This window comes from Phyllostomus discolor, chromosome 8 (genome assembly GCF_004126475.2).
Source record: "Phyllostomus discolor isolate MPI-MPIP mPhyDis1 chromosome 8, mPhyDis1.pri.v3, whole genome shotgun sequence".
Lineage (NCBI taxonomy): Eukaryota > Metazoa > Chordata > Mammalia > Chiroptera > Phyllostomidae > Phyllostomus > Phyllostomus discolor.
Window position 1 is genome coordinate 101,679,646 of NC_040910.2, and position 69,982 is coordinate 101,749,627.

Consider the following 69,982-nt stretch of genomic DNA (forward strand, 5'->3'; position numbering starts at 1 on the left):
AGGCGATCACAAGCCCAGAGGACCTGAGGGTTTGGGAACTTTCTAAATCAGAGTAAGGCTTTATTCTGAGCCCTTATTGCAAAACAACGGCGGATTGGGAGGGGGGTGAAGTAGGAAGAGTACCTAGGTAATATGACATGTAGAAGTATTCAACATACATGTCATTCCCTGAAGCACTTTTCACATGTATGACTTAATGGGGCCTCACAGTAACTTGTGCAGTAGGTGCGTTACTAGCCCCATTTCATAGATGAAGACACCGAGACCCATGTCATGAAGTGCTGTGTGTACAGAGCTGGCTGCCCACCGAGGCCTTGCGCCTCAGTGCCCTTCGTACTAGTCTATGGTTGGTGCTTGGCTGAGGGAAGGGAAAACCAGTTCTGGAAACTGGGGATCCATTTGGGGAAGTGCTGACCCTCAGGTGTCCAGATGGTCATGGGAAAGGGGACTCTAATCCTCTCCTCAATAAGTTGATCACATAAGTGGGTTCTTGTCTCTAAACCTGAGGCCACACGCTCCCAGCTGGCTGGCCCATGCACCCCACTTCCAGCTCCTTCAAGACACCGCATTCAGTATTCTCCTTTTCAGCACCTGCCGGGTGCAGGGCACTGTCTGCGCAGGGCACTGTGGGAGATCCGCCTAGGTCCCACCCAGTAGTGAACTTGGCAATTTCTAGGTACTAAACCTGTGGGGAAAATGGCCCTGGCTAGTGTAGCTCAGTGGATTGAGTGTGGGCCTGCGAACCAAAGGGTCACTGGTTCAATTCCCAGTCAGGGCACATGCCTGGGTTCCAGGCCAGGTCCCCAGTAGGGGGGTCTGAGAGAGGCAACCATACATTGATGTTTCTCTCCCTCTCTCCCTCCCTTCCCTTCTGTCTAAAAGTAAATAAATAACATCTTTAAAAAATAAAACTGTTGGGAAAATGTATAAAGAAGAGTAAGTTAAAATGCATACATGCAGAGTTAAGAAATACTTATAAACTGGATCCCCAGGTCAAAGAAAAAGACCCTGCCAGTCCCCCAGGACCCCCACCCCAAGGCGGGATCATACCTTACTCCTACACCCCAGTCCCCCAGCTTGTGCTTAATCACTTCCCTGCTTTTCCTTACCGTTGATCACCTACACCTGCTTACTGTCACTGTTGAAGAACTTCAGGTGAATGGAACCAGGCTGTACATAGGATTCTTGCTTCCCTAACTGGATGGTTCGTTGATTCTAAGACATCCTCCCCTGACACCCCTGCCCGGGACTGTAACCACCCCTCCGGCTTCTCTGGAGCCTGTACTCCGCTGCATTCGCCCTCTCAGATGCTCTCGGTGGGTTTGCTCTGCAAGGGCAGGGATGGGGCCTTCCGCCTTGGTGAGCACACGGTACCCAGCGCAGGGCCAGGCCCTGAACAAGTGACTGCGGATGCGTGAAATGGTGTACCACTCTTTACGTGTATGAGACGTCCCGGGGCAGGGGGGATAGAGAAAGCCATAAGGTGACAGTCAGGAGGTGTGCTTCTATCAGAGGGTCCCTTCTGCTGCTCCTCACGGCTGAGAGGCTATAGATGGGAGTGTCTCCCTAGATCCTAGCCCTCTGCCCAGCATAGCCAGGTGCCAGGAGAAGCACACCAACTTGGGGGCCGGGTAGATCTGAGTTCTAATCCTGCCTCCACACCTTACTGACTTGGACAAATAAAAACTCCCCTGTGCCTCAGTTTCCTCATCTGTGCAATGGGCATAATAATGAGCCCAACCTCAGAAGGTTGTAGAGATTCGGTACTCTAAATGACTGGTGCAAAGTAGCTGTTTCACTTCTGTTAGCTTCCCTTTCTCTGTTTGTTGGCTCTCTCGGCTCACCCACAAGGAATACGCCTGTCCCCGTCACTCCATCTCCCTGGAGGGTACCAGAGCTTTTATTGGAAGAGGACTGGATGATAGCTGGAGGTGTCCCTCCCAGGACAGAAACCTCCAGCTGGGCACAGACCCTGCCTTCCTCAGCTCCTCGTCCTCCCCGTGCCCCACATACCGACGTACTCAGAGCAGCCTTCATTCTCCAGCTACTCCTGAAGCCACTGTCAGCTCCTCCTAAGTACAGGGATGCTTGCGAGGGTCTGGCCCCTCAGCGGCATGCGGAATACTCTCACACGGAGGATCTCAGCTAACCCTCACCACCCGGTCAGGTGGGGCGAGTATTGCTGTCCCCATTTGACAGATGAAGAAACCGATGGCCGGATGGCTCCGGGCCTTACCCAACCAATATTGCACAACCAATGAAGGGCAGAGCTGGGACCGGAGCCCCCGCCTGGTGCCTCTGCGGTGCTCTGGGGTTTTTCCAGAGCAACCCAACTGTCTCTGAGCAGGACATAGAGGAGAGAGGGGTGGAGCTGTCAGTAACTGGCTGTGGCATGGACCTGGCGGGGTCCCTGGCCATGTATGGGAGGGTGGTCTGAGTAAAGTCCCTGTATGATGACAGGAGTCAAGAAACCTATTTTCCAGGGGGCCAGTTGCCTTAATTCATTGTGGGAACGTGAGACTTGACTGCAAATGTGTGAAGTTGCTTTAGACTAATCCTGTGAGACTTTTGAAGCCCGAATGCCAAGAACCAAATGGAAATCAGGGAGATGTAGACTTGGGGTTGACAGAAGGAAGACATGTTCAGTGGAGCCTTCCGAAAGCGGCGCATCCTCCCCCTGTTTGGGGCACCAGCTCCTCCCTTGTGTGGAGCGGTTATTTTATATCCTGCCTCCTCTGTTGGACTAAGGCATTCTGGAGGGCAGGTTTCCCTCTCTCTGAGCTTCGCTTTGAAGGGTCTGCGAGTCCCCACTGCTGGAGGCATCCGAGCTCTAAGGGGGTGGGGGGGGGGTGTTGAGAGCCTGCGCCCCAGAGCAGATGGCAACAGGTTTGAATCCCAGTTCTGCTGCTTGGAGAGGTGGCTTAGAACTTCTGAGCCTCACTGTTCTCATCTGTAAAATGGAGTTAATAGCACCTACTACACAAAATTGTTGTGCGGATCAAATGACCCACTGTGTGTGCCTAGCAAAATTTAGAGCACATGGAAGGGTGATAATGCAGCTTTTTTGATTATGTATGTGGTTGGAATGAGGCCCACGAATATCCCTCCAATTCAGACAGCGAATGACTCAATTCCTAAGCACCAGGAAAGGAGTAAGTGGAAACCAGGAAGCAGATTGACTAAACGGGGGAAAACTGGGTTCAAAGAAAGCAGAATCCCCAAGTCCCTAGGTACCCAAAACTGTCCATGACTTTTCCCATTTTGCCCTGCCCACCCTCCTCCTAGGCAAGCCTCCCCCCAGGCCTGGGGCTGGGACCCAGTTCCTGCAGAACCTGGGCATCATTAGCCTGAGAAAAGGTGCCAGGAGTCCCCAAACAGCCCAGCCCATCCTGGAAGCCCAGCCTCAGCCAAGAACCCGGCCTGAAAGTTCCAATTTGGCCATCACCTGCCCTAAGCAGAAGCCCAAGCCTCTAAACCAGCCAGATGATGCGGCGCCTCGTGGAGGGAGGCTGAGGTTCCTGCATTCCAGGCTCCCCGGGCTGGGCTGAGCCCTCGGAGCAGCCCTCAGCCTCCGACACTGCTTCTCCTCAACGTTTCGTGGTCCTCCTTCTTAGAGCTGGAAAGCACCTTTGAGGTCCCCAGAGCCAGCAGGTCGCAAATTCTGGAATCAAGTAGGTCTGGAGTGGGCCTGGGAATCTGCATATTAATTAGCACCCCCGCGAGAAACTGATTTGGCCCGGTTCCCTTGACCTTGTGGAGAAGCTGAGCCCAAGAGGGAACGTGTCTCGAGAGGATGCGCTAGAACCGGACAGAAGCTTGGTGCTCTGGCCCCGAGTGCAGGGTGGTTTCAACCCCAGCTGCCTGTCCAGGCTCGGTCCCGCAGAGGAGGGGAAAGGAAGTTCACGTGGAAGTCTTTCCTGCGCTGTCCCTGAGCCTCCTTCAGGAGTGCTATCATTCCTGAATGAGAACCCTTCGCCCTCCTAAAATTTCCACTGGGGAAAAAATGAGACTGAAGAATCTTGCACCTGCCGGGGAGCCTCCCCAAGGCCAAGGTGTGGGAACAAGTTGGTGGCTGGGGCTCAATCCACGGAGGATTGCACAGGCACACATTTGGAAATAGCCATTGCGCTGGTGGAAAAGTTTGGTCTGATTTAGAATAACCTCTCTCTTCATCCGCCTCTAGCACAGCACCCGGTACACAGGGGCAAAAATGATGGCATATGGAATAAATGGATGATGCTGAATGTTGATTGGACTCCATCGTCTCCAAGGCAACATGCTCCTCCCTTCAGCGGTGGGGGTGTGGGGATTCAGCAAAGCCTGGCAAATGCCAAACAGTGGGCGTTCGGAGCAGAGAATGGCCCTGGAGGTGCAGCCAAGAGGAGGAGGGAGTTAAGCTGGCGGCAGCCGTGGTGACTGAGACACCTCCCCATTTCCACCCCAGGGGCCAACTCCCATCAGGTCTCAGCCCCAGTGTCCCATGAACAGAATGGGTCTCCGTGAAGGTGTTCATAATATGGGGGTGCCGCCTTTGTGACTGAGTGTGTGACTGGTGTGTAACTGAGGCCCCGTGTGTGTAACATGTAATGGCTTGAGTGTGGCTCTGTGCATTGTGTGGGAGCTGGGCGGCTGCGGGCTACGTGTGACGGTGAGTGTGGGCGTGTGTTTGTGCAAATACATGTGTAGAAATGGGCACTGCCTGTGTGTGGCTCTCAGAGACTGATTCTGAGGGTGGCTGGCTGTTGGCTGTGTGCATGTGGCATCTGCGCGGCTGCACGTGGCTCTGTGTGATCTCCATGCATCTGTGCATGGAGACCGCCATCTCGGACGTGTGGGACAGTGGGGATCCGTGATGTTATCTCCGCGTGCACCCGGGAGTCTGGCTGCGTGAGTGTGCGCATCTGTGCGACTGCCTGGTGGCTCCCTGGCCTCGCATGGTGCGTATGTAGCTTGGTGTCGTGCCCTCAACTGTATGTGTCATTGTGTGTCCCTCAGGGACTCGGTTGTGTCACTGTGTGTGACTGTGACTGTGTGTGAGACAGCATGCCCCTCAAACCACCTGTCTCAGGTGCCTTTGATGTGGTTGAGGTTCCAGGGGCCATGAGGACGCCTGCCTCACTCCTGAAGACTTCAAAAGATGGCTGTCCTCTCTGCCCAGCGGGGGAAAACCCATTTCCCCCTCACCCTTACCCTCTCCTCCTGCCTGGAGGAGAGGCCTGTTTGTTTTCCTGTTTTTACTGCCTAGGATGAGTTCATGGCCGCAACTGACTCACCACTCTTTCCGAGAGGCTTGAGGAAGGACACGGGGGTTGCTTGGTCGGGGCCTCTGCCCACTAGCCTGGGGCCTTCAGGGCAGGGCCCGGGAAGACATCTGGGTTCACCGTGGGCTGAGCGAACACCTCAGATGGTTCTCCCTCCCCGAGCCCGGAAGGCCCAGGAGCCTTCTTCAGAGGCCGGTATCTAGTCCCACATCTGCCACCCCAGATGAGAAGCCTCTCTCTTTATCTGAAGAATCTTTCCTCTCTTCAGCCACAAGGTCAGCTGGAAGGTAAGCCAGAGCTTTGGCGGGGACTTAACCGTGTCACCCACATCCAGGTCCTTGCAGGCAGTTCACACCTGGGCCCGCTCAGCAGGAGGGAGGAAGCCTGGACCCAACGACACTGTTTGGGCGCCCCCTGTGGGCAGAGGCTGCCGGGCCGAGGGAGGTGGAACCAGAAAAAAGAAGTCTTCTGCGTGCACTCCTGGGAGACACAGGCCCTGTCCTCCCAGACGCCCCTGTTTCGTGGGAGAGTCAGGACCTCCAGCACCCAGGCTCCGACACCACGAACCAGGAGAGTTCAAACCATGGCTCCTGGACTGGGAGGAGAGTCATAACCCGAGACCGAGGAAGAATCAAAGAAAGCTTCCGGAAGGGCCTGTGCGGACTTGGTGTGGACAGGGAGGGGGAGTGCGCCCTGCAGAGTGGGCAGCAGGAAGGACTTGGGGGTGGGACCAACACAGGAGGTGCGGACAGGTGGGAAGGCCGAGACGCGGAGTGGCAAGGGAGGGCTCGGGCTGGACTCTGTCCACGTGGCAGAGGAAGTGGTTAGGAAGTCCACTAAACAGAGTCCGGTGTTTACCTTGTGTCCCTCCAGCTGCAGCCAGCATGCAGCCACCCGAGGCTGGTGGCCCAGGGGGGAGCTCTGAGGCTGGGGTCTCATGTCTCCCCTGTCATAGTCTGGGGAGTCAACACCCCAGTCACACTCCCCACCAGCCTGCCCTGCCTGCCCCCGTGTCCACCCTAAAAACACTCCTGCCAGACTCTTACCAGCCAGTGGCTGAGGCTATGAAATGTGCCCCCCCCCCCCCCACTCCCGCCCTCCTGGCCTGCTGCCGTGGAGGCTCCTCCTAGTGCCCGGGACTCTCTCGATCATTAGAGTCTGCCCTCCACCTGCCCAGCCCTGGCCCGGATCTCCCTCATTTCACATTTAGGGGCATTTTGGACCACCCCCCAGAAAGAATTGAGAAGAGCCTCAGACTAAGGAGTCAGGAGGCCAGGCTTTGGGGAATTCACCAGGCGAGGCATTTAGCCTCAGTGTCTCCATCTGCAAAATGGGGGTAATGGCGCCTGCCCCGCTGGGTTCCCAAGGCGGGTGGGGATGGTTCCGTGAGCTCATGGGTGTGAAGGCCCTGGTGAGCTGTAAATAGTCCAGTGCTCGTGGGAGGGAGGGAAGCTGTGTTATTCCAGCTGGGCCTGGCTGCCCGCATGGAGGGCTTGGCCAGTGTGGGGCTGGGGAATGGCGAGGGTCTCTGTGCCAACTTCTGGCAACCTGAGAAGCTGAGACTGGCACCCCAGTGAGAGCCGGGGGCGGGAGGAGGTAAGGCTTTGCAGAGGCCACGCCAGGGACAAGTGCTGAGGCGGCCTCAGTAGGGACTGTAGTGTGAGGGCTCTGGGTGCTCCGCCGACAAGTGACTAAAGAAAGTGCTGTGAGGAAGACGGATGAGAAACCTGAGGTTAGCAGTGATGTCACTCTCAGCCTCTCTGGCATCCCCGCCTCTGTCTTCTCTGCCCCTCTGTCCCTAATCGCTGGGAACAGGAGGCTGGCACATTAGCTGGTACAGACTCAGAGCATGTGCTGAGACTTTTTCTGGCAAGGGAAATTCTGGAGCTGCAGCCAGGTCCCCAGCAGGGTCTTGCCGTGTGTTTCTCTGGCCAGTCAGGCAGTTGGCCTCTGCCAGTGGGCAAACTGAGGCCTTCCCAGGTGCCCCCACCTCCTCCGGTCCACCTGCCCATTCTCTCCCTCTGCGTGCTCATGGTGGCCTCCCCTCTCTCACACACCCCCTCAGCCTCAGATCAAGTCCTGCCCCTGCCAGTTTCTAGCCAAGTGACCCTGGCCGAGTCCCTAAGTGAGTCACACAGTCCCTTTGTGAGCCTCAGTCTTCCCATCAGTGAAATGGGGCTAACCCTCTCTCCGAGGACGGTGAGAATGAAGAGATAACACGTACAGTAAGGAGCCTACTTCCTGCCCCTGCAGGGAGGCTCAACGCCTCCGCCCATCCCCAGGATCCTTCCCAAAGCCTCAGTTTGCCTTCCACCGATTTGCCCCATTTATGTCTTTGTAACGAACCAAAAGTCAGATATTACTGAGCACTCGGGATATTTTTAGCACTGTAGCAAGCTCTGAGGAGGTCCAGGAAGAGTTCTTTCTCTGCCAACCTGGGAACAGCTGCCAGCCTGTGTGGGCAGGTGACATCCACAGACACGGACTCTCCGCCCACGCCAGTGGCACAACTATGATGCCAGGTCAGGTGAGCAGCTGGGTTTGGAGGAGACAGAATGATCAGGGCAGGAGTGGTTCAGGGGGGGCTTCCTGGAGGAGGGGGCCTTACAGGACAAGTAGGATAGGCAGAGGGGACAAGAACAGCAGTGGGGACAGAGGGGACAGCTGAGGAATGGCCATGGTATGCTCCCTGGGGACACGGGAGTAGAGGAAGAGTGTGGGAAATCTTGGGAGTGAGGACTGTATTGAGAAGGTCAGGCCAGACACTGGAGACTGCTGAGAGCCAAGGAGAGGGACTTAGGGCAGACACAGCAGGAAAGAGGAAACCGCAGCAGGTTCTCAAGCAGGGATGGGCCTCCCACTTGTTCAGCATCCACACTGTGCTTCGGATTTCGCTAGGTGTTTACTATGTGCTTTCCCGCTTAGTCCCCAAACAACCTGGTGATGTGCATAGTTTTATCTCCATCTGACAGATGGGAAAACTGAGGCTTGGAGAAGTGAGGCGACTCCGCTAAGTTCATACAATTAAGCAGAAAGCAAGACGATCCAAGTGTGCCTTCCTCCAGAGTCCACGCACCTACCGACACAAGCCGGTTTCTCCCAAAGAAAATGGGGTCAGACTTGGGCAGGACCCTTCCTCCCCTCCCCTCCCTTCCCCCACCGGCCCCTTGGTGGGGTTGGTCATAGGAGCTGCGGGTATTGGGGCCAGCAGAGGCTGGGCTGCCTCAGCAGCTGCTTATGGGAGAGTGAGGACAGCAGACCAGATGGGGGACCACTTGTCTCCCATCGCTGCCCAGGGAGGGAGCAGTCTGGAGGGTCAGAGTGAGTGAGGAGGCACTCGAGCCGCCTGCCCTCAGGGAGCAGGAGGCTGTTGGCGGAACTGGGGGAGGTGAAGCACCAGCAGAAAGGATGGGGTGTTGGGTTTGGAGCTGCCGAGCCTGATGCAGCGGGCCAAGCAGAAGCAGCCCCAGCTTTGGAAACCCAGGCTCCGAGCTCAGTGGAGAGGCCAGACCTGGAAGACTTTCCAGGAGCACTCTTCCCTGTCCCCTCCAGACTGGGGACGCCCAGAGAATGGGGACACCCAGAGAATGAGGACTGGGGTACCTCCCTCCCTGACCTCCCTACTGGCCTTCAGAGTGGGGCCTGAGGCCATATCCTGGGAGGGCGTGACTGGCAGCCCCTTGCTGGCTTCCCTCCGTCCTCCTCCGCCCCCGGCCTTTGGCACGCACTTCGAGGTCTAGGAACCGAAGGACCAGCTCGCTCCACTATGTCCCTACAAGGGCTGCCCCGCTGCTTCTCGCCAGCCCGCCAGTTCTTGGTTTCTCTGCGTGTGCCTCTCCCCCTCCCCAGGTCACTCGTTTATTCAATATCTCTCGAGCACCCCCAAGCCAGGCCTTGTGCTGGGCCTTCAGGATATAGCCATGGCCTCATATTTCAGTGGGGGAAACAGACAATAACCAAGTAATTAAAGAGAAACTCACTCCGGGTACTGATAGTGCTGAGAGGAAGCATGGGGTGGTGGGGACAAGGGACAGAGCTGCTGAAAGAGACGGGGGCACTATTTTAGATCAGGCCATCTAGGAAGGGCTCTAGGTAGAGCGCTAGGAAGAGTGTAGGGAAGAGCATTCTAGTCGGAAGGAACGGCCAGCGCAAAGGCCCTGGGGTGGCACAGGCCTGATGTGTGTGAGAAACAGCAAAGAGGCTGGTCAGCCTGGAGTGGAATGAAGGAGGGAGAAAGTCAGGGAAGAGGAGGCCCGAGCAGTGCACAGGGTCCCGATGGTGCAGAGCCGGTGGAGTTTTCACATTCTGTTGCGTGAAATCAGAGCCTCCTGGAGGGTTTGAAGCAGGGGAGGACACCTTCTGATCCCCATTTATAAAGAAAGAGCCCTTTGGCTGAGGGGCTGAGTGCTGATTTTGGGGGTGACTTCGGGAGACTCCCAAGAGGGCGACTGTCATGGGAGAACCACCCTGTTTACCCTTTGGCTTTCCCTTTGTCCCCAGCCCCGTGTGGGGGTCTGTCCGTGGGAGGGGCTCCTGAGCAGGGCGCACACCAGCACCTGGACAGAAACCTCAGGCCCGGAGAAACTGCGTGAGCAGGGAAGGGAAGCTAGGGGAGCAAGCCACCCAGCAGGCGGCCTTTGCCATCTGCTTGCCCCTCAGATCCTGCAAGAGCCCCTGGCTGTTCCAGCAGGGTGACAGAGGGGATGGCCTCTGTCTGGGTGGGGCCTGCGGAATCTGGTGGACCTCCTGGGGGCTGAGCCAGGGGAAGGACGCCCAGGAGCGTTGGGAAGGGACTGAGTCAGATCCGGAGAGCAGCACAGGGCAGCCCAGCTGAGATCACGGTCTGGTGGCTGGAGGTGGCCTCCTGACCCGAGTCCTCCGCCCCCAGCTGGTGTTTGTCCAGAGGGCCCTCTGACATGCACCAGGCGCCTTCCTGGCCTCGCTGCGGCACTCCTGGGACACCAGGCGTTCGGAGCCAAGAGCGGGCCTTGGCTAGGCTCCACACCCACCCTGCTCGTGCGCCCACGTCCACCGAGAAGCACCACCTTGCCCTCAAGGAGCCCCCAGACCGAGACACACTTAAAGAACGAAAAGATAGGCCCTGGCTGGTGTGGCTCAGTGGAGTGAGCGCCAGTCTTCGAACCAAAATGTTTCCGGTTCAGGTTCAATTCCCTGTCAGGGCACATGCCTGGGCGGCAGGCCAGGTCCCCAGTTGGGGGCACGCAAGAGGCAACCGATCAACGTTCCTCTCACACATGGATGTTTCTCTCCCTCTCTTTCTACCTCCCTTCTCCTCCCTAAAAATAAATAAATAAAATCTTTTTTTTTTAAAAGGATACAAATATGGAAATCAAAAGGACACTCTCCAACTGGATCCAGACTGGGAGTGGGTAATGGGTGAGGAGGGGGAGGGGCAGGAGACGGTGGGGGCGTTGAGTGCAGCGGCCCCCAAGGAGCGCAGCGGGAATGTGGCCAGGCCCAGGCTCTGAGACCCTCTGTGGACAGAGTTCCTCCGCCCCAGGTGCCTCCTTCCCCCGTGCTGCTGCGGCTGAGGAGGTCGGGCAAACGCAGCAATAAGCTCTGGCAACCACTGCCATCCATCCCCTTGGAGAGAAGCACTGCCCCTGAGGAGCAGTAGGGCAGCCACTGTCCTGACATGGGGGTGTCCCAGGGGCTCCCATGGGTCAGCTCACTGCCCCCTTCACCCAGAAGCTCAGCCTCAGACCTCTGGGACCCACAGAGCAGGGAAGCAGGGAGCCATGCAAGGGCCGGGAGGCAGAGCAGCCTGTGGGCAGGCAGGGAGGGGAGGGGAGGCCTTCCCTCACAGCCTGGAGCAGCCTCTGCCCGCCGGTGTGGGTACAGCCGGAGCCCTCGCAGCAGTTACTGTCTGCCGTCAGAGCTTGTCTGGCCTGAGGGTTCTCACCCCAGTGCCTCCTCCACATCGCCTTCCAGCCTAAGAACCGCAGCCAGAGGCCTGAGACAGGAGGAAAGCCAGGGGCCAGAGTTGGCTGCGTCCCCAAGCCCGAGAGGAGCCCCAGGGGTGGGACAGAAGCTCATGCTGGGAGGTTTCCTGCCGGAGGTAGGACGCAGTGAGCCCGCAGCAGGAAAGACAGGACTGAGCCCCAGACTCACACAGGGCAAGGGGGACTCTAGATTTAGGGCTGGGAAAATCAGAGGGCGCTGGGGAGCGAGGAGGGCGAGTGGTTTTGTGGCAGTGCTAGCGACCCCCAGGTCTAGCACTGGTTGCCTGGGGAGCGGGGGGGGGGGGAGCTGGCTGCCCATCTGGGGGGCGTCCAGATAGAGGCTGCGATCTCCTGCTGACTGTTCACTGAGCACCTACTGCTACTGCAGGTGGCCCAATCCAGGCAGTAAGTGGGGAGCTGGGTGTCGAACCACATGACAGTTTGAAGTCCCTTCCAGCCCTGAGATCTAAGACAGCATCAGCCTGGGCAGAGTCCTAAGAGAAGGCGGCAGGGACGGGAAGGAAGGGCCTCTGGGAGGCACAGGCAGGGGCCAGGCCTGAGGCTCTGGAGCAGGGAGTAGCCTGGGGCAAGCCGCTGCTAGACACAGCCCCCACCCTCTGGGTGGGGGGGGATGTAGGGGCTCAGGTCCTGGGGGTGCAGGGCGGGGAAGGGGAGCCAGACAGCTTCTTAGAAAGTGGCAGGCAGGTGAGCGGGGCTCCCCAGTGATAATTAAGGAACAAAGGTGCCGAGGCGCAGGGAGCCTGCGCGGGCCTCTGGGGCAGGCTGGCTAATGGGAGCCTGGAGGAGAGGTAATAACAAGCAGAGAGCTGAGCAGACAGCCCGGCGTCGCTGCACCCACAAGCCGCCCCCTCGCCCTCCTGCGCCAGAACAATAACTGAGCACCCAGCTGGGGGTGAAAACATATGGATAATACACAGGCACGCTGTTCCGGGCGGACGCTGGAATGAGGTGGTTTCGGGGATGTGGATCTGCGGGGAGAAGGGGGAGCCGGAGAGCCTGGGGGTGGCGGGAGGGGGTCAGGGTGAGGGCAGGGATGGGGCAGAGAGCTTAGGGAGGTACACTGGCCTGGGATCCTGGAGGCATGCGGGTGCCTGGGAGGACAGGCTTCAAGGGAGCACGGAACCCACAATCGTGACTCCCCTTTCCAGACGCTGGAGGCGGCCGCTGAGGCGAGCGTGAGGGCCCCGAGTCGGGGAGCCCGGGCCCTGGTTCTGTTGTGGGCGGCAGTGTGACCCGGGCCAGGCGCTTGGACCCTGGGCTTCCTCGCCCGTTGGAATGGAGACATTACTGTGTACCAAGCCGGGGAGCAGGGTGGGTCACAGGCCCGTGGGCAGGGAAGCCTCTGGCTCGCGGCACCGTTCAACACAGGCGGCCCCAGTCCAGACGGAGTCAGACTCGCCGGGAGTCTGTACCAGGCTAGTCCTCTACCGGAGCGACATTTACTCACAGAGCCTCACACATCCGTACCTCTCAGTCCTGCCTCCTACACGTGCACACCCACACACACCTGTGTGTCACACCTGTGGCAGCAGGATCCCTGAACTCCCCACAGACGCCCACAGGGGTGTGCCTGTCTTCGACATTTGCTCCCCAGCTACGCCCCCAGGTAGAGGCCCTCCAAGCCGCCCCGACACCAACACCAGTGCAGGCTGCATCCCCGCTAGCTGTACAGAGCCCCGCCAATGAGTAAGGAGTGCCAAACTACGTATGTACTCACGTGTGCCCCAGTGTGCACACACAGGCGTGTACACCTATACATGTGCCTACAACTTGGGAAATGGGTCTGGGAGATCATCCGGGTTGGCCCCTGCTTCAAGACTTGGGACTGTTCAATGCTCTCACAACTGACGGTTATTGTCTAGTCATGGGTGGGTTCTGCTCACACACAGTGTGCATGTGCTCACACGTGCGCTTGGCTGGTGGCACTTGGTCCCCCCTCCACATCCCTCCTTCTTCCGTTCTAATCCAGCAGAGAGCTGCTGTCTGACTCATCTTCCCGAGACTCAGCTCTCCCCCTCCTCTCTGCGGCTCCCACACCCTGCGTTGCTCCCCACCGCCCTCGAAGATCAAGCTAGCGTGCTTCACCCTGCCGTTCCTTCCTCCAGTTCTTCGGTGGCTCTCCCCACTTCACAGGCCCCCAGTGACTTCAGAAGACGTCAGTGCTCCCCCCCAAGGAGAGACTGGGAGTGAATCCCCCGCTGTCATGCATTCCTGTGAGGTTCCAGGGATGAGAACTCACTGCCTTCTGAGCTAGCCCACTTCATTTCATCACAGAAAAGCTATAGTTATTCGAGCTTAATCTGGTGCAGGCAGCCCAGCCTGGCTCAGCGTCTGCTGCCTCCTGGAAGTTCTCTGTAATCCCTAGCCCCGTGGGTCCGCCCGCCTTCCTGCGGCTCTGGTTTCATGCCTTCTATCCTCCGCCATGAGGCTCTGAGCCTCTTGGGGGCGGGGTGCTTGACATCGTAGCACAGGTGCTCGGGCACCGGGTGTCCGTTCCATGGTGTGCACTCACGTGCATATCCACGTCCAGGTGAGCACGTGCCCCTGTGTGCAGGCCTGTCCCCATGCATTCTGGGTATGTGCAGAGAACACAGGTTCTCACACAGGCGGTCATCAGAGATCATTTCAGGACGCCCCACTGTGCCTGCTCTATGCCACACTGGGTTTTTAAAAGATTTTATTTACTTCTTTTTAGAGAGATGGGGAGGGAGGGAGAAAGAGAGGGAGAGAAATAGCCCTGTGCGATTGATTGCCTCTCGCACGCCCCCAAGTGGGGACCTGGCCCGCAACCCAGGCATGTGCCCTGACTGGGAATCGAACCAGGACCCTAGGGTTCGCAGGCTGGCACCCAATCCACTGAGCCACACCAGCCAGGTATGCCATGCTTTTTAGGTGCTCCAATACCCAGTTCTGCTCCCAGCTCCCTCCAGGGCAGCAGCACAGCTGAAGCAGGAACCAGAAGTCCCTTCTCTCCTCTCCAAGAACCTCCAAACTGCCATGGCACCAATCCGTTTTGTGACGTAACTGCAGCCGTGCTCCCACTCCCTGACCCCTCCCTGCACTACTTTTCCCCACGACACCCACCCCCTTCTACAGGCTGTATCACTTGTTTATTTCTTAAACTGCTTTCTGTTCATTTCTGCATCCCCAGTGCCCAGAATAGCATCTGGCGCCCAGGAGTCATCATCTGTTGAATGAATGGAGGTAATAGATTTCCTCTCCATCACCACCACTGGACAGTGAGCTCCAGGAGGGTGGAGTCCATGCCTGGACCTGTCTGCACTGTGCCCAGTGTGACGGGAGGCGCCATAGCAGAGCTCAAGTCCATGGCTGTCTAATGAACAGATGGCCATCAGAGTTTCTGGCCATCCACGGCACATGCAGAGCCACCTGCAGGGACAACCATGGGCAGGATGGCAAGAGGGCAGAGGGAGGGAGGAGGGAACCCAGCATCCCCTTGGTGGGTCTGCACACTCTCCCAGCGCATAACGGCCCATCTGGCTGGCCAGCCTGCAGCCTTAGGGCGAGGGTAGGATGAGAGGGGAGGGGTCCTGGCAGGTTTCTCAGGTGTCCCAGGAGGGGCAGGAGGAGCCGGTGGTTGTGGCTCAGAGGGACCGAAGAGAGGGTGGGACCGTGGGCTCTGTGCCTGTCTCACAGCCTGCGGAGTCAGCCCCTCCTGACACTTTCTAATAAGGCAGCTTCAGGCCTCACTCAGCTTCTCTGACCTCAGTTTTTCTAGCTGAGAAATGGAGCAAATGATAGTACTTGCTTAGAAGCAGAGCCAGAAGCACTCAAATGTTATCTGTCATTGCTGTGAGGATGTTGATGACAAAGATGATGGGAGAATAAATAGGGTGTACAAGGGACGGGACCCAGCCCCTCACTTTCTCTTCCTCGGGGTTATCTCCAGCTCCTCTCCCGGCCTTTGGGGTGAGCAAGCAGGATCCCAGGGGTGCTAGGGCTTAGGGAAGCTGAAGCTGGGTGGGGACCCCAGGGACCCAGAGAGGAGATGGCTAGGCCAACGGGCAGCAGGGCCCACGGAGACCAGGCTATCTAGTCCATGGGAGAAAGGGGAAACTGAGGCTGAACTGAGCCACCTCCCAGCCCCCTTACCACTCTGCATAAAGGCGTGCAGGGGTGAGTGGTGCAGAGGAAGTTCTCCCCTCGGGCTGCTACCATCCTGGGGACTTGAGTGAGTGCCCGTCGCCGTGGGCCCCTCCGGCTCTCAGCAGAGAGTGCCCTTGTCCTGGAGGCCCGGGGGACAGGGAGACAGTCCCCTGGGCGAGGAGTCAGGAGATGCAAGCTCCAGCCCAGGCTCTGCCTCTCACTCACCTTGGGGCAAGTCACTCCCTCTCTCCGAGCCTCAGTTTCTCCTTCTGTCAAATGGGGGAACTGGACTAGATGGTCTCTGATGCCAGCCTGATGGGCAGGCTGCGCTTCTGCAGGGAAAGTGAGGTGAAGCACATCAGCACAGTGCCTGGCACACAGTAGGTGCTCAATAAACCATGGGGTTCCAACATCTTTGAAGTCGTCCTGTGAGGAGTGAGAAGGCTGGGCTCCCCTCAGACCGCACCTGCCCCTCCCTCTGCCCACAGGAGAACCCTCCTGCAGGGAACCAGAGGCTGTAACAGAGGGGTCAGTGGGCCTCCTCCGCTGGCCCCTGCTGCCTTCCTGCCATCTCCACCCTGTGCGCCCCCACCCCGCTCTGGCTTCCTCCCAGCATCCTGCCTCCCCTTTCTACCCCCCACGTCAGAGCTACAGGGCAGCTGACAGGGAGGCCAATGGGGTTCCTGCCAACCTCCTCACAGACAGGCCTTAGCTCTCTGGGGGCCCACTCAGGTGGCGTAGACCCGGGCAGAGACCAAGGTCTCAGCTGGTTTTCCCTAAGATGTTCGGTTTCTTTAGGCCCAAGGCCTACAGACTTCAGGGGTGTCAGCACCTCCATGGTCCCAGCACCAAGGGTCAGCACTGAGCTCTGGTCACCACGCAGAGCCCCCTGGCCCCTCCACAGAGGCCCCTGCCTCCTCCCAGAGCCTCTGCCGACAAGAACATCCTGATCTGAGGGGGAGGCAGCCTCCAAGCCTCGCCTTCTGGTGGGAGATGTGCTTTCACAGGCATCTTCCCAACAGAGTGGGGCATCTGGACGGGCACCCACCTGCTGGGGGTAGGGGAGGGCACTCACAGGCTGAGACTGGAAGTATGAGTTGGGATTTGCCCATCAAACGATGGCAAGGGAAAAAGGGTTGTCTCAGGCACGGGGCAGACACAGAATATTCTGGGAACCCGCGCAACCCAGGGCCGCACGAAGACATCCAGCGGATGGGACTGGAGTAGCAGGCAGAGCAGCCGGGCCGTGGAGGCTCCGGTGGGCCGTGCCTCGGAATCCAGCAGGAAATTCGGAGCAACGGAGCTGGCCGCCCCTCAGATGCGTGGGGTCCAGGACAAGAGCACAGAGGCCCACAAAATGAGATGCCGCATTGTTAAATAAAATATGTCCTTTGTGACTTCTCAGACAATAAGTCTTCATAACAACAGAATAAAAAATTTTCATAAAGCTGTGGTTTTTATATGGCTGAATGACTAAAATATTCTAATGTAACTATTATAATTAAAAGGCAAAACACAAATTATAATTAATGAATATCAAAACAGTAAATTAATATGACTGAAGTCAATCTAAATTTTTAATTTAAAAGTTTATAAATATGATTAAATATGATGAGATATGTTTATAAAATATAATGAATGCTTTGTAATTGCCAATATAAAATTTCACTATCAAGTTTCATGTCTGTTACATCTGGACCTACATTTATACAAAACTGAGAGTTATATGAATTATTTAGTAGGATAAAGTGTTTGTTACCTTCAGTGTGCAGCTGTCTGAATACAACGTTAATTTGCGTGTACTTCTGGAACTCAAAGAGAAGCAAGAACTTGGAAGCTTGATGGTACTAGGTAGTTGTATTATGTAAGAATTCACTGCGGCCCTGACTGGTGTGGCTCAGTTGGTTGGGCATTGTCCTGCAAACTGAAAGTTCGCCGGTTCAATCCCCAGTCAGGGCACATGCCTGGGTTTCAGATGTGGTTCCTGGCTGAGGCGCACACAAGAGGCGACCAATAGATGTTTCTCTTTCACATCAATGTTTCTCTCCCTCCTTCTCCCTCCCTTCCTCTCTCTCTAAAAATAAATAAAATCTTTTTTAAAGAAGAATGCACTGTATTATTCTTGAATTTTTAAAAAAATAACCTATCATTGAATTTTTAAAAAAATAACCTATCACCCTGGCTGGCGTAGCTCAGTGGATTGAGCGCGGGCTGCAAACCAAAGCATCGCAGTTCGATTCCCAGTCAGAGCACATGCCTGGGTTGCAGGCCACGGCCCCCAGCAACCACACATTGATGTTTCTCTCTCTCTCTCTTTCTCCCTCCCTTCCCTCTCTAAAAAAATAAATAAATAAAATCTAAAAAATAATAATAACCTATCGCATATACCCTATCGGGAAGGAAGGATTTACAAGTCTATCCTATCCCTTTTTATTTCACCCAAGCGTCTGTTCCAGGTCCGTCACCGTCACTGGCAGAGTTGCTTTTTTGTTTCGAGAACTCAGAGTCAGAAGCGCTTCCCCAGCCCGGGTCTCTTCGGTGTTCATTACAAGAGCAGAGATTTGAAGTTGTGGGTTGTGCACGCAGTACCAGTCCCACGTGGCCCGGGCATCCAGAGGTTCTTCAGCAAGCGCAGCGTCTGTGTCTGCGTGCACTTGAGTGTTCGGGGCCTGGGGCCCTCGTGCTGGCTCCGAGGGCAGAAGTGCATTGAAGGATAGTGAGCAGAGACGTGATGGGGGTCAATTCTCACCTTAGCCAGACCACTGTGGAAGCTCTGGGGAGGGAGTGGGTTAGGGGGAGGGAGGAGTCTGGAGGACCTAAGGGGCGGGAACCGTTGAAGTGATTTCTGGGTAAGCAAAGACGGAAGCCTGGACGGAGAAGTAGGTGTGGCAGAGAACCGTGGAGAGAACTTAAGAGAGATACTTAGGAAGACAAAAAGTTCCTTCTCCTTTTCTCCACGGTCTCTAGAGCCTTCTCTTCGAGGTGGGGAGAGGGGACGTCACAAAATGTCATACAGCTAAAGTTTCAGAGAAACTCCAGATCAAGGACCAAAAGTGGCCGGGACAGATGCAGTCCCCAGCTCTTTGATGTACCCCAGGAGTGAGCAAGCGACTCACCAGTGACCAGCACTGGCCCACCCTCCCTACGGTGGGCAGTGCCTGTAGGACAGAGACGGCCCCGAGTTAGACTTCGAGGAGAAGCGCTTGGGACCGGTGCAAGGTGGAGGACCGGCGGGGGCCAGGGAGCAACTCCCAGCCCCCGGAGCCGTCCCCAGGCAGGGCCTGCCTGGTTTGGGACCGAGGGCTAGCAGGCATCAGCCCGGATTAGATGACCTCACAGGGAACCTTTCCAACTTCAGGCCCTGATCCCAAGGGCTAAAACTCCACCCGCGTCCAACACACTGCACCATGTCTACACCTGGCAGCCCTCGCAGATGGTTATCTCCCCTCCCCCACCCCACGCCTCCACCCACCCCGCCTGTCCGTCTGCCAACAGCCCCACTCTGGGCCTTTCATCTCCTGCCACAGCAGCCGGCCGCTGATGCTGCAATCCCCCACCCCCCGGGCTGTCCACGGTTTCTCCTGGGCTGGAGGCCTGAGTCGCCCGGGGTTCTGGTGCCCTGCTGCAAACACTGTCCCCTTAAACATGAGTGCACCCCCTGAGCCACACCCCCACTGTCCTTTCCTGCCCGGTCGATCTCCCCACCATCACCAATGCCCCTCATCCCTGGGTCCCCAGGACCCCTCTCATCTCCAGAGCCCTCTTCCTGCCCATCTTCTCTGACCTGAAGGCCCAGGCAGTTAGGGGCAGCGGGAGGGAGGCCATGGGACTGCGGGAAGGGGCTCCACCATCAAAGGATCGGATTCTAGGGGTGAAGCCGCTGTTTCCTTCACCAGCATTTTCTTTTCCCGGGATTGGCAGAAACAAGCACAGTGCTGAGGCAGGGCGGGTGAGTGAACTGGGCAGCAGCAGGTCAGATGGCCAGCTCCCCAGGTGGACGGTTGCCACCACAGGAATCGGCTCCCTCCCAGCCCCAGCCCCCTGCCCAGGGCCTTGGGGGAAAGTGTGGGATGAGGTCCACCGGCACAGGTTGGGGGGGACAAGATAAGTTCTCTGTGATACTGGTGGGTGGCGCAGCCTCCTGGGAGGAAAGCGGAGGATGCTTTGATGGGGGCAGGTAAACTGAGGCAGTAGTGCCAAGTTGCCCCCCAGGGCTCGCTGAGGCCCGAGGTATGGATGAGAAGAAAGGCTGAGACGTAACCTCCTCCGCCGGCAGGGGTGAGTGGAGGCCAAGGCACATCTCAGCCACCCCCCTGCCTCCAGCAGAAAAGAACAGAATCCACACCTGGCAGATGGGCTGGGGAAGAGGTTCTGTCCAGAGCCCCAGCCCCCAGCCTTGGGCACCAGCTGGGCACAGACAGGTGGGCCTGGCCAGAGCTCTGTGGGCCCCAGTCACCCAGGAGCCAAGCCAGGATGTGTGGGTGCTTCCTGAGCAGCTGCGAGGGGAGCCTTGAGGGCAGACATTGGGTCTTCTGTATCTTCTTAGCTGCTCCACCACAGGACTGGGGGCCACTGCCCACTGCTGATTGCATCTTGTGATCATAGGAAGCCCTGATTCACTTGTCACTCACAGCCTCATTATCAGGTAACTCCTGCATTCCATTCCGGGAGCTGCCCAGGGAGCATCAGCTAAGCACTGTCATCACCCCCTGCCGTTTGCCGCCAAGGGAGGGACATAAAGACTTGGCGTGCACAGTGAGAGGCAGGGGCGCTCTGAGGGGCTGGGAGCAGCCTCGGGGCTGCCCAGAGGGGGCGTGGCTGGAGCGGAGCCCGGAGGGATGGGAGGGCATCGGGAAGGGGAGCAGGGGAGAGTCAGCACACCGCTCAGAGGATGAGGGCGAGCGATGTGCTGACCCCCAGAGTCCAAGACCCACTGTCTGGTGAAAAGGGGCAGGAAAAGGTGTATGTGCCCAAGGGGGCAGGGGAGTTGCCCCTGGGGTAGAGGGAGGAGGTGACAGGATATCCTTATTTTGCTATTTATTTTCTAACATGGTTGAAAACTCATGCAAGAGTGGATCCATCTATTACTAATGGAATTAAAAAATACAAATGGTGCCCCGGCCAGGTAGCTCAGTTGATGAGAGGGTCGTCTCATTACGCCAAGGTTGTGGGTTCGATCCCCAGTGAGGGCACATACAAGAATAAATCAATAAATGCGTACATGAGTGGAGCAACAAATCAATGTCTCTCTCTCTCTCTCCCCCTCTCGTTCTCTCACTCAAATTAATACATAAAATTTTTTAAATAATAAATAATATAAATGGTGAAACCCAAATACAGTTTTGGGCTTAGTTAAGAGTAATGTACTGATGTTTGATTTCTAGCTGGGACACAGCTTCCTCAGTGATACGGGCTGTTATTAGCAAAGTGGGGAGCTGGGTGAGGGGTGGACGGGACGTCTCCGTTCTATCTTTGCCACTTCCCTGCGCGTCTAAATGATTCTAAAACAAACAACCTAGGTGTTAAAAATATGCTAAAGACCAAAAGGAAAACGCCTCGCGCAGACAAAGGGCTACCACTCGCGAAGTCCACTTGGTGGCCCTGCCACACTGGTGGCTGGCATTGGCTGGACTGGGGGACTGGGGAGGGGTGAGTGGGCAACTACAAGTCAGGGTCCATGGTCATTTCATGGAGAACAGCTGGGTGGGGAGGCCCTCGATGCTCGACCAGGGGGCGTCAGGAAGGTTTGTCTTCATGGATCAAGGAACTCCTCGATGAACGGCAAGCCAGGCAGATAACCCGGCAATCCAATATGGTGTGTTGGGGTTCTGGTGGCCAAATGTGGGAGCTATGTGAGCATGAAGACGGGGACCCTAACCCAGACTCAGAGGGAGCTAAAGTCTCATGCCTGAGGGGCAGTGGGAGCTAGACAAGGGGAGAAGGGAGGAGAGCTTTCAAAACAGAGGGCCTACACATGTCCCTTCTGACAGGGGTGAGACGTGGAGGGGAGTAGAGTTCAGGGTCATGGCCAGGACCTGCAGTCTAGTTTGGAGTCCAGACTCCTTACTCATCCTGTCCCTGAGCAAGTCACTTAAACTCTTGGGGCCTCAGTTTCCTCATCCATAAAATGGACATTATCATTCTATCTGCCCTGCCTGCCTCCCGGAGTTGTTGCAAACGTCACATGAGAGACTCATGGTGAACAGGCCTGGCATGGGGCACGATCGCCCTGGAGAAACGAGCACGGAGTCCATTCTGAGTGGAAGGGTGGGCACGCCCTCCCTGCCCAGCACCAAGGTCAAGGCTGCCCATGCACGGCCCTGGATGCAGACCTCGGAGGAGCTGCCCACGGCAGGGCTCTCCCCAAGAGCTGGTGTTGTTCTCCCTCTGATTGCTGGGGGCAGATGCCAGGCCCTCCCCGGATGCCCAGGAGATAGGCCAGAGGCCCCCACGGTGGGGGGGGGGGGGGCGGGGGCCTGGGAGCGCAGGCTGCAGGGCTGGGAAGATGCTGAGGTGGAGATGGAGGTATCTGTGAGGGCCCAAGCCCAGGGGGGAAAAATTCTTGCTGGAGCTGTATAATTAAAATCCTATTAAGCGGCGCCTGGCAGTCTCCCATTAACCCCCACCGAGGCTCCACGCCGAACCGAGCAGCAGCTGTGGCACCCTGCTCCCGGCGCTGGCTTGGGGCTGGCTCTGCTGGGAGAGAGCTGGGGGCCAGGATACACTGGCCTTGGGCAGAGCCGGGGTGGGCCAGGATGGGCACGGGGTCGGGGAGTGCGGGCAGGCTCTGGGCCAGGCCTGCCTCTGGGCCCCTGCATCCCTGCCATCCTTCACTCTGCCCTGTGAGGACTCAGCATCCTCCCTCCCCTCCCTCAGCCCCTCAGGCCTGGACCGAGGTACCGTCTTCCTGGCTTCCCATCCTCCCTCATCGGCTCTCTGTCGTCCCTTGGCTCCCATCCTCAGCTCAGGGTCGTCATCCCCCCCCTACTCTGCCCTCCCCCTAAGCCTCTGAGACGACATCCCTTTCCCCTCCCCTCCTTAGGTTCCAGGCTCTTCTTTTCCAAAGAAGATGCAGTCTGCTGGATCCTGTCTACCCTTTTCTCTGCACCTCAGCCCTTCTGTGTTCGCTTCGCCCGTCTATACCCTGAGTACAGGGGTGTCTTGCCTCCCCCATAGACTGATGACAGTCAGCCCCATCACTCCGGAGGGCTCCCTGCAAGCATAGTGCAAACCCTGGGTGTTCGATGAGCTTGGGGATGGATGGGTTTCCCCTCAGAGGCTCCATCCAGAGGGCCCTGGTGTCCAGTCAAAGCAACAGAGTCCTGGGCACGAGGAGGGGGGCCTGGACCTAGGGGCTCCCCACTCACACCTTCTGAGCTCCAGCAGCAATGCCGATGAAACGGGGGTGGGGGGTGTGGTGGTGGAGGATGGAGAAGCTGGTTGGGTCTGGCCTCACTCTCTGAGAATGCTTCGCAGCATCTTTCCCGACCTACACCCCCAGTTTCAGACCCTGCCCCTTAGCTCTCCCTCCCCCTTGGGCCCCTAATGGAGCGGATGCCCTAATCCCCTCGGAGGGGTGCCCGCCCTGGGTGCGTGGGTGGTGGGTGAGGCGGGGAGAATGGCCTGAGTAGAGGCAGGCTGCTGGCGTGACTGCTGCTGGAGGGGGGCTGGCCTGTGTGTCCCTCTCTGTCCTCCTGGGTCACAAGGCTGGGGACTTTCTGAGCAGTCCCAGGGCCCTGTCCCCTGTCACCGCACCAGGCTGATTTCACCAGGCTCCCTCTGATGTTCCGAGAGCTCCAGGGCAGAGGGTTTCACTCCCTTCAGAAGCCCCCTGGGAGCCCAAAGGAAGGCCAGGACCAGGGCCTGCCACTCTGCCACCTTCCCATCCACACTCTGGGTCTCTCACGGCCGTTCAGAGTCCCGGACCGCTCACCATCCAGAGGGGCCGCCCCTCCCTGCAGGTCTCTCACTCTGTAACCGGGAGAACCAAGGTCAACTCCTCTTTCAGCCCGAGGGGAGGTAACATAGGAAGGGGAGAGCCCCCCACCCACCCTCCAGCCAGCCTCCTCCCTCCCGGTCCTGCCTCCCCCTCTCAACACCAGCCTAGACATCAAGGGATCAAGCTGGAGCTCTGCCACCAACTGGCCAAATGACCTGGGGCATCTGTCACACCCCTGTGGGACCCCGTCGCTGCATCTTGGTGAATCTATGAATGTAGACATTGACTCGCCCACCTCCCTGATATTGCTGACCACTCCCCCTCCCCACACCCAGCACCTCTTCTCAGCCATTTCACTTCAACAAGTGTTTACGGGGCACACACTATGTCACAGGCCCTGTGCCAGGTGACAGGGTCACAGGGACGAGACACGGTCCCTGGCACCTGCTCCTCGTTCGTGTCATTTAGGGGAGAGATGAGACCAGAAATGGGAGCAGGGGCAACTCAGTAGAAAAACCGAGACTCTTGATGCTCCATGCAGATTTATGCAAATAGAATGCAAATGAACAAAAGAAAGGTAGGATATTTTGTGGGACCAAATGAGTTTCTAAGCATAGATTTGATGTAAGGTCCAACCTGGAAGGGATTTGGAGATGGTCTGGAGGTGAGCGAGGCCCAGGGTGGGGGAACGCTTCACTGAGGGTCTGTAGCGCGTAGGCTGGCATCCAGACCAGGGCCAGAGCTCCGTCCACCAGGCCAGACGAAAGGAGCTGGGCTTTGGCAGTGGGGCAGAGGCGCGGGGTCGTACTTCCCGGGATGGAGGCAGCCGAGGGAGCTGTAGCAGGCCGAGCTGCATGAGACTCAGCCTCTGCCACGTCGCCACGTCCACGCTGGAGCCAGCCAGTCAGTCAGTCCCAGAGAAGCCATCCCCTGCCTTAAAGATCCCCCGTCCTCTGAAGGGAGGTGGGCCGTAGCCCACTGCGAGGAATACAAGGCACAGGAGTCCTGCCCCAGGGAAACCTCGGGTTTCTGCTGATGAAGGCTGAGGAAGGGGGAAGGAGGGGCCCTCCCCAGGGAGAGGACACAGCGTGCAGCCGTGAATATCCGCGGGGAGCGGCATTCTGGACCCCGCCCTCGATTTACCCACAGCATGCCGGCTTAGGTCTGTCCCCGAATTGTCCTTCTATGCAGGTTGCAACAACATGGAATCCTTTACCACTGGAAAATCCGCTGCTCGGCCCGAGCCTCCCATTGGAAAACAGGGGAGACTAAGGCTCAGGGCAGAGCAGCGACAGCCCCACCGTGTCAAACAGCCAGGTCCCCTGCCTTCTCTGCTCTCCAAGTCACTTCATCTGGCTGCGGCCACTCCTAAGGAGTCCCCAGGCCAGAGGGACCCTGAAGAGATACATCCGGTGCTGGGAAGAAGAGGCAGGGTGGGGACAGAGGGAGGAGCAGGGAGCCAGGCTCTTCGATTCCGCTTCCCTCTGCTTCCTGACTGCTCCTCTCCCCAGAGCTCCCCCACGAGACCTCAGCCGAGACCCTTGCAGCTGCAGGGGCGAAGGCTCAGCAAGGGGCAGCCGCACACCTGGTCCAAAGCTGCGGTGATGTCACCTCCATTTTTCCCGGATGTGGGATCTTCCCATGATGACAGACGAAGTCCACAGGACTTTCATCCCAAGCTGAGAACCGTGTGGAGGGGAGAAGCCCACAGGGTGGACGCCTCCCTCCACCCCAGAGAAGGATCTAGGGTCCCAGACAGGGCCCGAATGCCTGCTCCTGTGTGAGGCGCTTGTCTCGGAGGCCCTCACCCACTGAAGTGCAGAGTTCTTCCTGTAGTCGGCCCTCCATCTCTCTTGCTGCAGTTTAACCCCTTGTACATTCACGAAGTCCTTAGCATTGAAAAACTCGACTAGTGAGTAGATGAGTATTTACCTTCTGCCATGGGCCCGGCAAGACACCTGTCCATAGGAGCCATGAAAGAAATTTGCCATCAGATCTCAGCACAGGGGAAGGCCACAGCGTGGTGAGCGACGCATTTCCCTGCCCAGCCCCCTCACGTCCCACCACCTGCCCACTCCCAGCCTCTGCTTTCCCCTCGGGAGCCCCAGCTTCACTGACTGCACACTCCACACGCTGCTGTCCCCTCTGTGCCGTGCAGTCCCCACTGGACCTCCGTCTCCCTGTCCGTAAAAATGAGGGCCTGTCCCCCTTTGCTGAGGGGCACCTTGAAGACCTCGCAGCCCCTCGGGCTGAGTCAGACAGGGTCTCGGAGCTGGCCAGGCTCCCAGGCCGCAGAGGGAGGCCCTGCCTGCCCCAGGAGGGGCTGAGATGCAGTTTCTCTCTTGTCCCCGAGGGCAGGGCTGTCCTAGCTGACGGCATCAGCTCGGTGCCCTCCCAAGGGCTGCCAGTGTCAGCACCCTCCCCAGCCCCGCCCCACCTCATCCCACCCAGCCCCACCCAGCCCAGCCCCACGCAGCATGACGGCATCGCGGCATCGTGGGGACCTCTGCCCACGGGGGAGGCCCCTGGAAAACTGATGAGCGGGAGGGTGGGGGTCCCTCCACTCCCCAAGTCGTATTACCTAAAGTGCCACCGCCCTGACTCTGCAGTAATTGGGGGGCTCATTTACATTTTGCCTCTGTGCGATTTCAGAGAGGCTCCCTGCCCACCCCATCCCGGGGGCTGCACAGCGGTCTGCCCGGACCCACAGCCGGCTCTGGGGCAAGGAGACAAGAGCTGGGGAGAGGCAGGAATCGGGACCTGGAACGGGTATCTGGGGGCCGGGCTTCTCCAAGGAAAGGGAGTCTTGGCAGGGTCCCCAGACCCTGTGCCAGCCCTGGCTCAAGGGCCAGGGCGGGGGTGAAGGGGGTGACGTCCTCCACCTCCCCAGTCTCAGTTTCCTCATCTGTAAACTGGGGCTAATGACACTTAACGAGTGAGGGGGGCGGGGGGGGCATGTAATTAGCTCCTGCTGGCTCCAGGCTTTGAAGTGAGGCAGAGGAGGGGGCCGGCTGAGCGGGACTCAGGCAGGACAGACTTGGAGGCCCCAGTGCACCGGCCTGTGAGGGGGAAAGTTCGAGTCTCAGAGACCCTCTTCCATCTGGGGAAAAGAAACTGAGATCCCACACATAAGGGAGCCCTGGAAAGTAGGTAGTAAACAGATCCAAGGCCTGGGGGCAGGGAGAGGTCAGGTGTGAATCAAGAGGAGCCCCGGCCACTGAAGAAAGAAGCTGGTACCCCACCGCTTTGTAATGGGGGGCTGCCACAGTGAGGGGAGAAGGAGTGGGACCCAGACGAGGACCCCTCTCACACGGTGCTTCTTCTATCCCACAAGCCACAGCGGCCTGGCCCACACCTAGGCACACGCAGGGCGTGTCTCCACAGGCAAGGGCAACAGCTCTGGGCGCATGGGCTCATGGGAAACTCATGGAGAGTTTAGAGAGGATAGGAATGGTGGAAAGGAAGGAGGTTATAGGGACTGAGCCCAGGGAGGTGAGGACAGGAGGGAGGGTACACCACCTCCCACGCCCTCTGCCTTTCCGCTTGCCCCACGACGTCAGGGCTGAGTCACTGGGAGAGGCTGCTGTCCAGCAGGGGTGGGAGGACCCTGGGGACCAAGTTTGGATCCCATCCCAGGCCAGGCAGTGTGTGGGGCACCTTTGGCCCCATTGGCGCAGTCCGAGGATACGGTCTTAAGCCAACCATCCGCAGTCCAGCCTCCCACTCCTGGTGGGCAGGGTTTTGGATGGGCTTAGGAGGCCCCCAAAGGGCCATCTGGAAGGGTCAAGAAGTCATCTCTGGCACCCTAGTGTCTCTGGATAGGTTGACAATGAAACGGTCCAAGATACACCAAAATATACTGAGGAGTCCTTCTTGATGTCAAACCAAGAGTCTTCTGGCCGCAGGCTCCACCCACTGGCCTTCAGCAGGGGTAAACACCAGGTGGTCCCTGCTCTTCCTGAGGCTCCCCTCTGCCCCACCTTGCCTTCTCTCTCCAGCTCCCTTTACATTTTCCAATAGGTGGTGCATGGAGGTCATCGGATTCAGCCAGTGGATGGAGTAGTACGCTCCCACCCACTACTATGCAAAGCCTAAGGTCCCTGGGATTAGCAGACCAATGATTTGTCTGGCAGAGCCTTAGAACCATAAAACACAAGTGCTAATGCGGTCTGCTGGATAGAAATAAAAATATTTATGGACACCTCCTAGGTACCAGGTGCTGTTCGAGGCGTGGCGATATGGCGGAGAAGGCAACAGGCAGGGACCCTGCCCTGGAAAGGCCAGCTCTAGCAACACCAAGAGTGTGGGGAGGGGACCAGAGCCTACCATGGGCTGAGGGGACTTTCCAGAAGAGGCTCAGAGAGACAGGAGGGTTTCAGCTGTCCGTGGGTAGAGACTCCACCCGCCATAAATCCTAGGGACTCATAAATCCCAGAGGCTCCCTGGGATTGGGACACCGCTTTCCCACTGGCCACCCCTGGCCCTGCCCGGGCCTGGGACTTGGCGGCTGGAACATTTGCAAGAACTGATGAGGGTCCGCCCACTCATCCCCACCCCTGGAGTGAGTGTGCTGGGGAGTGTGGCAGGCCAGACGGATGGCATGCTGGCTGTGCTGTGTTCTGGACTTTCTGGAAACTGGGAGTTTTTCTTTTTTCTGAGTTCACACCCCCCAGGTATGCAGGGCAAAAGGAAGCTTCTTCAGGCACTCGGGAGCCTCTTGACACTTGGGAACCTGGTCTCAAAGTACCTTCAAAATGGGGCCCCTGCCTGAGAAGGTGGGGACACCTTGCCCTTGGAGAGCTAGGGGTCCAGGCCTGGGTTGCCCTCTTGCCCTCTCAGGGTCTGCTGAGCGCAGCACCAGGACGTCCCGGCCTGCTGGGGACACCCCACAGGCTCACCTCCGTCTCACTCAGCAGCTCGTGCTGGCCTGCGGTCTCTGGGCCCATCCATCACTGCTTGTCTCCCTCCCCACAGCTCTGTGACCTCCCAGGTTCCAGTGAACTGGAAGAAAAAAAGCCCCAGAAAGGAAATTGTTGGGTCAATACAATCAAGCCTAATCAAAATTGAAAAATATATATATGGATATCCAATGGACATACGGACCTATGGATGGTAGATTGAATAAAATATTGTGTCGATGCCAATTCATGAAATTGGGGACCGAGAATGTCCCTATTCCCAGGAAACACACACTGAACTATTTAGGGGCAAAGGGCCATGATACACACACCTCACCCTTCAATTGTTCAGGGAAAACAGCAAAGAGAGAGAGAATGATAAAGTAACGGGGGTAAAAAAAATAACAATAGGTTAATCTAAGGGAAATATATTAAAGGTATGCTCTTTGTCCTATTTTTAGTTTTGACACTTTTTCTAAGTTGGAAATTATTTCCAACGACAGGCTAACAAGGATGGCTCGCCTCACCCTGCACCCTGTATCACCCTGGGTGCCCTGGGTCTCACTCATTCTCCCCTAGAACAGTGCCTGGCCCGTGGAAGACACTCAGAAGTAAATATGGGTGACATGCTAGATGTGCTCCTGTCTTTCTGTCATCGCATCTGTGTCATCTTCATGCATCCATTCATTCATTCATCCATCCATTCATTCATTCATCCATCCATCCATCCATCCATTCATTGGATTACAAGCAAGCACCCCTCATCACTCAGCACTCACCCCCTTGATCACCCTAGACATATGGAGAGACAGGAGCACCCAGTCACAGAGCCCTTCTTGGCGAGTCTTGGTGGCCCCGAGTGGGTCTCTCTGGCCTGTACTTCAATGCCCCGAGCCCTGAACGTTGGCCTTCCAGGTGCTGTGCCACCATCGTCTAGGCCTCTCCGTGGGGCGGCCGGTGGGAGGCACGGAATGGAGTTGTTCGGAGCCTGGCCGCTGCCTACAGGGCTACAGCGGCCTCTGCCTCCGGGCCTCCATCACCCTGCCTCCCTTTTCTCCCGTCTCCCATGGAGGGTGTTTCAGCTCCTCCACCCGAGGCAGCGGCTGCAGCCCTGTGGGGGCAGGTCACAGCCAGGCTTCAGACCAAGGGGTCCAGGTCAGGAATGCCGTCCTTTCTCTTTCCCACCTTCCGGTCCCTTCTAGTCATCCCTGGGCCTGGCCACAGCGCCCACCACCCTTGGCCTCCTTAGGGTGATGTCACCAGCGTTCCTCTCCCCCACCCCCGAGCCAACCCCCCCCTCCACACACGCCCCACAGTGGCAGCAACTCCCAGCACCATCTTGCCATCTCCTCTCTCACACATCAAAGGCCCAGGCAGCAGCGTCTCCCTCCCCCAGGCCCCCGGGGAATCCAAGCCAGTTTGTGTAAATGCTGTGCCTTCAAATAAATAAATAAATACTGGAGCACGCTGGGCCTCCTGCCCCCCACTGCTACCTGGTGCCGAGGGCTGGGACCTAGGCACGGGGCCAGCCCCTGACGAGGTCTCGGGGACTGCCCGGAGCTGGAGGTGTGTGCGGAGAGTTTCGCGTGGGCTGAGGCCTGGCTTATCCTCAGCAGCATCAAAACGATCGTGTTGGGGAAGCTGTGTGGGGAGGGAGGGTCCCTCAGCAGGTGCCCCCCACCTCTCACAACCCCACCCGTTCCATCTAATGCACAAGCCACCCCCTCCTTCAAAACCTCCAGCTCCAAAGCCAGCCTGCCTCTTCCAGCAAGTCCCGATTACATCCCTCCCTGGGAGGTGTGGGGGGAACACAGGGAGTGACAGGAGTTATGGAGGGGAACCCACGTCCGGGCCAGGGCCCTACAGGTCCCATGGCCGAGGGCAGTGGGTGGGCTGCATCAAGCGTCCGAGGCCAGGAGGAGGAGGAAGATGAACAAGCCTGTATGCACCCGTTGCAGCCCTGTGCCCAGGAAGCAGCTCTCCACTCCCGGTGGGCTGGTGGGCCAGTGGGCATGCCCGAGGGAGGCGTGGGTGCAGGGCTCGCAGTCCTGGCTTCTCCGTTGTGTGGCTTTGGACCAGTCACTTAGCATCCCTGAGCCTCAGTTTACCACCTGTAAAATGACCCCCCCCCCCCCGGCCTCTCCCACAGGGCAGCAGAAAGGGTCACTGAAGATGAACCGGTGAGGAGCTCTATGTACTGGAAGCACAGTGTCCCCAGGGGGCTAGTCCCCGCCGTTATGGGGGTGCACCTTGATGCGTGTCCTTGACTCCCCCACAGGGCCCGGCACAGAGAGGTCACCAAAGCCCTGTTGACTGAATGCTGAATTTTTAAAACATGGACAAACAAATTCTAGACTCCTTTCATCCTTTTAAGTTTGTGGCCATGTTATCCCCCCGTCCTCACCTTTTGGGCTCAGGACCCCTTGGACAACCCGATGAAAGGGTTCGATCCTCACCCCAGGCAGAAGTGCACGCACACGTGAGTGCGATTCCTGGGATTTGCACCCCGGGCCCAGGCCGGGGCCCAGAACCCCCTTATCAGTGAGGGGTGTGTGCGCAGCCCGACTCGCCCATGGTTCCCAGGAACTCGGGAAACACGCTCCTCACGTGGGAGCTGCACGTGCACGGCCCTCCGAGCCCCGGCAGCCCTCCACCCGCAGGTACTGTGGCTCCCTTGGGCAGGTGAAGAAACTGAGGCTCGGGGACATGAAGCGACTTGCAGAGGCCAACAGCAAGGATGTGCTGGAGCCAGCGTTTGCTCAACGTGTCTGACTCCAAAGGGCTTCAAAGCCTGGGCTCTTTCCAGGTTTTGCTCTGGAGAACTTAAGTTTCTGTGCCTGGGCTTTGAGCCCCCAGTTGGGCCAACATAAGACAGCACACCCCCTTTCTGGAGAGGGTGCTGAGTGGGTGGCTCACGAGGCGGGGCAGACGGAGGTGGGTTGACAAGTAAAGGGGCCAGTTAGAATGTGAGGCCCAGGCGGGTGCTCTGTTGAGTTCTGACAACACACAGGGGCAGGAGGCAGAGGGCAGAGGGGCAGAGGGCAGAGGGCAGAGGGCAGGGAGCAGGGGTGGGGCAGTTTGGGAAGGGCAAGGAGCACAGGGAAGCTCTGGGAGCACAGAGCAGGGACGTCCTCTCTGGGAGGGCTCCCCGAAGCGGGGTGCACACAGTCTGACTCCCTCCGGCACATTAGAGAAGGCTGGTGTGGAGGAGCGTGCCAACACTAGCAACTAGTCACGTGGTGACCGTGTGTGACCGCTCACGACGTGTCCGGGGCTGTGCGAAGCAGTGTGAGCACTTTTATTTCGCTCAGTCCTCACACATTTCTGAAGCAACAAAAAGAATCATTGCGGCCCCCACTTTACAGATACAGGAGATGAGCCATTCGCTCAAGGCCCGTGGCTAGTGAGTGGCCGCACCAAGCACAGAGTAGGTGTGCACTAACTGTTGTCAAATAACTGGAGAGATTCTGGTGGGCTGCGTGGACAGACGGATGCGTGAACTGATGAGTAAACCAGGTCTTTGCCCGACGCCCAGATTCAGCTCCTCACTTCCTAAGTCCGGGAGGCAGGGAAGAGGAGGGGGTTGCTAGAACCTTCCAGGGGCCCCAAAGGAGAGGCACCCTGGCTGTCTTTTTCACCCCACCTCACTCTAAATACAATTCATGGCCACGGTCTACAGAACCCGATGTGTTCTGACGCCAGACCCATCTCCTGCCACCCTCCCCTCCGTCCACTCCACGTTTTGAATTTTCTCAATGTGGCCCGCTGTCTCCGCCGCAGGGCCTTTGCACTGACCGTTCCCTCTGCCTGCGATATCCTCCCCCCGCTGTCCACCCAGCTCTCTTCTCGGACGTCACCTCAGAGAGGCTGGCCCGAGCTCCTCAGCTAAACTGTCCCCTGGTCACCCCCTGTTCCCTTATCCATTTTAATTTTTCTCTTAAGCAGTTGTAACCACCTAACATCTCATCTGTTTGTATCTGTCTTCTTCAACCCCACTCAAGAGCACAAACCCTGTTAAAGCCGGGTCTTGGCTTTGTCTGCAGCCGTATTCCCAGCGCCTAAAACGGTGCCTCCCACGGAGTCAGCATCAATGAATGTCAGCTGACTGACTCAGTGAATGGCTCCCATCAGTCCTGACCTGAAGGGGAGGACCTGCTCTGGGGCACTGCTGGGCTTCCACGCGTCCTAAACCCAGGGGAGGAATTGCCCCTCCTCCAAGAAGCCCTTCTGAACAAAACCCCCAGTATTGAACCTCTTTGCTGTATCCGCCAGGACACGGTGCTTCCCTCCTGCCCTCGCCCTCTTCACCCTGATCCCCCTCCTCTGTGATTTCTCTCTCCAGGTGAGGGAAGGGGGAAGGAAAGCCAGGCTCTGGGGTGCCCCCTTGGCCAACGGACAGCAGTCACGCCCCACCTAGGAGGCGGGAGGCGGTGCCCCAGGCTTAAGGCGTGAATGGGGCAGGAGGTGGATGAAAGACAGCCAGCGCTCCTGGCCTCACGTACAAAGGGGCCCAGAGCAGGTGTGAGGGCGGCCTGGGGGCAGCCGAGAGGAGAAACTGGATCTGGCGCTGGGGATCGGTTTCACGTGCAGGGCTGCAGGTTTCCATGCGCTTTCTTTGGCTGTCACTCATGCTTCGGGGACAAAGCTCAGGCTGGAGGTTAAGGAGAGGCAGAAGCCTGGGGGCAGGAAATCTTTTCTCTGCCGGTCAGTCTCCAGCTGTGTCCCCCCCCTTCCCAGGAGGCTGCCGCACAGGTGAGCCGAGGGAAAAACTCAGAGAAGACGGTCCAACGGTGGCATTTTATAGATGAGACCAATGGAGCCGTTGGGATGCAGTGACTCACAAAGGTCACACAGCTTCCAGGAGTCCTGGTTCTGGGGTCAGCTCTTGGGAACTGATTTTTATATTCGGCCTGTTCTGTCTCCTGGGAGAAGTCCCCGTGAGGCAGCTCAGGCTGGGCTGGATCTGGATGGCACAGGGGAAGAGGGGGCAGGTCTAGGGCAAGGGCCAGACAGGGTGCTTCCCAGACAGGGGTGCCACCGCCAGACAAGTCGAGCAGGCAGGGCTGGGCCTACCTGAGCGAGGACCCAGCTCTGGAGAGCACGACCATGCAGAGGGGACACCTAGCTCCTGCAGGACTGCCGGAGGCCATCCCGAACCCCACCCCTGTGACAGCTGCCCTGCCCCTGGCAGTGGAGGGGCCTGGGGGGAGGCGAGGGGAGGGTCTGTGATATTGGTGGGGGTGAGAGGGAGGGGGCCTGGACGGGTAGAAGGGCAGGGAGGGAAGTGGAGGAGGAGGAGGAGGAGGACAAAGCCAGCCTGTGTGGCACCTGGACATTCCCAGTGTCTGCCCCGTCCCTCCCTTGTCCTGCTCTGGACCCGGTGGGAACAATGCCCCAATTGAGGCCCATAACCCCAGGGATAACATCTCAGTGTCCCCCGGGAAAGGAGCCAAGCAGGTGAGCCTGGTGGGGGCTGGGAGCCTGCTCTACAGCAAGAGAGGAAAGACCTCAGGGATGGAGCAAGAGGTCCAGAGGGCAGAGGAGGCTTGTTCCGTGTGGGGCCAGAGCAGGGACAGACGGGGGTGGCCATAGCGAGGGATATGGGGTCAGACTCCCAGGTAGGGCAAAGGGATTCACTTTCCAGTTTGGATGGAGTCCTTCTCTACTCTGAGAGGGAGCAGAGGGGTACCCAGGACTCCACCTCTGACCAATCACGGGAGCTGCCAGGGTGGGAAGAAGGCCCCCAGAGGTGAGGCCTACCCCCCTCTTTCAGCAGAGGCACAACGGAGGAGGTAGGTGGAAGACCAAGAGTGGCCTGACTTTGTCTTTTTTATTTAATCATAAATGGGATTTTTTATTCGTCACTGTTAAACGTCTGAATTTTAAACAGATTCTTGGACTCGTAACTATCAGCTCATCCAACTTCAGCTCCTGTCTCCTCTTCAGCAGCTTTTCCAGCACTGCGACCTTCACCGTGAAGCTCAGTGGGTGTTCCCGGTGCAAACCTGGGCTTCTCAGCGTTTCGACTTTTCTGACAAAGACGACATGGAGCAGATAAATAGACTGGCGAGACTTTTCTATGTCTCTTCCACTGCTGCCTGGAATCAGGGCCCTGATGCCTTATTTCAAGACATTTGCCTGCACCCCTCGGGTCATGCTTTCCATCACCTTCTTCCAGGTTTGATGGGTCTGTTGAGGCTGAGCGTAGGAGGTCTTCCAAATCTGATGGTTGTGGTTTTTGGTAAGACCAACACAGAATAGATGAAGCAAATACCCATCGGTAGGGTTGGCACCAACATGAGCTTCAGTCACCGTCTGCCAGCTTTTGACCACGAGCACATTTTGTCCTGCGTAAGGTCCACGCCATGGCAGTTAGTCGGGCAGCTTCTGCCCTGACTGTCCCCAGGAATTAGCCTGAGTTTTCTAAATGCAGCTTCATCATTCTGTGGATCAACGGGCTTACTTTAACAACACGATCCTTGAGGCCATCAGATGCGATTTTTGGCTCCTTCAGTTCTCATGACTTGTGTTTTTCCAGCATTTCTTATATTAATGTAGCTGGTGCCTTCGCATCACACCAATCTTTCTTAGAAAGTGGACCCGCCACTTTCTTCTTGGACCCCTTTACACCACCTTTCCTCGGGGGCCCATTCCTGCCCGCGGCCAGGGAGCTGCTTCGAGAGCCCAAAGGGCCGCAGCATCGGCCCTTCCGTTTCATCCCGGAAGTGATGAGTCGTCCTGGAAATGTCTTCTCTCATCAGAAATAGAAATGACTCATCACCTGGTTGGGACACTACTGGATTCTCGATCAACAAAACTCAAAATAAGAAGCTGCATTTGGTGTCATTTTAAAAAGAAACTCTGCCCTGGCTGGTGTAGCTCAGTGGATTGAGTGTGGGGCTGCGAACCAAAGTGTCGCAGGTTCGATTCCCAGTCAGGGTACATGCCTGGGTTGCAGACCATGACCCCTAGCAACCGCACATTGATGTTGCTCTCTTTCTCTCTTTCTCCCTCCCTTCCCTCTCTAAAAATAAATAAATGAAATCTTTAAAAAAAAAAGTACGTGCCACAAATTTTAAAAAAAAAGAAATTCTGTACCACGGACGTCTCCCTTTATCGAGCACCCATCTGTGCTGGGTGGTCCCAGGCTGGGTGACAGGACTCCTGCCCGGCCACGAGGAACAAGGAGCGGTCTGGGGACTAGCCCGGCCTTCCACTCCCTGGCTGGGTGACCCTAGAGGAGACTCAACCTCTCTGGACCCGGTGACTCAGCTCTGATGTGGGGGCAGAGGCCGTAGTGGCCTGATCTCAGTGGGCTTGTTCATAGCTGCCTCCCCTCGGGACAGTAAGGCCCAGCCCCTGTAGCCACAGGAGCTCGGCAACTCCACCAAAGTAATTTTGAAGAGGGTGTTGGCAATTTCTAGAGCATGAAGTGTCTATCAACATGAATAACAAGCCGACAGCATGAAGGAGGGCTCAGTTCACGGAAGCTCTCCCTGGGCACAAAGATGATGAGCATGATCCCCCGGGGGTGAAGGAAGGAGTGGGGTGTCCCAGGCGAGGGACCCAGGGGTGCTGTTATGGATGGGGAGGCTCCAAGATGCCCTCAACGGAAGAGAAGGGTTCTGGCAGGCAGCGATGGGAAGATGGGAGTCCTCCAAGCTCAAGGACAGGAATTCACTCAGTCATGGACTCGTTTGACTGTGGGGTTGCATTTGTGGAGCGAGTGCCTGCGGGGTGCTTGGGGTACAAACGTGAGAAGATGTGGCCCTGCCCTCCTGGAAACCATCTCTGCAACTCAGTCATGGCCTGGGTGGGGGCACCAGCCAGGGCCCTCTTCGGGAGGCAGTGCCTGAGCCCAGACCGGAAGCAGTAGTTGTGCTGCACACACGCCGGTGGCCAAGAGATCGGGAGTGCGCTGCAGGTGGGGCAAATGTCTTGTGTAAAAGTGCGTGAAAGCCTGGGATCCACTTGGATTAGGGCCCTCGGTTGTCTTGCTGGAGGCAATGGGGAGCCATGGAGGTTTTTGAGCAAGGGAAGTCCACACTCACAGCAAGGTCCTTCCGAGGTGGTCCTGGCCATAACAAAGAGGCCAGACCGGAGTAGAGGGGCTGGGGAGGAAGGACGTGCAAGTCCACGTGGGCCTTGGTGGGGCCAGGCCCGAGCGGGGAGGAGGGGCGAGTTGGAGATGACAGGGAAGCAAATGGGAGAAATGGGGAAAGCAGCCGGCTTGAGGCCACAAGCTCCAGGCGGCCAGAGGGCAGGACTAGAGGTCGAGGACCTCACAGCACTCCGGGGCAGGAAGGACACCTTGGCGGACACTTAAAGGAGCTCCCACCTTGTTCAGGGCTCCTTCCTGCCTAGCTGCTCGTGAAACTTCTGTGAAGCTCACTACCTGTCATTTAACCCGTCCTGTGACGGGACAGCTCCAGCTGGTGGGGAAAGGGCTTTTGCAGGTCCTGTCCAGACAAATATAAAATGGGTCAATGTCTGGATGGATAGATGGATGCAGAAGAACATGCACACACAAGGATAAAAGAGCAGGCCTCCGTGTCCAATCACACCCAGCCTTGCGGCTCCAACCCTGATCCTCCCCTTCCAGGCCTTGATCTTTCCTACCCTCTCCTCCAGGAAGCCCGCCCTTAATTCTCCACCCATGCAATTTTCTCTGCCATCTCCCCTGGCCCCCTAGTTCTGATCAGTTGGGATAGATGTCTCTCTTGGTCCTGCCTGTCCCTTAGTGGCTTGGGAGCTGCAGAGACAGGTCGGGGTCTCTATCCCTTGGGACAACACTGCATGTCCCCCGGTGTCCGCATGGAACACTGTCTCTGGGGGCTGTCATGATAGGGATGGCAGCAGGATGGGCCTGGTCCTCCTGGTCCCCATCGCAGGCATCGGCGCACATTGCAGGTGCTGGTTTAAGGGTGTGCCCTTGAACATCCACCCAGACGGGCTTCCTCCCCTTGTCCTCAGCCTCGAAGCCTCTCTGGCTTCATGCAGCTCCCAGCTGGGATCTCAGGTGCTGGCCTCTACCCTCACAGTGTACACAGCTGTAAAAGGGGCTGATGACCCTCTCCACCAGCCCCCAGTGGCAGGAGGCAGGAGGAGCCAGGAGGCAGGAGGAGCCGAGGAATGCTGGCCAAGGCTTGGCAGGCTCCACATGAAAGCACAGAAACCTGTGAGGAATTTTTATCCTCCTGGGGATGGGGGCGGGAAGGGAGGAATGTCACCTGGAAACCATCCACCCTTTCCTTCCCTCTCAGGAACCCTTGGCCTTGAAAATTAGGTCACCTAGATGCCCCTCCCCAAACTCAGCCACATCCTTTTGGTAGACTGGTCCGTATGTCCCACCCTCTCCTTTTAAACAGTCCCCTCCCGATTCTCCAGCTAATAATAAATCAATCACGTTTCCCGTGTGCCGGGCGCTGCTCCGCACTCTGCAAAGTCTCTCCAACTCAACCCTCTCATTATCCCCACGAGCCTGCCACTCTCGTTTCCTCATTTTACAGATGGCGGCACAGCTGAGGCACAGAGAAGCTAGATAATTTGTCCAAGGTCTCACAGCAAATGAGTAGCAGGATGTGAGCCTGCCCCTTTATCTACTTTCCAAACACTCACAAGTCTTTTCTTTCTGACCTCGGAGGGAGCTGATCCCCAATCTGTGACCAGAGTGAGTAGACCCCTGCACCCCAGCAGCCTGGGCCGGGAGGGGTGGCCTTCACTCTTGGCGGCAGAGCTCCAGACCACCCGTGGAAAGGGCGGGCATGAGAGGGTTGGCTCCTCCAATCCAGCTGACCCCACTTAGGGGAGATGGACAGTCACAGCCCCAGCCATGGTGTCACCACATCATACAGCGCTTCCTCCAGAGGGTTCTGGAGGTCAGCCTCGCCCCCGCCGCTCTCAGTTGTGCGATCCTCAGCGCTCCTTCAGCTTTCTGAGCCGCTCTCTCCTTCTGTGTAAAGTGGAAGGAGTAACAGGACCTCCTCCTGGAGCCGCTGAGAGGATGAGCCTGTCGGCCTCTAAAATGCCTGGCCCGGCGGCTGACACGTAGAAGGCCCTCGGAGATGGGCAGCCGTGACCACCAGCTGGCAGAAAAGTTGCAGCATCGACCAGAAATGGGGAGTGGGCCTGCCCTGGGGGCAACCTTGCTACCGGCCCCGCCTCCAGGAAGGGACACAGTCGTCAACACTGCAGCTCCTTTGGGGGCAGATCTGTCGGCCAGGGGTGGGGGTGCGGTGGAGACAGGGGCAGAACACAGCGGCCAGGCACGGACCTCCTTGAAGCAGGAAAAGAACTGGCTTTGGGGCCAGACCAACTGGCACGCAGCCTTTTACCCGTGGGGGGCTTTGGGCAAGGGTCTGCTGCTGCTCGGGTCACAGTTTCCCCTCTGCAAAATACAGATGTCCCCACCCGCCAGAAGGCCAGCACTAGATCAGTGTTTACCGTCTCTATTCTCTCTGTCCAGCCTCCTCCCACGCCTGCAAAGGCAGCCCAGTCTCCTTAGAGGAAGGTGCCTGCAGGCTCCGCCCCCTTGGGGAACAAGGACAGGCCTCCCCAGGGGAAGAGCAGATGTCTCTCTCCAGCTGTGTGCTGTTAATCAGCCCTGGGGGAGATCAGCGGGACCCCTCCCCCAGGGGTTCAGCCTAAGAGGAGCTGAAAGTGGCCTCCAGCCCGGAGCAGAGGGCTGAGCAGCTGGGGGTGGGAAACAGGAGGCTTTCAGGGCACGGCCCTACTTGGCCCTTGGGGCCTGAGTCCTCAGACTCTGGGCCCATGGCTGGTGGAGGAGGGGAAAACAGCCAGACCAGACTCCCTTTCTCCTTCCTGCCTTCTCTGGCCCCTCCTCTCCTCGGTTCTCAAACAAGACTGTTTCCCGGCTATCCAGAATGACGGTGCCTCCTAACCCTTTTGAAATACCCTCTTCTTCTCCTCCCCCACCCCCTTCTCCTGCCCACTCTCCTCCTCCAGGAAGCTTCTTTCTGGGACCCAGAAGAAGACGGTCTTCATCTCTCCCTTGCTAGGACCCACCCTGCCACCTGTGGCTTTTCCACCAAAGGCACTAGTCAGGACTTGACGTTGGACTTGGTGGTTTGCTGCATCATGCACCCCATGGAGAACAGCGTTGAGGGCACGAAGACTCCAGTGAAGCAGCCTGGCCAGCGGGCTCTGAAGCTGAGCAGAGCGGGTCGGGCTCCCTGTCCCAGCGAGACTGCTTGTGGAGAGTTTGGTAGCAGAGCCTGGAGCCATTACTGTGAAGACAATGGTTCCAGTCCTAGTATCTCAGGACCACAACAGCTCCAGCTCCGGGATTCTCGGGCTCACAGGGCCGCAGAGTCTTGGCTCAGAAGCAGCCTCAGAAGTCATCTGGGGTGACTTACCTTCTCCCCTCCTTGCCCCCCTCCTCCAGCTGCCCTTCCTGGAAGCATCAGACCTGTGTTCCTGAGAGCAAGGACTCCTCTGGGATAGTGGCTGCCCGTGGGCATTTTGATGACAGGGATGACCCAGATGAGAGACTAAGCCTCTTCCCATCCCACTTCCACTCCCAAGAGTTCCATCCCTGACCCCAAGGAAGCGTTGGAACCAACCAAGAGTCACTCCCCATCCCATGCTGAGCTGTTTGCTGGAAACTCGGGCCTGCAGAAGCCTCGGCCCCTGTCCTCTCCCCCCACTGCTCAAATGCCTGACCCTGAGGACCCTGGGGCTGGGCAGAGCGGGCAGGGGTGGAGCTGGACACTGTCTCTTTCAGGCCTGGCCCGTTGTGGGGTCTGGAGACCAAGGCCTGTGGGTGTCTGGCTCCTCACTTCTCCATCCCTGCTCAGTCTGGTGGGCTTCCCACAAGAGGTGGGCTTGGGAAAGGCTCACTTATGGTCCAAGAGGTGTGTGGTATGTGCAGAAGCTAGCCTGCGGCTCTGAGGAAGTAGGGGCATGAAGGTGGGAGGGCTGGAGGGGTGGGGAGGAAAGGGGGAAGGAGAGAACCCTCAGAAGGCTTGCTCTAGGCCAGAACGGGGAGTACAACCTGTTAGTATTTGGTTGTTGATACCGTTTGGTGTCTAGGAAGCTTTTGGGATCCTGCATCCAAATGAGGTTGCATTTGGTGTCTGGGTGTTTAGGGGGTTCCTTGAGCCTTCCCAGCTCTCTGGATAGGGGTGGCCCAGCCCTCACCAGTCATGTCACTCTGGGCGGTCCCCACCCCTTCCTGAGCTCCTTCATTCTCTTCCCACGGCACCCCTGTCCTGTGTGCCCCGCTGCACGGCACAGCCTGGGGAAGAGTGAGTTCGCCTGGGTGGGTGGGTGGGCTCGGCAGCTGCCTGGGCCAGGGGAGAAGGTGAGAGAGGACTGGCCGATGAGCAGCCCCCCTGTCTGTGCCCCAAAGCCCACTTGTAGATCTCATTCCACTTGCCAGATCAAAGCCCTCTCTGTTGCGGGCCCCTGAGCCCTGGGGGGCGGGGCGGGCCGGAGTGCTGGGCGAGGGCTAGGAAGGAACTCTATCTGACAGCCTCGCTCCTGCTCCTCCGGTGCAAACACCTGGCCCAGCCCCTCTGCCCTCCCTCCTCCTCGGCCTCACCCTCTCCCTTCCCTCCTTCCCAGGGCTGCTCCTCCGTCTCCTCTTCCCCGAGCCCTTACAGGTTCCTCTTCCCTCCGGCCGGCCACCTAGTGTATAGGTGTTGGGTGGCCATACCGGGGACCTGGCGCCGTGGGCTTTGCCCTCATGCCTGACTGCCCACTAGGGACCTCCAGGAGGAAGAGCAGAGACATGTGGCTCTGCCAGGTGTGGAGCACGTGGGCACGTCCCCGGGCACCAGTCCGAACAAACAACCTTCTGCTGCTGGGAGCAGAGGAAACAACAAGCCAAGCTCCCCGCACCTGGTGCCCGGAGCCCAGGGGCCTGCCTCTGGGTGCCCAGAGCCTTCAGGGGGGAAAAGAACCAGGAAAGGGTCAAGGGGAGCTCCCCATGCTGCTCCCCAGGGGTAACAGGCATGGCCCCCGGCCACCTCCCCGAGCTGCACCAGGCTCTGCCGCCAATCTGCCTTCCCAGGAGACATGCCACGTACCACCTGGGCAAACAGCCATTGTCCCCAGCTCTCTTCTGCAGCTGCAGCCCCGGGGCAGGAGCTGCTCATCTCAAGGAGCCCCTCTTCCTTCCTAGCTCCCGCCTCTCCTCCTTATCTTTCCCCAGGAGGCAGGGCCGTCTGGCTCCATTCTGCAGTACTGCTTCCTCCCCTCCTCCCTAGCTCTGCTCCAACTTCCCCTCCTCCAAGAAGTTCACTGTGGTTTCCCCTGCTTTAGGTTGTTGCCTGCTTACCTCCCCCCACCCCTCACCCCATTCACAGCAAGCTGGATTTCCAGCAGCTGCACCCTGTGTACAAAGGAACCACACGGTGGGAAGTAGGGCTCAGGGGAGTTACCGTTGGCATATATTATTCCCCAGGGGTCTGTAGCACTTCGCAGTTTTTACAACGCTTTCCCTTACACTGGCACGAATAATCTTTAATGTAACTAAGAGAGGGAGGCAGGGAGGTTTAAGTATCTACATTTTTATAGAGGACACTAGGGCCCGGAGAAAGGAGGAGATGTGTCCAAGGTCACGGAGCCTATTAGAGGACTCAATCGATCCAGGCCTCCTGACCTTTCCTGACGTCGGGGTACCACGGCTCCTAGTGCTCGTCAGTCTGGGAGGGCCTCCTGGAGGCTCGGTGCGCGTGCGCAACCAGAGGAGGGACGGGGGAGACTCAGGTGAAGAAGGAGCTAGGGGCCACGGCCGGTGGGCAGCGTGGGAACCGTCTGGGAGCGCCCCGGGCCGCAGCACGGGGAGGGGGCGCCGCGCTCACCGCAAGGTTCCGCCCCTCCGCGGGCGCAGACAATGGGGTCGCTGTGCCCGGCGCCCCCTCCCATCGCTGGGCGGCCCGCGTCCGCCCCCTCTCCCCAAAGCTGCTTTCAATTTAAACGCCTCCAACCAGCGGGTGCTGCCCCGGGGGGCGCGACCGCAGCGCCGAGCGCCCCTGTAATTTCCGTGGGGAGCTGACCGGCTCAAACACGGCCCCGCGGTGCCCCGACCGCAGGCCCCGAGACCGGAGACGGCGCCCAGACGGTCTTGCCCGGGTCGTGGGAGCGCCGCTGGGGCGGCCTCCCCTGCGCTCCCAGCCGGGCCGGCCTGCCTCCTCCAGGCAGCCTGCTGCCACCAGGGAGCAACGGTCCCAGAAAGCTTGCGTGCCTTCCCTAAATCACTGTTGCCCCGTGGTCCCTAGCACCTCTAAAAACCTGGCTCCCTTTTGGAGAGGGGGGAACTCAAGGAGGAGATCGGGTCAGGAGCGCCCATCCGGTTTGAGTAGTGTGTCTCCGCATCAGACTAGAGGCTCCCTAAGGGCAGCAGTTGGCTCTGTTCAGACTAGGGGGCCCCAGGGGAGGGACTGGGCATCAGACTGGGGGGATCTCTGACTGCAGAGGTTGGGGTCTCCATAAAAGCCAATGAAAGGCTGTAAAGCAAGGAAGCCTGGTGCTCAGAGCTAGGGGAAGTTTCTTTCGTCTTTTTAATTATCAACTAATACTACTACTGATTACATAATAATAGTTTCTCCAAAGATGAGGCTCCAGAGGCAGCAGGCCTGTCCCACCTTTCTTCTCTTTCCCCCAGTCCACAAGCACCTAGCTCCCCGCCCCCTGCCCCGAACAGTCCGGAAAGGAGCGGGCGCTTTCCCTGTGCTGCCCCCCGCCCTCCACCTCCTCGGGAAGTGACTCTGGAAGAATGCGGGCGACCTGAGCTTTGACTCCTGCTTGGGCTGCTGAGGAAGTGGAGGGAGGGTCCTGCCCCCCGCACTCCCCCATCCTAGAGAAGAGGGGACCCCAGCCCCCTGGCCGCCGCAGAAGTCCCTCACTGGACTATCTCAGGAGGAACCGGTGGGTGAGGGCCTCGGACACTGCTCCTCCATCTGTAGATCCAACCGCTTAGCGCGGTCAGTGGAAAGGGCCGCTGTACCCCCGGAAGAGCTGCGGGGGACCGGCAACCGGGGTGCGGGACTGCTCCAGGTCTGGCCCTGAGTTACGGTGGTGGATGGGCCTGCCAAAGCTTCCCCTGGCCTGAAGCTCACATTCTGCTCCCTGCTCCCCTCTGTCTGGAAGTTGTGCTCCCCCGGCACCCCCAGGAACCTTGGCAACAGTGTCTGTCCTGTGTGTGCACGTGGGTGTGTTGTCGGCAGGGCCTGCTTTCCCCGAAGCCTTGCTGCTCTCAGGCCTGTGTCGATGGGGCGCCATTGGAATTTTCCAGATCAGGGTGTGTGTGTGTGTGTGTGTGTGTGTGTGTGGCGGTGGGGAGGGCACTCAGCTGGGGGGCCTGGCTTGTCCTGAGTGCTCTGCTCCACCTTGTTCCCTCCCCACCGTGTCCCAAACACCCCCCTCTCTCCAGCCTGACTGTTGTGGTGAAGCTAATCAGAAATAATTATGGGGGAAGGAGGGATCCTTAGAGAGACCCCACAGAGACCACCTCATCCGCCCTGGCCCGGCCCTGGTGGCCCTGGCCCCCAGGGCCTAGGCCTGGTTCAGCTCTGCCTGGTAAGGGTGAACCTATCCTATCAACACCACCCCGGCCCACGGCTCGCCCTCTCCCTGCCGACCCCTACCCGGGAGCCGCAGGTCAGCTCCCACGTCTGGGTTTGCCTCACTACCCCCCCCAGCTGCTCCCGCCCCACTCATCATCCCGACTTTATTGGGTGCCCCCCCCCCGCCGCCCCGGGCCAGGGCCCATGCTGGGCACTGACGTAGACTGGTCCCTGCCTTCACGGAGCTGTCTTTGGACTTGGGTCAGTGTAGACGTGGCAGAAAGAAAGGCACAGGGCCCCCTTCAGGATCACAAGCCGCTCTAGGGAGGCCCTCCCTTGCCACCACCTTGCCCACTTGGGGGGTAGGGGCGGGGAGCTGAGCACACCAGCTCCAGAGCCTGTGAGGGCTTCCTGCCGCCCGCATTCCTTACCTGGCGTGGCACCCAGTGCCGCCTCCCGCCCAGTGTAGACGGGAGTCAGGCCGACCCCACTCTGTCTCCCTGCCCTGACCACCTGCCCTCCTCCAGCAGGCTCCTGCGTCCACTTCAGTTCTCCTGGCTTCCTTGCTCAGAAAGGGGGGGCTCCCCTCAGCAGTGCAGAGACCTCCGTCTGCACCGCGCAGGCACCTCCCTGGGGTTCAAGGCCCTGAGCTGGGAGAGCGCTTAGAGGCCACAGAGGTCAGCTGTCTCCTCTCTCTCTCATGCACTAGGACACTGAGGCTCAAACGAGCAGAGGGACAGGGACAGTGCGACTCCTGGTCTCGTGCTCCTTCTGGGGAGTCCTCCCTGACCCTGTCCTGAGGGCAGTCTGGGTCTGCTCCTCCTCGACCGTGTCACTGTGCCCAGGAAGACAGAGGAGCAAATAGGGTCTGTCTCCACCACCTTACCTTCCTGCCCTGCCCCAGCTGCCTGGGCCCCGAGACTGGGCGGTGGGAGGGCCCAGAGGGGGCTCAGCTGAGGGTCTCTAATTTGCTCCTGCCCCTTGATGTCCAGAGGAGAACGGGCCTCCTGTGCCCAAGAGATTGGGAAGCATAAACGGAGGTCAGTGCTGCCCCCCCCACCCCCAACCCCCACCCCGCCCGGAGGTGCCAAGGTGGTAATTAGGCTTGGGGGTGGGTCCTGGGAGGATGGGGGTGGGGGGCGCGGCCATTATCCCCAGGAGCTGAGTTGGGCAGAGGAGCTGTGTGGTCCAGGCAAATGGGTGGTTTGTAGGTGGTCTGGGGAATGAATGACTGAGTGTTTGGGAGGGAAGCTGGCGGGGAGGGAGCAGAGGGAGGCAGGGAACAGCCAGCCGGATCAGAGAGCAAAGCTGGGGAGTCTGTCCCCAGACTCAGTGGTCTGGGCCCCGGGCCATGTTCTGAGGCATCACCATGGAGAGGACCACCAGGCACATGGGGTGTCTGGGGGATGCTGCCCTGGGCCTGTGACAGGGGAACACCTGGGCGGTCACACACACAAGGCAGGGGGGGGGTGGCAGTGGGGACAAGCTCTCTGGTGATAATCAGGGGCTCTGGGAGCTACCATCTCCCCGCCTTCTCCCTCAGCCTCAGGAATGGCGGGGGAGGAGGTGGGCGGAGGTGGTTCAGGGCAGGGTCCCTGGTACCCTGCGGTCCCTTCTGCCCCTCGGTCGCCACTTGCGGCTCCGGTCCAGTCCTCACTGCGGGGGAAGTTTCCTCGTGGGCTGGGAAGGACCCCTGGATGGAATCCCTGCCCCTGCCCCTGCCCCTGCCCCACGGGAGCTGTGGGTCCCTAAGTCACCCCCTTCCTTTGACCCTCAGGGTCCCCCTGCGTCTCCACACCAGGCTGCACGAGGTAAATTGTACCCGTGACTTCATCATCCCGAGCCTTGGTTTTCCTACCTGTAAAAGGGGGTGAATCCATATTTAACTGGAAGGATTAAACAAGCCAGCCGAGGACCAGCGTTTCTAAAACCTCAGCTGCGGCAGTGACGAACGCCCCACAAGTTGTCCCTCCTGTGTGGAGGCCAGGCCCCTCCCTAGCATGGCTACCTGAACCCAGGCCCTGGCCGGGACCCCTGGCACAGGGCCTAGGACCATGGGGTGCAGGCAGTGGGGTGAAGAGGTCACTGTGGGGGGGGGGGGGTTTGCCAGGACTGTCCAGTGGCATCCTGGGCACATCCTGGCCTGGGGCACATTCCTCCCCCCCCCCACCTGCCGGCTGCCACCTGTACTGCTGGCTGCCACCTGTACTGCCCGCATCGGCGGTCCCCTGGCTTCTGGAGACTGCGGTGAGACTACCAGACGCGGCTCTTTGGAGGAAAAGAATGAGCCGAGAGAGCAGACTCCATCTGGGCAGCCTGCTGGGGCACCTTAGCCGCTGGCCCACATGGACAGGCGAGGCCTCTGTGTCCCGGCTTCATCCCATGCCCTTCAGCACCCTGGGGGCAGCGTCACAGCAGAGGCTGCGTCTCCACCCCCAGACTGGGAAGCTCCCTGAGACTGAGGTGGGACCCTCACCATCAGACCAGAGGATTCACGAAGGGGGAGCCTGGCACCTTCAGGGGTTTAACAGCCTCCCCCCACTCCTTGCACGGATCCAAAATTCACCACCGATGGGAAAGTCCCCGGGGAAGCTGGAGGGAGCTGGAAAACCTGGGAAATTGCCTACCGCCCTGTGATCTAGAAATGGCTGGGGCTGGGGGACAGGCAGGGTATGCAGAGAAGCAGCTCTAGGTTAGGGTCATTCCCAAAGCAACCTCCCTCCTCCCCCCCCCCCACACCCCTCCTCAAAGCAGGCAGCCTAGTCCCTCTCTCCCTTCTGTGCTCTGTGCCCAAGGAGCCGGAGGGGGAGGAACTGCCTGGCATTTAGCGGCGGGGGGTGCTACCAAGGGCCAGAAGAGCGCCTTCTGAGACCTCTCTCAGACCTGCAGTGAGACCAGCAGGGCGGCCCGCAGGGGGCACTGCCCAGGGGTCGGGGCCGTAAGGAGATGGCGAAGGAAGGCAGCAGATGTGGAGCTAATGACGCCCACAGCAAGTCTCCCAGCAGGAAAGATAGCCCCCTCCCTCTTCTCCTCCCTCTATCCAATACGGATCACCGGATCACCGGGGTCTGGGGAGCGAACGAGGGGACTAAGTGGGAGAGAAGCTGAGCCAAATGGAATGCTGTTTCCTAGGCCAGAACTGGGGGGACTTGGAGTCCTTTAGACGGGAAGGGGACAGAGCCCTGGAGAGAGGGAATGACCGGAAGACCGTCTTTCCCATCCCTCACGTCTGGGCCAGGCCGAGCTGAATCCCAGTCCGGGAGCACCTCCTGTTCTCAGGTCTGCTTCAAGGCCCATTCAAGGCAGAAGTCTTCACACCCTCCGCTCAAAAATAGGAATATTTTGACCAAAGGCCTCCTGTGTTTCAGACCTACTGTGTGCACCACCTACTGTGGTGTTCTAAGTGTAAGGAGCCGTGCTCCCTCAGTTCTCAGGGTCTAAGGGCAACAATACACAAGACGGACTCCAGTTCAAGCCAGAATGACAAGCTAGGCAGAGACACCCAAAAAATCTGGGTATGCAGACAGGGAAATCCGTCCCGACAGAAGATCAAAGGGGTAACGAAAAACACCCCCAAATGCCTCTTCTCCTGGAAGCCTTCTCTGTGTCGTCTCCAACCTGCATCTGTCCCGCTCCATTGTAACTTCTCCTTGAGTTCCTAAAGACACCCTGAACTTCTCGCAGTCTGTAAGAATATATTTATTTACGGGATTATATGATTAATCCTTCTCCCCCACGACACCCCAAGTGCCAGGAACGAGCTTGTCTGTGAGCCAAGGTGGTCGGCCGGCCGCTCAAGTGCACGGCAGGACGAGGGTGAAACGAGCCACTGGCTGGAGTTGAAGGGGACGGAATCCGTAGCAGGGGCCCGGGCTGGCGAGGCGTGCTGGCAGCAGATCAGGGCAGGCTATAAATGCCAGGCAGCACCGGGACCTCATCCTGCTGGCAGTGGGGAGCCATCAAAGGTTTCTGAGCATGGGAGTTGCGTGTTCCAACCTGCATTCTGAGATCCCTCTTAGTGAAGTGCGGAGGAGGGCTGGGGGGGTACGGGTGCGGGGGGGTGCTCCCCTGGAGCCAGGGGAATCAGCCACGGTTGCCATCGTCTCCGGGGCTTGTGAAAAAGGGCCTCAGCGGGCCCTCGCTGGGCAGCTCAGTTGGTTAGAGAGCCGTCCCCGATATTCCCCCAGCAGGGCACATGCAAGAAACAACCAGTGAATGCCTGGATAAGTGGAACAACACACCGGTGTCTCTCTCTGTCTCTCAGATCACTCAGTAAAAAGTGTTTAAATGAGCCCAGAGCAATCAAAGTGGGAAGGAAAGCAGGCTAACGCTGTGGAAGGAGTGGGTCACGGTGACTGGCCAGATGGTGACGGAAGTGGACATTCAGGATGACTTCCAAAGTCCAGCCGTGCTGTCTTGGAGATGGCGGCCCCTCTAAGGATAAGGCATGCCTGAGGCCCTGGTCATGGAGGGAGATGGGTCATATTTGGGCATCCGTGGAGTCCGTGGAGTCCGTGGAGTCCTTCCTGGTGTCTTCTCTCCAATCTCCTGCTACAGCCAAAGCCTTTGTTCCCCATCCCTTCAGAAGCCCAGCTTCAGGACAGCACAGCTGCCCCCATCCCACCCCCCACGGTGGGGGGGGTCAGGCTCTGTCAGGCTCATCGAGACCTCTGGGGGTGGGGCTAGAGTTGGGCGCCAGGCCTCCCGGCTCCTGCCCCCTCTCAGCACCGCCTCTCACTGCACCTCAGTCTTCCCGCCTCTCTTGGAGCCCCCACCCCTCCTAGGGGGCAAGGAGTCTCCCCAGGGAGGCTGATAAGATAGGGGAGACGTGGGGGCCCTTCCAGACCTGAGGCCCGGTTCAGTGGGGCTCAACACAGCACCTTGATCCCTGGGGGATGCGCCTGTGGACAGGAGCGGAGCAGGGTGAGGAGCCGGAGGGAGCTGACCTCGGAGACAGCTTCAGGTCCACTCTCGTTGCCCTCCTCCCCCTGCCCATCCGGGGGACACCGTGTGCAAAGCGGGATCTTTGGAACTCTTGGCAGAACGGAAAGAGAGGAGGGGCGAGTGGCACACGGGGTCGGTGGGGACACACTGGCTCCAGAGTACAGACAGGGAGCACAGGCCTCCTCAGGACACGCACCCTGAACGGTGATCACGAGGTGGACACAGCCCCAGACCCTGGAAGTGGAGCCCCTGCCTCTCCCGGCATCACGGAGTGCCCCACAGTGCCCCCCCCCCCCCCCCGCCGACACACACACACAGGGCAAACACCTATCTGGCAAAGCCCCCACTGAACAGAGATGCTACTTTGAATTACCCAAACCAAAGGAAGAGAAAGGGTCAGAACAAAAAAAAAAAAAAAGGACACATACCGTCCCTAGATCTCAGAGCTCTCCAAACTGTGTGTCCTGGGACCTCCGTAGGTCACCTCGTGAGGTGGGTCAGAGGGAAGGGGGACCTCACCCCCTACTCCAGTCAGAAACTCTTTGCTGTGTTTGAGTTATACACTAGGCATCTGCCTGAGATCCGGCCTGGGGGAGAAGTGTGGGCTGTTGCTAAAACAGACACAAATAAGTAACCGCGCATTTTGAAATACTGATGCTGTGTGTCTTCAGTCTGGAGAAAACAGGACTCCGAGCCCACTTTCCCTGAGTGTAATGGCTGAGCTGACTCTCTCAGCTCTTCTATGTGTGTGGGTTGGATGAACACATGAATTTCTGGGCTCTCTGTCCAGTGCTCTTGAACTCCAGAAAATTTCCAGGAGAGAGCCCATCGAAATGGGAGGTTGACTAGCACCCACTGGAGGATCTGGGGGGCAGGGGGAGGAGGTGGTGCCATCTGTTATGGAGAGTCCTATCCCTTCCCCGTATCAGCCCTGGAACCACAGGGGCTGAGGCCAATGGGGGGACCCCCCCACCACCACCCCAGGCTTGAGGCCGCCCACTCATTAGCCTGCAGGCCCAGCCTCCGCTCCAGCTTCTGGCCCCTCTCAGTCAACGACCACCCAGCAGCCGGAGGCGGCAGCGAAGGGTGTGGTCAAGAAAGGGTTAATCTGCAGCGCCTTTCATCAGCAGCTTGGCGAGCTCCCAAGGCCCACAGGCTGGGTACCTGGGCGCCTACCTCTGTCGGTGGGGCGGAGACGTGACCACAGGGCAGCCCTGCCGTCTGCATTCCTCCCGCGTGAGTGCGTGAGTGACAGCTGCTGCCTGCCTGAGCCCCCGTGCTCCCGCCCAGCCCCGCGCACAGGTGGGGGCGGGTGCCGAGAGGGGAGTGCCCAGGGCGCTTGCGTCTCCTCCTCTCCTTTTGCCGAGGCCCTTGCTCTGGAGCCAGACCCCTGCTAAGAGAGGAACTGGGAAACAGAAGAGGCACGCACACAGCCTGTCACCAGGTCAGGATTCAGGGATGGAGAGGTGACCTGGGCTTCCTGGAGGAAGGGTCAAGGAGGAATAGGCACAGCCAGACCTAAGCCAGGGATCTGGGACTTCTGCCTCTGTCCCTTGTGTCCTCCCCTGCTGCAGCTTGCCACGTAAATTCCACCCCTCCCATCACCAGCCCTCCTCAATTCCTCTCCCCTGAACTCACGGCGCTTGCCTTTGATCTCTCCTGAAGCCTGGTGGTGGAAACAGGAAGTCACCTTTGGCTTGAAGCAAATTCAAACAGGGTGTAAACTGGCCAGCACTCCACCTCTCGGCTTCCCCAGCATGGAGACCAAGTGTCAGGACTGTGAGGTGTGTCCTCTCTGACCCAGTAGTGGAATTGCATTCCCTCCACCCCTGGGCCTGGGAGCCCTCCAAAAAAAGGCCAACACGATAGGAGAGGGGCTTCCTGGAGGGATTCTGGTCCTAAAGAAGAGCCTGCTGCCTAAGAGGAGCTCCATCCAGGCTCCAGCACCGCCCGGCCAAACCAGTGCACAAGGCATCGCCTCCCGGGGGATGCCCCAGCGTCAGCCCGTCCACTGGGGGCGGTTAGGACAGCACAGAAAAGGGAGCCGGGCAGCCCGTCTCTAAACTCCACAGCCTCCCAAGGGCCTCCATAGACCTGGAGGCATCAGACCCCCTAAGAAACCATCAGAGAACCCTCCTGAGAATGTTCCAGTCCCCCTTAGAACATCACTTGGAGCTGAGTTAGAAGGGCAAGCTCAGCTCTTGCCCCCTGCTGCTCTCTGTTTAGGTTCTAAGGGCCCTGGGCAGGTGTGTGGAGGAGAGAGGGGAGAGACGGAGCGGGAATGGGCCTGCGGAGGAGGGACAGTGAAGGCAGGGGCGGGTGGGGGCCCGCCCCAGAGCAGCCCATTGTGGGGGACAGTGGGAGCAGCGCTTGGGCTGCTGCTGTCCCTGCTCTCCTGGCGCCCCTCGGTCCCTGCACAAGGCCACAGCCCCTTTACTTCTTGGCTTCCTCAGCTTCCACCGCTTTGATGCCAGTGAGAGCAGGTTTGGTCTGATATCCAGCCCTTCTCCGCCTTGGGAGTGTTGCCAGGGCGACCTCCTCCTGCTCCTCCATCCTTAGTTAATTCTGTAATTAATGTCTGGTGAGTGGGGTTCAGGCCACTTTCTGGGGAGGAGCAGCAGACTCTCCCCAACGTGGGGCTGAGGCCTTATTCCTGACCTCAAGAAAACAGCCGTCTTTGTCCAAACAGGAGACGGGGTGAGACGGTGGGGGCTGGCAGTAAGAGCCAGGAGACCCTTGCCTTGCTCTCCCCTAACTCAGGCCCGGGGCCTATGACTCCGTCTCAGTTCTCCCGTCTCTGAAATGGGTGAATAACTCCGGACACCACACACAGCGAGTGTTCTGAAGGCTCAGGTGTTAGTTAGAGATGGGCTCTGGATGGTCAGTGCCCCCCGACAGCCAGCCAGCCAGCAAGGGCTGCTGGGACCGCACCCTAAGCCCATGGTCCTCAGCAGGAATGAGATGAAGGACCAAGCTACCATCTCCCCGCCCCACGGGCCCCCCCAAGTCAGGTCATCCTTCTAACACCCCAGGCAGTACCTGGAAAAGAAGGCTGAGGACCCTACCAAGGATAATATGGCATCAGGCTAAAGTTAGAAAAGACCAAAATAAAACCGAATGAGGAATCAGGCCGCAGACCTCAAGGAACTGGTTCCCCCCCCCCAACCCCTCTGCCTCGTCTCTGGGGCTGGTGATCAGGGCAGGGGACCGGCATCCCAGGGTGCCCGGGACTGTGCAGGCTTCAGCGCCGGAAGTTGCTCGGCTCTGGAGGCCTCGTAGTCTGGGTGGGACTGGGACAGCTGCTCGCCCTCTCCCAGGGCACGTCTGGAGATTGGGGGGGTCACAGACGTCTGATTCCCTTCTCTCTGCCGGTTTTCTTGAGGCACCCACGTGGCGATGGAAAAACGCTGAAGGCCTGAAAAGTTTCCACTGCCTGCCCCCGAAACTAGATGACATCACAACGAAAGCAGCCCCGGTTCCCCTAGTTTCCCCTCCTTCAGGAGAATTCTCCTCCAAGGGCCGAGGTCCTGGACCCCGTCACACACCTCAGGCAACAGCACAGCCCGGACTCCCAGGCAGCCGGGGAGAACCTCCCAGGAGACAAGCCCAGGTTGCCGTCTGGTGGTAATTCCCCAGGGGAGAGATTCGCCCAGGTAACCTCCAGGTCGGGCTCCTTTAAATAGCCCCAAATTGCCTTTGACACAGGCAACCTGGGGTCACTCCTGGTGGGGAGGGGGAGACCCAAGGCTTTGAAGGATGCACTCCCCAGTGGCACTCGCTACCTTGAAGCCGCTGCTGGGGCTGAGCCCTCCGGCTGACAGCCGTCTGCAGGCAGTGCCCGGGTGGCTGCCGCAGTGGGTCTCCGGGAGGGGAAGCGAGGGGTGAAGTAAGTGGCGGCAGGCCCCCCGCTTCCACATGCCTAACTGTTTTCTTTTAGGGAACACCGGACTCATGCCTCCCCCACCGCCACTCACACACACACACACACACACACACACACACACACGAGCCTCTGTTCACCTCCGAGCACAGCCATCATCGTGCGAGATGAGGACTCAGGGTTTGAAGGGGACCTGGTGGGGAAGCTCAGAGAACGCTGCTCCCCAGGCCCCACCCAGCCGAGGAGACACACGCACACACAGAGCAGAGAGAGGGGGCATACAGGTGTCTGGGCACCCGCACGGCATCAGGTCAAGGGGGGGTGGGCGAGCTGCCTGGCCCCGGGCCTCTCACTCAGAGCCAGGCCCCCCAGGCTGGCCAGGGAGCTGTCAAATCCCCCACTACAGAGACAAATGGAGCCGTCAGAGAAAATAGCTTCTAATGGGGAGCAGGAGCCAGGCTGGGCTGGGCTAGGGGGGAGGACTCTGCTGGCCAGATGTGAATTCTTCACTAATCACACCAAATTGGCCCAATTTGTTCACTGACACGCGGGGGGACCAGCTTCATCTTTCTCTCACCGAGCAGGCTTCCCTCCCTCCCGCATGGAAGCACTTTTGCTCTAGGGATGAGGCTGGCCAGCTGACAGTGGGCTGGGGGAAAGGGGTGAGGCCAGATCTACTCACGCCCCTCCCTGTAGGGGCTCAGGAGCTGCCTTGGGCTTGCCTCCCTTCCATCCCTGCCAGCCCCCTGAGCCCTGGGTGCTGAGGGCCCCGAAGCTGAAAGACCCCGGGGAGAGGGGTGAGGAAGAGAAGGTGTCTAGGGCATCTGCTTCCTTGGACATGGCGGGCACAGGCAGGAACTAGGGGACTGGGGACATTTGGAAAAAGCTCAGGGAGGGGTCTTGAAAGAAGCTAGGGGATCGGTTAAGAAAAGACATCATCTCTTAGAGGTGGCAGAGTTGAGCAGGTCCCATTAGGGCCACAGACTCTGAGCATGCTGGTAAGGAGAGGCAAGAGAGAGCCCCTGTCCCCTTTCTCCAGCACCGAGCCAAACTGACCCTTGGATGCTTACACTGTACCCAAACAAACAAACAAACAAACAAACCCATGCACTGAAGGTCGGACTATAGCAGGGGGACCATCAGGGGATTCTGAGAACTTCCTCACCTTCCACTTCCCTTGGGTCGCTCTCTCTCGGGTGCAGAGCAAAAGGAGATAAGGAGATGGGCCTCTCCTCCGAGGGGTCCAGGAGGTAGGGCAGGAGGTGAACAGGGGCCCTGACCTCTGGAACGCTCTCATTTCTGTCCTGTGCCGGGAAAAGGAGCATGTGCGCGTGGGTTTGGATGTCCTAACCCACCACCCAAAGTCCAGCGTCCCCCAGGCCCCCACCTCACCCTGCACCCAAACAGCCACCCTGGGACGCAGAGGCTCTGGTGCGCCTGACCTGAGACGATGAGGTGAAAGGGAAAGCCCCTGTTAGACCCGGACGCAGGCTCGGGGCTCTCTGGGCAGGGAGTTCTGGGGGCCTGGGGTCTAGAAAGGGGGTTGTGCCAAATGCCCCTTAGCTTCACAGAGTATTCCCTCTTGGAGAGGGGGCGTCTGGCTGGAAGAGGGCCAGAAAGGGGGCTATTAAGGCTGGGGCCCAAAGCAGGCCCCTACTTCCTGACTGGGAAAAGGTGGAGGACTTCCCAGTGCCCCTGTCTGGCCAGCTCTGGGAAAGAGAACACCTCTTCTCCTCGCACCCTGCTTTCTACTCTTGCTCCCCCCACCTCAGAGAGCTGAGCCATTCCTGCCCCCTGGGGATGGCCCTTCCCAGGTCGGCTTTCACCTGGAGCCCCAAACCTTTCCACGGCCCAATCCGGTTGTAATCAGTACTACTCCCTTGGGGGAAATTCCACTCCTTGAAACCAGTGGGGTGGGGCCAGCCCTGAGGGGCAGATGGGCCATCAGTTTCTCCCTAGGCTGGGAAGTCACCTGGTGCGATGATAACCTGTGGGACCAGGTATCCCTGATCCTGCTTCAGGAGGGAGGAGCGGGACTGAGCTGGAAGCGGGAGGCTCAGCCAATGGACTGAGACGACAGAGACAGCTGAACCCTGCAGGCGAACTCAGAGGCGCCCTGGGAGACAAAGGGCATGGGTGGGCGGGGGAGGAACGGAGTGCTGAACAAACCCATCCTGCTCCATCCGCAGCTAGATTTCATTTTTTGAATAATTCCTGCTCCTCCCTACCTCACCTGCCTCCTTAGTTTTTCCTGAATAGGCAGAGCGCCTCCTCCTGACGGGGTTACGGACCTGGCTTCCAGAGAGCTGAGCATAACTAGGAAGGGAGGAAGGCAGGACCCTGTTTCTTTCAGACACACCCTCGAACTCCTGGGTCCTTGCACAGCTCCTAGTTGATTTGTGGGCTTACCTTCCCTAAGAACAAGAGCTCTTCCTCTGACCCAAAGAGCCACACTGACTGGGGTTCGAATTCTAGTTCTGCTACCTGCTTGTTCTGTGACCGTGATTTATCATTACGTAACATGGAGCTATTAGGTAACCTCTGAGAGCCTCTGTTTCCTCATCAGTAGAGTGGGAAACCCAGCACAGGATCCCTGGGAGGCCTCCAGCAGATCACATAAGCCTTCTGTGTAGTGGCACCTACCACACAGAGCTGGCTGGCTCAGTGTCTATTGAATGAATGAATGAATGAATGAGTGAGTGAACCTGAAGGGCTCTCCATTTATGTCTTTGGCCTGATTTCCTTACAGGTTTCCGGGCACCATCTAGATTTCGAACAGATCAAGGGCTTCACTGCTCCCTGTCTCAGCGTCCTTGTCCATCAAATGGGAAGTGATGAGGACACCTGCCTCGTGGGATGGCGGTGAGGACTGTGGAGTTAGTCCAGGCGGAGATCTCAGAGCAGTGTCTGCTACTTGGTAAGAGTCCAGGGGATATAGGTGTTGTTAGACCAAAGCCGTTTTGTCCATCCTCAGACGGTTTCCTCCAGCCCACACCACCCTGTATCCAGAGGACAAGGAAGGAGATGCCCCTGGCCCTTCCTCTGTCCCTGATCCTATTGCCTTACAGGCCCAGTCCTCCCACCTGGGGGATCAGAAAGTCCTTTGCTCAGTAAACTCCTCTCAGACAGACTCTCTCCAAGGCTGGAGAGACTCCAGACAAGCTCCTCAGAGCCCACCTGCCCCACCCAGGCCCCAGGGTGTATGCCCGCGCCCCCCCGCCCCCCCCTCTCCAAGACTGATCCTTCCTGTGTCCCTGCCCTGCTGCAACCGGTGACCTCCTCCCCCACCACCCTCTGGCTGGCACCCGGGCCAATCTCTCCTGGGTGGCGGTGCCACGCAGACTGAGTCTACGGCAGACCTTGGGAGGAGTGCTGAGTGCCAGGACCAGCCCGGGCCGGTGGCTCAGGCCTCCTCTTGCTAAAACCTGCCACCACCCAGGCCCTGTGGACACACACTCATCCCCTTCCCTTCCTCTGCCGCCAGGAATCCTTTACCTAGAAACCGACACTCCCTGCCTCCGAGATCCTGTCCTGGAAGGGCTCCGCCAGCTTGTCACTGGGGATGGGGCCCGTGGTGTCCGCCTGGCCCTCTCTAGACAGTCCTTCCTCCCCATGGCTGACCTGGCCCCGTGCTCGAGTGGGCCCTGTCCCAAATGGTGGGAGAGCAAACAGGGTAGCTCTTGGCTGGCAGGATTTCTCAAAGTTCTCCTTGGGTACCTGGAAGAGCAGGAGCTGGGTGGGGGGACGCCACTCAGAGCACTCGCTCATAAACGCTTGTGTTTCAGGCTTCTGTTTCACCTTGCGCGGACACGCACCCTTCACTCCGCATTAGCCCAGGTTCACTTTAATAGAAAAAGCAAGCTCTAAAGCATATTCTAGTTAAATTATTTTTTTCTCCAAAAACTTTTGGGTCGAATAGATGTCAGAAAAATGTGCGATAGCTTTGGGTATCCCCTTGGCACACCCGTGCCTCTTTTGGAGAAGCTCAGGCCGAGAGAACAGTGGGGAGGGGGAGGTTTGGGGTGCAGGGCACGAACCGGTGTCAGGGAATACTGGGGAAAATTCTGGTCCGTGTTCCTTGGGACAGACCAGACAATCATTTCTTCCCTTCCCTTGCTAATCTGATTTGGTCTGAGATCAAATTATCCAGCCGTCATTCCCAAATAGGCCCCATTTTTCTCAGATGTTTTCCCCAGTGGGATTTCCCTCTGGGTGCACCATTCCCAATCCCAGCAATCCAAAGAAGAGCCTCCGGCAGTTCCAGTTCTGCCGAGCACCAGGAGCACCAAAGCAGAACCTGGCACGCCCCGACGCCTGCCCGCACAGCAGCATTCTCCGTCTTCCGTCACTCTGTGCCTCAGTTTCCTCATCTGCAAACCTGTGGGTGGACATTAGGTCTCTACGGATCCCTCCCACAGCGAGACCCTTAGCCTGCTTATGGAAACCGCAGGCCTCCTGACTTCAAACTGATATTCTTCGTTCATTTCACAAACATTGACTGAGCGGTTACATGCCTGTTCTACGCAAGGCGTTAGGGCCGCAGGTGAAGCGTGGCTCCTGCCCAACCTGACTCGAATGTGGGCATGAGGACCATACTGGAGGTCGGCCTTTCTTTTTTCATCGCATATGCTTAAAGTAGCGGAGCCTCCAGAGGCCTGGCGAGGTGACCCAGCCCCGCCACTGCCCCTGGGCTGAGCGAAGCCCACACGTGGGTGCAGCAGAGCCCTGTGATTAAGCGCTCAGGCTAAAACGCCGGAGGCCTGGTTCATTCCCAGTCTCTGCACTGATTATTGAACCATGCCTCCGTTTACCCATGTAAAATGGGCTTCCTAGACTCCTCTCCTGCTGCTTCCCCCACCCCACCTAGCAGCCTCCAGCCACCCAGCTCCTGGGAGCTCTTTCTGCTCCCACACACCGGCTCTCCTGCCGTCCAGCCTGGCAAGAGCAGAGCCAGTGCCCATTGCCAGGGCTATGAACTTGCCGAGCCTCTTGCTTCAACTGCTAGGCCCTCCCCCAATACTCTGGCGGCTGACTCCTGACTCTCATTTCCTGCAGGGCTCTGCTCCAAGGCCCCGCCTCCAGAAGGCCCCTCCCACCACCGCCCTGCCCCTTTCCCCTGCTCCAGCTTTCTTCAGAGCACCTATCACTACCTGACATTGCATATCAATTTTCCCACCTGTTTCTTCTCTCCTTCCCTCGCCAGAATGTAAGCTCCAAGAGGGCAGAGATTTTTGTCTGACTTTATTGTCATTATTATTATTATTGCCCCAGTCTGGCACAGAATAATGCCTGGCACATAGTAGATGCTCCACAAATACTTTCTTCAATTAATCTTGAGTAAATAAGTGGTGGAAACGTGGAAACCAAACACGCTGAAGCCCGTGACGGGCTCCGCACCACCCCTGGCTCGTGCTCAGCAACGATACATGGAAACTTTTATTCTGCAACACACACCGAGGAGCCTGGCTGGAAAAGACTGGAATCTCATGAGGAGGGAAACAAAATTCAGCCAAAATTACATATATATATATTGCTTCACGCAGTAAACATTTCTGCTGTTGTTTCTGTCATCCTTCTTGATTAGAAGGTGCTTTGCGCCTCTGTATTTGCTCCGACCATGCAGCCGACTCAGCAACCGCCAGTTCTTCGTTTCCTGTAAGCACCCTTCATCCCGTCGCTGAGTGAGCTGTTGGGAGGAAAGCAGTGACTCCTACGTCACTCCTACGGCCCCCTGGGCCTGTGGGGGGATGCCCCCCCAAAGCTGCGAATCAGTGGTAGCAGCGGCTGAGACTGACCACCACCACCACCGATGCTCCTCTTCACCCGAGGGGCCCTGAGTAAAGAGGAAGGACGAGAAGAGGTCTTCCTGAGGGCCTTCCTGCCTCTCATTGGTAGCCCCCCGATCTTGAGTCCTATCAAGGGGAGAACCTGTCACACCACCTCCCCGCCCTCCGTGCTGAGAGAGGCCCCCGGACTCCCTTCCTGTACCTTGTCTTTTCCTGGCCAGTGAGGACAGAAGGGAGACACCTGCTTCTGGTGTCCGGCATCACCTACAAAGCACAGAAGTCCCTGTCCCACTGTCTCTCTCTCTCTCTCCTCCCTTCTCTCCCAACAGGACTGTGTGGGCACAAGCTGGCAGGCGACAGTCCCTGCCCTCAGTGGCTACACCATAAGATCCCCGAACACTGAACACTGGGCCAAGCTGCTCGGATACCCTAACCCGCAGGTGGGGTTAATAGCCCTATTTATTGACAGCTGGGCAAACAGCCTGGGAGAGGTCAAGTGGCTCGCCCGAGGCCAGAACACACACCCGGGAATCTGGCACACTGGAACCATCACGGTGGGCAGGAACGTGGGCCACCAGGAGGAGAAGTGCGGCCCTCGAGGCAGGCTTCCAAAAGGAAGAGAAATTCGCAGGGCTGGGAAGGAGAGCGGCCACCGGGGAGCAGAGGGCAGGAGGCCATGGTCCGGTGCCCGCCTGGGATTCGACGGTGGGGCGGGGCCGAACGCGACGTGCCCAGCCGGCAAGGGCCGACCACGCCCCGTCGCCCCTCCGCCTCCAGCCCCGCGACCCCGGCCCTGCCCGCAGCGGGCACTGGAGGCCCGCGCATCCCCAGCCACCCCCAAACTGGCGGGACGAGGTAGGGGCGGGGGGAATGGTGAGGACCTCGAAACCCAGTTATAAGGGCTGAGCCCCTCCAAAGGCCTTCCCCACCATTCAGCATCTCAGGGCTGGGGCGGGGGCGGGGATGGGGGTGGGGGGAGGCTCGGTCCAAGAGGCGCTGGGCCAGGCTTGGGGCCCTGAGTCTAAGCAGACCTCTGCCTGCAGTAGAAATCAGGCGGTGAGGCCAAAACAGAGGGGTCCGCGCGGGCACGGTGCCCGGGACTGCAGGGTTAGCGCAGCATAGGCCCTGAGACGACAGGGGAGGAGGGTAGGGAAGGAGGGTGGGGGAGGGAGGACAGCTAGACGCCCGCAGGGCTGGGGCTCGGCCGCCTAATGGTTTTCGGAGGAGGCTCCTGGCGGATTAGAGCTCTGCTCAGAGCCGGGCGCGGTGGGCGGGGAAAGGAAGGGTCGAGAGCCGCAGGACCGCGCTGAGAAGACAGAAGATGCATTTTGGATCGGAATAGACCGAGGGTCTGCAAGGGCCAAGTGGGCCAGAAGTGGGGGTGGCTATTTGTGCTAACTCAGCCCCTCACAGCTGCAGATAAATGCAGGGACTGCTGCTATTGGCTACCAGCCTGCCGAGCAGGGACGAGGATCTGAGTGAAGGTGCTAGGGGAGGGGTTTCCAAGGGGCTTGTGTTGAAGCTGCAAGTGCCCAGCGTCTTGCACAAGACCAAAGTGCCTACTGCAGTGCAACGCATGGGGTAGGGGTCGGGAGCTACGCTAATGAAGATGGTGGGAGCTAAAACACCCCCACCCACTGGTGCTTGTGCTGCTAGAGAGGCAGTTTAGAGTTTGGGGGGTCTCCTCAACAAGTCCTCATCACACTGGCAGGATCCCCTCCCCTCAGTGAATGTCCCTCCACTCTGAGCCCTCTCCCTACCTTAGACCCCTCCTGCTCACCCGCTTGCTCCCTTTCTCAGTCCCCTGTGCCTTGGCCCCTGCCAGTCCCTGCAGAGACCTTAGAAGGAGGCCGCCACCTCCTCCAGCCAGGCCCAGACCTGCTGTTCCCCCTCCCACATGGGAGCTGGCCCCAGGCAAGGGGAGCTTTTTCCTGAGAGGACCCCAATTCTTTTTAGGGAGGTGACCCAGAAGAGGGGCTGGGCCTTTAGTGCAGGCTGGATGACTTCAAAGGATGGTGGGTGGGGATGGCGCCTGGTCACAGGTGCCACTCAGGGTGGGCCAACCTGCCCAACCAGGTCAGGGCTTGCGCTGCACCCCGCCCTCTGCTCAGAACAGCACGGCACAGGCCTGACAGCTGCCCCACCCACCAGGGACTCCTCAGGGCCTCAGGAGAAAGACCTGAGACACAGGATCCAGGATTCGACACACACAGGGCCTGGCCGCGCATCCCATCCATTCTCCCACCCTGGTGCCAGTGCCGACACACGCCCAGCCGCCCACGTGCACGCCCACAGCGCTCCCTGGCCAGGCGGGGGCACAGGAGGGTTCCGGGGCCTCAGCAGGCTACACCTGGCTCTGTCCACAGGTTTTTCCTGCTGACTATCTTCTCCTCCTCCTGGAATTCTTAGGAAACCAGCAGAGGCTAGGCCAGTACCCAGTCTGGCGCTGGCGCCTTCAGATAATGGAACCCTTGGAGCTGAGAGGGTTGGCCTAGGCCCACCTGTCTGCATGGAGTCCTCTGCCCCTAACCAGACCGTGTCAGCGGAACATCTGCGTGTTCCCGCACATAGCACCAGGCGCTCAGGACCGTGCTAAGCCCCAACGCTCAAAATAAGTCCCCATCATAAAGTCCCCAAAATAAAGACTAAGAAAGCTAACAGCCTCGGTTTGCCTGTCTGTAAGATGGGAATAATAATAGAACCCACCAACCACACGAGGTTGTTATGAGGATTAAATGAAATACCATGTAAAGTTCTTAGCACAGAGCCTGGCGTATACAGTAGGTGTTTGATAAATGGCAGGTGCCGTCGTTAGTATTAACGTTACTCTAGAAGGGGAGATTGCGTGTGGGCAAGCACATACGCTGTGGGCAGGACTGGATCCTTGCAAACAGAGGGGGTCCTGGCCTTGCGCGGATCGGGGTTTGCCCCTGCGCTGCACCTGCAGCTTCCTCCAAAGTAACCTCCAGGATCCGGACTGACTTGTCCACCCATCAGAGGGGACTCCAAGCTCTCAGGCAGACACAGGAATGGCCCGTGGGTGCACTTGGCTTATGGCCACATCTGGTGGAAAGTCACTGAGGGAGGAAAGGGCTCCGGACGCTGAGTGTCAGCCAGCTGAGTTCCAGGAAGGCCCCAGAGGGAGAGAGCCCCGGGAGCAGTGGGTGGGAACAAGTGGAGGGAAATAGCTGTGCGTATGCTGGGCCAGAGATAGGAGGGGACAAAGGGGGTGTCAGGGGAAGGGGAAGGTCCTAGGCTAATGCTTGGGGAACACAAAAGTTGGTAAGGGGGTGGAGGGGACTCCTCCACCAATCCCTCTCCACCCCCATAGTGGAGAGGACTCCCCACTATGACTCTTCAGGCCCCGGGCTGGCAGGAGCAGCTGGGTACCCATGAGCCGTGGCAGCGTATGATGCAGTGAGCCTGGCATGAAAACGCCAGCCCGTGCCTCTGAGAGGTGTATTCGTCTCCGTGCATTCTTGAGTTCAGCCGTCGGGCAGGCAGCTGGGTGTTATTTACTGAGCACTCGCTGTGCCAGGCCCTGAGCACAGCCAGTGACTGAAATAGTCAGGGTCCTTGAGTCTGGGGCGCCTGCAGTCTGGAGGGAGCAGTGACACCTCGGTCTGAGAAGTCCTCCCACAGGCAGGCATCAGACTGGACAGAAAGGTAGGGTCAGGAGCAGGGGGCACAGGATGGAGCAGAAAATGTGTTAGAGCCGAATGGGCCACCCTGAGGATCACCCCCAACCAGGGGGAAGGAAAGGGGGGGAGGCCTAGCTAGTGCAGTGGGATCCAAAAGGCTCCAGAGCCTCTAGGAGCAGGGGAGGGGGCTGAGGGCAGGAGGGATGCCCTGGCTCTTCATGGCGGCAAGAGCTGGATCTGCTGCATTCCTTGGAGGCCCTGGTTGCCATCCTGCTGGGCTTGGAAGAGCCCCTGGGGGCGGGGTGGGGGGGAGGTTGGTCTCAGGGCTGGAAAAACTGGTCCTCCTTCACCACCACCCCCCTCCATCAGCCTGGAGTTCCAGGAGAGGGTGTGGGCAGGAACTGGAGGTTCCCTACATTCCACAAGGGATAGGAATGGGAGGGGAGCAGGGGAGGAGAGGAGGCAGGGGCAGCACCTGAGAGGAGGAACACGTGAGCCGTGAGCCGGGAGCTCCTCTGGCCAGTGAGGAACGTGGTCGAACTGGATGGTGGGGGCATTTTTAATAATCTTCAGAAGCAAGACGAGAAGAGGGTCCGACTTTGCCCCTTCCCAGTCTGCGAGGGAAGATGTCCTGCTTGTAAGCAGTAGAGCTGGAGGTTAGCTATCGAGAAGAACTTTCCCAGCAGAAGAACTGGGTGACTGTAAGGGAGGAGTGAGGAATTCTCTGGGGAGAAGAGGAGAGAGTGACTCTGATTGGATGAGCCCAGGAGGTACCTACCCCCTTGGGATGTGACGGACTGCCCCTCACCATCCCCTCCTTCCTCACTATACGGGGGACCATGCAGGATGGGGGCACTGTCCCACTATCCCCGTGGGTCCCTCCTGCTTCCTGGGCCCCTAGGCTATGTTAGACCTAAGAAAAGGCCTGGCCCTTAGCACGACCTCTGTAAGGGTACGCTTTGCAACAAAAGAGATTTAGTGGAGACCCGAAGAAGGGGCCCTGGTGGCCACAGGTAAACCGAAGTCCCAAAATTGGCCCAGGGGACATGACAAGCCCAGCTCTCTCGTTTGAACATTCTCACTCTGTTATCTGGGTCCTTCTCCCAGCTCTGGGCTGAGCCTCCCAGTCCCCCCGCCCCCCACCCCCACCCAGGACCTGCTGTGGTGCTGGTGCACAGTAGGTCTCAGAAGATGTGGGGCGGGCTCTAATGGGCCAAGCTCAAGATCCTGAGATTTCCATGGCTCCAGGACCTTCTTCCCTAGAAACAAAATTCAATCCCTCTTTTTCTTTTAAGATTTTACTTTTTAAGATTTTATTTATTTATATTTAGACAGAAGGGAAGGGAGGGAGAAAGAGAGGGAGAGAAACATCAATGTGTGGTTGCCTCTCATGTGCCCCCCGCTGGAGACCTGGCCTGAAGCCAGGCATGTGCCCTGACTGGGAATCGAACTGGCAACCCTTTGGTTTGCAGGCTGCCGCTCAATCCACTGAGCCACACCAGCCAGGGCTTGACATGCACTCGTTAACATTTATTGCAAGCCCACTAAATGCCGAGTGCCTGTGCTGGACGCTGGTCAATTCAGAAGGGTTCCTGCTTGCCTGTCTGAGGGGCCAAATCAGAGTGAGGGCTGGCATGGAGACTGGAGAATGGACACACTGACCTCTTAAGGCACCCCTGCCCTGCCTTCCCACCCCCAGCAATCAGGACGGCCTAGGCTTCTCTCCGCCTCCTCATGGCCACGCTCAGTCCAGGGAGAGTGGTTTTCCTAAAGGTGCTGGAGGGGAAGGGGCCTGTAGCCCAGTAGTCTGACCTCTTGATGAGATGTTCCTGAGTGGAACACGAGGAAGCATTACTAAAGCAGACCTTATCGATGGTGCCATCATTCATTCACTCACTCATTCATTCATTCACCAGGCCCCTCTTCTGCTCCTGAGTGGGACTCCAGACATGGGTAAGGCATATTCTATGCCATCAAGAAATGCTCGCAGACTCAAGGAAAAGCCACACACGACTGGACAGTTGCGACGCAGGGTATTCAGGCGTTCAGTCTTCCACTCATCCACGCACCAAATGTGTACCAAGCGTCCTCGGTCTGACCCTCTCCAGACAGACACCAGTGCTGTTGTCTGTGGCAGAACGCTGCAAGGAGCAACAGCTTTGCGCTCAGAGGGTCCCGAGTTAGAATCCAGCCTTCCAGCTCCTGGTAGAAATCGCCCAGGGTTTGCTCCTCATGCCTGGGACTTCCCCTGGCTTGTTAGAGGGCCAGGAGCGATGTCAATTAGGGGTAATGAGGTAACAGCACATGAGCCAGTCTGGTGTAGATTTCTCCTGCTGCTGCTCCTCCAATCAGAGCACTTATCACATTTCGTGAGCTCCGTCTCTCGTCTGTTCCCGGACACACTCACACACTGCGTACAGGAGACTGTGGGTCTTGGTACCTGGGTGTGCAAGTGAGTGTTTGCTGTATAGATGGGCACTCGGAGCACAAAGATAAAGAGGAATGAGGTGCCATGTTGCCCTGAAGGTTGTGCCTTTGATTGGACATATTGGATGGTTTTTGGCAGAGAACCCACAGGCCCTCAGATCAGGTTAACCCATGAAGGGTTAATACTGACTCCTTTGCCGCCGTTGGTCCCAAGGACCCAGGCATTCTGGGCTGCCCGGTGAGTATGGACACAGACGCGCACGCACAGAGTGACTCCGCATGGTCTTCCAGCTGGACCAGAGTGGCAGGGGTCGGAGCTGATGCCAGGGGCAGCTAAGGAAAGAAGGACACCTCAGTTTCCTCCCGAGCTCTGCCTCCACTCCCGACCCCCCACTGTAGAAGAGACAATCACCGACTCACGTCTCAAAACTTTGCATGTGTCTGGGAAGTGCTTTGAAATGTCAAGTCTGGAGACGACGTCCATGAACTTCCCAGACATTAGGACCTGGGCAGTAGGAAGGCACCTCCTGGGACCATGACCCCCAGCTCTCAGAGAACATGTCAACTCATTACCCAGAGCTTCGGGGATCTTTCTCCCCTTTTCTGCAAGAAGCTCCCAACAAGGAGAGAAGAGGACTGCTCCCATACCTCCCAGCGCACACACAGTTTGATACAGAGGGGGCAGCCTTCCCCACACCACCCAGCCAGCTGGGTGCCGCGCAAAGGAGAAGACTCTGCCCAGGGGGTTGGGGAGGGAACCTCTCAACTTCCACCCGAGGGGATCTGGGTCAGATTTGAAGAAGGACTACCTGAACAGGGAGGATGGGATGCCCTCCCCGAGAGGCTGACAGCTGTGCACGGACGCAGGCAGCATCCATCAGGAGGCTTAATGCACACGCGCTGGCACAGCTGTTCCGTGTCCCAGGGTCTGTTCCACAGAGCGTGCTCCCACGCACACAGAGGTGCGCGGACAAGCACCCTGGTTCTCCGGCGCCGCTGAGGGTGTGAGACTGGAGGCTGCCCAGATGCCTCTGATGGAAGAATGCACCCAGTTAGAGTGAGGCCACACGGAGGGTAGGGGCTCTGCCGCCCTTAACCATGGGGTCGCTCTGTTTACACGATGGGGAAGGAGGCAAAAACAAGTCGGGGGACTCATTATTCTATGACTATTTGTTAGTTAAGTCCCATTTATGTTGAAAACAAAATTTTTAAGATTTTATTTATTTATTTTTAGAGAGGGAAGGGAGGGATAGAGAGAGAGAGAGAGAGAGAGAGGGAGGGAGAGAGAAAGGGACAGAGAGAGAGAGAGACATCAATGTGCGGTTGCTGGGGGTTATGGCCTGCAACCTAGGAATGTACCCTGGCTGGGAATTGAACCTGGGACACTTGGTTCCCAGCCCGCGCTCAATCCACTGAGCTACGCCAGCCAGGGCTGTTTATTTATTTGTTTATTTAGAGAGGGGAAGGGAGACAGAAATAGAGGGAGAGGAACATCAATGTGTGTTGCCTCTAGCGAGCCCCACATTGGGGACCTGGCCCACAACCCAGACATGTGTCCTGACTGGGAATCGAAGCGGCAACCCCTTGGTTCTCAGGCCAGCACTCAATCCACCGAGCCACACCAGCCAGGGCTGAGAAAAGTTTTTAATGCTTAGAGAAGTCTGGAAGGAAGCACACAATGTCAGCCACTGTGACCTGATGGAGGGGTGGGCTTCTGGGCACTTGGAGTGCTGTAGACTTCTGCATCGTTCGCAGAAATTCTGTGTTATGAGCAGGTAGCACTTGGGCGATTTCTAAACTCAGGCGGAGAGAGGGAAGGTGCCCCAAAGAGAGGGCTGCCCCTCCCCACACTGAGCTCCCATCAGCCTCGGCTCCGCTGAATATTCACAGAGCACCTGCTGCAGCCCAGGCAGGGCCCTTAGAGAAGAGACTGCTGTCTGCCCCAGGGGCCCTGGTGCGGTGGGAGACACCGTGCCTCAGCTGTCCCTGTGCACCGACCATCACAGGCCCAACTCAGGCCGCCACACACAGCCTGTGGAGGGGAGACTGGGGACCAGGGAGTGTCTCGGTGGAGTGTGCAGAGTGGGGAGGACTTCAGAGAGTATTGGGAATCTACAGTGAAGGAGGCCTGGCCTTGAGGGGCAGCTCAGTTGGTTAGAGGACCATTCCAATACACCAAGGTTGCGGGTTCGATCTCCGGTCAAGGCACACACAAGAAGCAACCCATGAATACATAAGTAAGTGAAACAACACATCCATGTTTCTCTCTTCCTTCCTCTCTCTCTCTCCCAAATCAATCAGTCAGTCAAAGAAGGCCTGGAAATAGCCCAGCTGGGGTACAGCATCCACACATGTGTGTGCACACACACAAACTTAAAAAAGCCTCTCAACTCAGCAAACTCATGCTAACACCCTCATACCAGGCAGCGCATGCTCAGTCCCACCCTCAACGCTGCTGCCCCCCCCCCCCCCGCCAGCAAGCCCTGCTCAGACAACACTGGGAACGGTTTGTGGGAGGGCGCAGGAGGTCCAGGTGGGCGGAGGGAGCCCCACGGTGATGCAACTCACAGCAGACCAGACCTTCCCTCAGGCTCCCTCCCTCCACTTCCTTCCAAGGCCTGTGAGGACAGGACCTCCTTCATCTTCCCTTCCTCTCTCGCACAGCTCCAGGAGAGGGGCTGGGCAGGACCCTGAGTGACGGGAGAGAGAGCAGAGACCCCGACACTGAGCCTAGGAGGGGAGGGGACCTCACCCAGCACGGTCCTTAGCTGCTCCGAACGTCCTGAAGATTTCCCGGGCACACCCGTGGATGGAAAGTCTAACGAATGTAAGAGGAGGGCCGAGAGGAGCCTCGTCCTAGGTCTCACAGTGAGACCATGGCAGAGGCCGGATGGGAAGCCCACTCAGGGCTCTGTCCCCTGTGGCAGGCCCCCCACCCCCCCGTCTCTTTCTCCCCTTCCTGGTACCCAGAGACCAGACCAGGCCAGGGTTCCCGCTTCCCACACCCAGGCACCGGAGGTGACTCCCACTCCACAGGCTCATTCTTGCCTTCCTGAGGCTTTGTCAGGATTCCTCCCCCTGTGGGCTCCCCGTGGCGAGCCACTGGGCCTCTCTGGGCCTCGGTTTTCCTGTGTGCAAAACGGGCGTCAGCAATACTAATACCTGGGATCGGGTGCGATGACGTTTGTGAATGTCTCTAGTGTTAGTGTCTGCTTCTCTTTTTTTTTTGAATGAAGATGGCCGCTTTTGGGGGGCAGGAGGAGGGTTCAAGTGAAGGTGAGTACCTGCCAGGTGGGAGGGCCCTTCAGGGGAGGGACCAACCACAGCCGTCGGGCAGCACCCAGAGGCGGGAGCAGGAACTGCACGTCTTTCCCCAGGCGGCCTCCCTCCTGGGGAGAGGGGGCTGGGGGAGCCTGGAGGAGAGACCAGCGCCCTGCCCCATCCACACCGGGGAGCTCTCCAGTACCCTGGCAGGACTCTTGGGGGCAGAACAGGCAGAGCAGATGCAGAGAGAGGCAGAGACTGGGTCTCTCACCTGCTGGGAGCTCCAGCTCTCCAGGGGCATCTGGACCTGGGCCGCCATAGTGGGGACCCCAGGGAAGGAGGTGGGAAGGGAAGGACATTCTAGGAGGGAGCTGGGTCCAGGCTGAGAGGTGGGTGTGAGGGGAGGAGGCCAAGGGCAAGCGTCGACAGGAGGGTCCACAGAGGGGGCGGATGAGAGCTGGAGACGGCCTGCCCGTGCGAGGGGAGGATGGAGCCAAGGGGCCCGGAAGACCATCTCGGCCAGCGCCCTGCCTCAAAGCCCTTCCAAAACAGGATGAGTTCTTGTCGGTGGTGGCTTTTCTCTCTGTGAAAATACACCTGAACGGCGTCTCGGCTTCTCCCCTCGCCTCCACCCTAACTTAGTCTTCCCCAGGTCCAGCCTTCTTGGGAAGATCCTTCTGGAACGTGACCTCAGATGTCCCCTCCCTTCTGCTGGCCGGGGCAGGGAAACCACTGCTTTAGTCACGCCAGATAATCACCTCTGGTCACTCACTGTCTGGCCTCTTCCTCCAAGGAACTCCAAGTATCTCTTAGACATTATCTCACCGTGCAGGCTTGGGGGGGTGGGGGGGGGCAAAAAGGGGGAAAAGTAGGGAGGTAGCATTTAAGAAGGGAGAAACTGAGGCCAGAAAGGACCAACACGCCTACCTATCCCGCTTCCCCACCTAGGCTGGGAAGGCGACACTGTCACAATCGGAGATAGGATGGAGGGCAGACAGCAGAAAGAACTTCCAGAAGGAGAGCCATGGAAATGCGCGTTTGAAAGGGACCTTTGGAGGTGTCACCAGCGTCCAGTGAGGGCCAGACCCCATGTGAGGAGCTTTACAGAAATTGTCACATTCTTTTCCTCAATGGTAGGGACACTAATTATTATCCTCATTGTATCGACGGGGACCTGAGGCAGCCATTTGTCCAAGACTGTACAGTAAGCAGGTGGAGATACTAGGACTCGAAGACTCAGACTCCGGAGCTAGCCTCCGGGAAGCGATGGAGCCGTCGGTCCGGGGGCAGGAGGCTGGGAGCGCTCCCTAAGGGCCGGCAGAGCGGCCTGAAGTCTCCATTAAGGAAGTTGGTGCGGCTCACCAGCAGCTGGACGGTGCCCCTCTCCCAGGCACCGCTGAAGGACCCGGGCCCGAGCGGAACACCGTTGGCCTTTCTCTCCCAGCGTTCCCTGTGGCCTGAGGAGTCTGCCTGGAAGAGGAAGGTGAACCAGAAGGAGACCAGCCATATTTCTTTTTCTGCTTATGTATGAACCTCAGATCTTGTTTGTGCTAACTTTTTTCAAGATTTTATTTTAATTTATTTGCAGAGAGAGGGAAAGGGAGGGAGAAGGAGAGGGAGAGAAACATCAATGTGCAAGAGAAATATGGATCGGCTACCTCTCGCAGGTCTCCAGATGGGGACCTGGCCTGCAGCCCAGGCATGTGCCCCGACTGGGAATTGAACCGGTGACCTTTCAGCAGGCCAGCACTCAGTCCACTGAACCACACCAGCCAGGGCTGTTTGTGCTAACTCTTGAGCCTCCTTCCTCCCTTTTCTGTCCACTGCCTGTCCAGCCCCTACACTGCCCAGTGCCACGCCAACAGGGTGACCCTCCAAAGCCTGGAGCGGGAGAGTCATTCCCTGACTCCACACGCTCCAGGCCCCCTCAACCCTGTTGAATGTCATATACCCCCATGACCTGGGAAGTTCCTCCTGGTGTCTGATCTAAATCCTTTCCCTAACAGCAAGACCAGGTTCCGCATGGAGTGGGAGAGGCAGCCATGGTCCCTGCCTTCAGCTGGAGGTGGGAGGAATGGTCTAAAGACTTTCCTGGACACAGGACCTGGCGGGACCCTGGAGGTCACACAGCCACCCAACCCACCTCAGCTAGGATGGGGAGGCAGGTGCCCCGTGCTTGGCCTGGCCTGGATCCACCTGTCTCTCTGCTTCGTCCCTCATTAACATAGCAAGTGGGAAGGCAGCAAAGGGCCGCTTATCTGATGGGAGCCCCACTCGGGCCCCCTCCCCCCGGAAGAGCCTCATTACCAGAGCCCCAGCCC

At 58.4% G+C, this 69,982-nt stretch overlaps 1 pseudogene; it reads right to left on the minus strand.

Annotated features, from left to right (window-relative positions):
• Positions 1-34,103: 34,103 nt before the first annotated feature.
• On the minus strand, positions 34,104-34,907 carry LOC114503831 (annotated as a pseudogene).
• Between the last annotated feature and the right edge of the window lie 35,075 nt (positions 34,908-69,982).